This window comes from Homarus americanus, unplaced genomic scaffold (assembly GCF_018991925.1).
Source record: "Homarus americanus isolate GMGI-L3 unplaced genomic scaffold, GMGI_Hamer_2.0 scaffold5831, whole genome shotgun sequence".
NCBI classification, from domain to species: Eukaryota; Metazoa; Arthropoda; class Malacostraca; order Decapoda; family Nephropidae; genus Homarus; species Homarus americanus.
The window spans coordinates 2,015,197-2,087,285 of record NW_024719604.1 but is presented as its reverse complement, the minus strand read 5'-3'; the positions used below and the strand labels follow the sequence as shown (position 1 = coordinate 2,087,285).

The window sequence follows — 72,089 nt, the reverse complement described above, 5'->3', positions numbered from 1 at the left end:
TACAAAAAGAGACATCCACGCCCGCCAGCCTCATCGTGTCAGATAAAAAAAATAAGTTGGGCGTTTTTGTTGCCATTAGCATATTGGCAACAGATCAGTGTCAAGAATCCATTGGTGCTAAACAAAAAAATGCACAACAGTACAATAGTCCAACGATCAGCTTGTACTGAACTCAACTGGATATTATTTAAGATCATAAAGAGGTGTGGTGCACATCAGGTAATTAATGAGGGTGTGTGCAGTAGGTGGGATGGGCGTGGCCTTCACATACTGGGATGAGCTGCTGGGGCCAGGCTTTATTTTATGTTTATGCATTATTTATGTGTGTGTGTGTGTGTGTTTGTATTTACGTATGTACTAAGATGTACATTTTTATGATCAATACACATATACCTATAAATCACACACACGCTACGTAAAATACTTTCGCTGCCAACGATACAATAAATAAAGTGTGGTGGAGCGGTGTGTGTGTATGACAGTGACAGACAAGCGCCGGTGTGGGTCTCAAGGGAGGCCCGCCATGACTCGACGCTTAACAGCAGCGGTCACTGGCCTTTTTTAACTTCCGCATTTCTTCCCCGCATCCCCTGAGCAACGCTCTTGTGCATTATGCAGAAGACCCGACAGCAGCACCCTTATCCACTACCTCCTAAAATGTCCCCACACACAACGCCTGCTGGACCACCACTCCACGACCCCCTGACGGAGACACGATGATCCTCCCCATACTGGCCAGATATTATGTAAATAACATTGATTAAGTGTTAAAGGAATATCCTTCCCTCCTTAGGCTTTAGTAAGCCCCTTTATAATATTTATACTGTATATACTTGTCACACTTGCCAGATGCTTCTGGTGTCATTGTACAGGGGTACCTAGTGACAGCACTAGGATCCCGCTTCCTCTATCAAGGAATAAACAATTGAAATTGAAATTGAATTGACTCCCAACCCACCAGTTTGTCATACGAGGACTATACAGTTTGGACTAGAGCAAGATTGTCTGGGATAATAAATGAGAGACATATTAGACTAACTGGAAACAGGTAGTGCAGTTGTGCAACTTCCCCAGGGTAAATATTTCACAAGCCAGGGACACTTATCTCTCTTCCTCTGAGTCGTAAAGGTTAACAAACACAGATAAGTACACCCACTTCATTATCTTCTCTCTTCACTTTCGTTTTATCTTTCTATTCTTCTCTCACATATCTATCCCTCAACATCTCTTTTTTTTTAACCTCTTCTCTCGTTCATTCTTCATCTTAGTCCCTCTTCTCTCTCCTTGCCACTCACACTATTCATTCCTCTCTTACCTTTATCTCTTCCCCCCTGCCATTCTCCCATCTCAAGCTCGTTTCTCTCTTTCTCAGCTATCCTTCTCCCCTCTTACCCTGTTATCGCCCTTATCTCCCGCTCTTCCTCTCATCCGCTCACCCTTTCTTGCCCTCACAGCTCGTCATGTTCTCGAGAGCAAAGTGACAAATAATATTGGAACAACGATCTAACTCTTAGACTGATATAAACATCTGAAGAATGACAAGGGTTTTTTTTATAAGGGGATTAGCCCACCCGGACACAGGTCACTGATCCACATCGGGGCCTGGGGGCGAAAATGTAATAATAATAGTAAAGAAACCTAAAGAAATACAAAAATGAAGAAAAAAAAGATCAAAAGTGAGAAACAATATATGTATGTTGTGTTGTCAAAGTAAGAGAAACAATTGAGACCCTGCAATTGTGTGTAAATGAGGCAGAAAGTCAGCTCATCAACCTGGGACTTGGTCACATATGGCAGCAGGGTCTACCATTAGACAACACATGATGCTTCCAATATCTCCCCAGACGGTAGTACCTCCCTGTTTGGTAGCTGCCTACTACCTATTAAAGTTTTAACCATATAAACTTCCTTACCTATTAGTTATTGCACTTTGAAACATAACTCATTATATACTGTACGACAATATATAACATTTTATGCTGGAGCGATCCATGGTGCCATCTGTTACTCTTCTGACCATAAACAAAAAATATAGCCAACATGTAAGTAGGAATTTTGTTAAAGCGGGGCATATAAGCTCACTATTCCAAGCATGACAACGAGACATGTGATCACAGCTCATTAGTGTCAAGCGACTTGCGTTCCTGTTCAACAAGGATACAAGTGGACCCCAGCCAATTTATTGATTACATGCCACTTAGATAATGCCCAAATAGACGATTTATCCTAATTTAACCTAATCGTCTAAGTGGGATGGTAAAAATCGCATGAAACTGACGACCATCCACAGGAAATTACTTACGTCGTCACTGTTGATAACGTGATGCATCTGTGGACTAGGATTTTCAACATTTCTTACATTAATTTATTACTCCTATCTGATGACGAATAATGCACTAAATTTGGGTACTGTCTCGGCTATATCGACATCATCTCGACCGTTGACTTAGTATCGTAGTATAGGTAGGGCAGTTGTATAAATTATATTCTCTCATCTCCATTCGTGAAAAAAAAGATTCAAGTACGTAATGTACTGCACACTAGCCGTCAGCGACTCTGGGAAGTGGGGGTGTGTAGAAGGTAGGAAGGATCGAGCCTCTACACCCCAGTCGACCACCATCCATCAATAGTTTCAGGCTTGTTTAATGTCACCTCCAACATAAATCTTTAAAATCATCAGCGATCATAGCTAGGATTCGATTAAATCCAATGGCTTTAGAATAAGAAGCATAAGAAGTCTGTCTCAACTCTTAGCAACACTAACGTCGGAAAATATGATCAAATGTAGGAGTACATAGCATATATAAATGGGACCAGTTATTAAATTAATCAACAATATTGTATACTCTCGACATTACCGCATTTATCTTTAAATGTTGACTCTTACAATCATTAATAATAAAAGAGCCTCGGTGTGTCTCAGCTCAATACCAAGGCTCTGTACCGACACCACTACTATAGAAGAGATGGTTTCCTTCCTACCAAGGAAATTTTACAACGGATTACTATGCCTATATGACTTTTCACTCCAATGTCAAAATGGGTTAATATTGACGACTGACCCGTTGGAGTTTAATTTGTTTTTATGGATCTTTTCTTCCTATAGTTTCATAGCTGAGTTAGGATATGACATTAATTTATTTGGGGAAATGCTTCGTTTGGTAGATAATTAGAACATAAGAACTTAAAATAAGGAGTCTGCAATAGGCCGGTTGGCCTGTGCATGGCAGCTCCTGTCGAGAGTTACTACCACTCTCTATCATCCATGAATCTATCCAGCCTCCTTTTAAAACTTTCCAGAGTTCCAGCACTTACTACAAAGTTGCTAAGCTTGTTCCACTCGTCCACCACCCTATTTGTGAACCAGTTCCTTCCTATCTCCCTCCTAAACCTAACGGCACTACTTCGTCTTTCGCAGCTATGTATAGCGGTCAAATTCACACATGTTTTCCTCAGCTCATTGTTTACGAGCCTCTTGGTCGGAGCGGATTATATTACGTCCACAAAAAAACGTAAAATTATACCATATCATGCTATGATATGGTGTAATATCCGGGGGGGGGGGGGTCAGGCAGAGCCCCCGCCTCCCGATTAAGAAGGTCGGTAAGGTTAGGTAGGTTTCTTTGGTGAGGTCTTCTAACAGCGCTTCGACCACTTATATTACCAGCGGCTAGGGTCGTATGTACAGAAGCAGTCCCCTCTAACTTCCCGACGATCGGAATCAATGCATAGACAAATAATAGGTAGGTAGATTTCCACCAGGTCACAGAAATACACTTGTGCACTGTAGTCTTCTTTAATAAACACCATTTCTTCACAACACTGTTGACAGGGTAATGTCAATGTCTTCACAGCTTAACTCCACACTTCGAAAATTGTGAGGGCTAACTTTTTCGGAGTGAGAGTTGTGAACTCTTGGAACAGTCTGCCAGCAAGTGTTGTGACGGCACCGAGTGTGAGCTCTTTCAAGACAGTGCATAACAGAGACTTGACCGATTGCCCAAGAGGCTAACGAGCCGATCAGTGGTGAAGAGGATGAAAGTAAATATATATTCACACTACCAGTGTACAATTCCTTAGTCTTCTCACTTTATATTAATCGCAACAATACTTGCACAACAATTGTCTTCAGTTGTTCTACTAGGCTTAGTCTTTACACTATGAACAGAAGCGATCGACTAACTCCACTGATGATGATGAGATGGAGAGAAGAGAGCCGTTTAATCTGAAGGTGGAAGACGGTGTAGGAGGAAGGTAAAGTTAGCAAGTGGGAAATGAAGTGGGAGATTTGATAGCAGGTGGGTTATCCACCTTGTGAGGACGGGGTTATGTCTGCCACGACACCATTCCCGCAGGTCCACTCCGGCAAGCGAAGACATGGTAGTTTGTGGTGTTGGGGGGTCCAGGTCCTTGTGTGTCTGTTGAGGCAGCCGCGGCCGCTCTAGAGCCTAGACTAGACAAGAGCGTACGGTACCTTAACAGATGCATCTCGAACAGCCCAACACCACCCAGAGACGCCTGGGAGGTTTATAACAAGTAAACCATAAAATAATGATGCAATACATCCTAGAATATACTTACATAATAATTAATACATTAATATACCACGAAAATTTCACTAAATTTGCCAAGATAACTGCTGCATGGGACAGAAAACAATCAAAACACTTAGTTTACGAAATTATAATACGACATTATGCCTCGGCATAACAGTATCAACTAAAGTTAGGTTTAATTTATAAATAACCTGTTTTAACACATTTGCCCAAACTACGGGCGTCCACCGTAAAACAGTGAAATTCCAGCGTTTTTAAATTAATTTTCCATGAAAAATCGGCAACGGATTTGTCAATAATTACCTCAAAATGTTACATACATACATACATACATACACAAGAAAACAAACAGCCACTGGGAACAACACATGTTTGCTATATAAAAGCTGTACTTCTGATCACACGGGGATAATAATACACACAATGGTAAGCAATTGACTGTATGAGTGGTAGATCCAGTGACTGTTCTGCCGATATGTCCTGACATGTTCAATCACCATTTCCTCCAATGTCCTGGAAATCACACATCCTTAGTATTACTAAAGCTGCCTCCCGAAAGTTGGGAATGCTGTACAGATGCCGCCGCTACTTCACTCCTGAGCAGTTGGAGTACTGCTCTCATATCTGGGGTGGCTCTTCTTCTGTCCACTGTTAGATAGGGTGGAATCAAAGGCATTTCGTCTTATTAACTCTCCTCCTTTAGTCGACAATCTCTCTCCCCTTTCTCTTCGCCGCAATGTTGCTTCACTCTCTCTCTTTTACAGGTACTTTAATGGGCAATGTTCAGTGGATTTGGCATCCTGTGTACCGCCGGCAAGGCCGTGGGTTCGTAACACTCGTCTTGCCCGCGGTGCCCACCATTTCTCTGTGGATGTCGGTCACACGAGAATAACCCGTTATAGTACCTTGTGGGGTTCAAGATGTTTGGTTCACACTCAGGATGGAACGGAGAAAGGAAACTCACAATGTGCTCTCTATATACATGTTGTATTGGATGTACAATGCAGCTTGGTGCTGGGAAGGCAGCATGGTTACAAGCGTGATGTAGAGAGAGCTGGTTGGTGAGGACGCTCAGAGAAGGACAGCTTGTGGGTCGCCATGCTCGCCAGCGGGAGCGAGGACCACCAGGCAGGCGGAGGAGGAGCGAGGGCCGCCAGGCAGCGGCGGAGGAGGAGGTGTTGCTGGCTGCGGCTGTAGGTAGAAAGAGGCAGGTCACCACGAGGTCAGGTCTTAAATAGCGGGGGTAGGCGTGGCTTAGTAGTTGACCTCCGCTCCGTGATGTATGGCGGCGCTGGTTGACCTAGACCACGAGGCACACACTGTGGAATTGGTGGGGTCGGCTACTCAGCGACAAACAGCGTTTGTAGGGGAGAAATCCACTACAACCTCCTTCTTTCCTCACACAGCCAAACTGTGGAATGCTCTGCCTTCTTCTGTGTTTCCATGCTCTTACAATCTGACTCACTTTAAAAAGCTGGTTTTCTGGCATCTTCGTGATGTAGATTAATACAGTATAACCTTTTTTTCTATATTTTCAATTTCTTTCCGTTCTTTTTTTTTCGCCCCCCAGGCTCCGTTGTGGGTCGTTTGACCTGTGCCCAGGTGGGCTAATTCCCGTAAACAAAAACAAAACTAAATCGGGTTTCACGCAGCGAGATGGAAGGTGAATGACAAGGAGGAATAAACCGGGGAATATTTTACACGAAGGATAAACTGAGCGACTTGAGTGAAAAGAAGAGAGAGAAGGATATGGGAGTTAGAGAGGACACTAAACTGATTCTTGCCAACAGTGTGTAACCGACCACCCTAGCGGCTAACAGACCGATTAGTGAAGAAGATAAAGTAAAATAAACAGTAAAGTAACTTAGTGACTTTATTGTGGTGATCTCTCATCTATTTAGATGCAGAAATTTTCAGATGATTGAAAAGGTTTTTGTGGAGCCATTTTTAGAGTATGCGATGCACTATGACATCCACAAAAAAACGAAACACGTCCACACATTCGAGTGTGTTGAAAGGACTGACCTCAGTACTGTACTACTTGAGGTCATAACTTTAAGCTGCCCAAGACACACCCACACAGAAGCAGCCCAAGACACGCCCACACATTAAGCTGCTACAAAGGACAGCTTACCTGAGTAGTTGGTCAAATCTCCAAGTGGCGATTTTCGACTGGACAAGCACTGGATGGATCAAGACGTTATTTTATTACACAGCCCTGAATGTTTTTAGCTGTAAACCCGCCAGGGAGGTGTGATAGCGTCAGAGAAGCAGATGAACAGGTGAAGCCTTCCTTAAAAACAAAGCAAAGTAAAATTCACTTAATGCACTGCAATATTATATCAGTTTGTGATTAAATTATATGTATTTCAATTTTATTCAATAAACAGAAAAGACTTACTATTGTTAGGTGTAGGAGCATTGATTACCACTGCCCTCGGTACCTGCACCTCAACATTTCAGCTCCGTCCTGCGATCCGACTGACCTGTGTAATGACGACTCACCCTATCTTTAGTAAACGGCTGTCCATTAGCGCTGTAGGTAATATACCCAGAAAATCTGTTATTTAAATTACTTCAGGGGTGAGTGCAGACAGAGGCCAGAACGTTTGTTTCCATCTTAAAATCTAATTTTTTTGTTCATCATCTCCATGTTCATTGAGACCGCGTTTTTCACTGGTTAGAAAATGAGCCAATAAGATGCCGTCGTTTGTCACTCGCTGCCTCTTGTGTAAGTACAAATGACAGCAAGGGACGAGTTCAATGACGTGTTGGCGACGGCTCGTGTACAGAGGGCATTAGCGTGCATGAATCGCATGTTAATACCGCTCTTTCGCATGCATACACACACATATACATACATACATATATACAGTATATGAATGTATTTATATAGACAGATATATACATATAAACACTGTATATGTAAATATGTATATATATATAAGTATATAGAATGTAAAAATATAAATGAAACAAAATCCATAAAAAGGCGTTTTTTTCCACTACCCGTGTTGCACATGCTCACTGGGCTTTCCGAGGTCTCAAGCAAGTGACGCCGCATTATATACTAGAATCTGGGACGCTGGAATTACCGCCCTGTTACTCGACTCGTTACCTAGGAAACGACAAATGGCACGTCCGGCTTTTTTCTGCTAATGGACAAGATGAACACAGTCGAACAGTTACTTGTGAAATCATTTATAGGACTGAGTTATGAAGACAGACTTCAGGTGAAAAGATTAGGACCTCATCAGCCGGATTTAATACTTGAACAGTCATCAAAGGACAAGGGCAAGGAGTACGTACGGAGGTTCACGACGAGTTGGTACGAGAAAAAGAAGTGGTTGTGTGGCAGCGCATCCAGAAAGTCGTTATTCTGTTTCCCTTGTTTATTGTTTGGCGGTGAAGTGGCCTGGTCACAGCTGGGAATAAATGACCTGAAACATCTTTCCGAAAAAATAAAGAAACACGAATCATGTAAGAGCCACCTAGACAATGCAGTAAAACTAGCTATGTTAGGCAATAAAAGTATTGCCACACAACTAGATGAAAGTTATCGTGTGGGAATACGAAAGCATAATGAGGAAGTTGAGAGGAACCGCTACACCCTGTCAAAGTTAATCGATTGTATACGGTTCTGTGGTGTTTTTGAACTGGCAGTACGCGGCCACGACGAAATAGAGTCATCCTTGAACTCCGGAGTGTTTGGAGGCCTAGTTGATTTCGTATCCAGTATAGACAGAGTAATGGAGAAACACGTGAAATCTGCAACGGTGTTTAAAGGCACCTCAAAAACTGTTCAAAACGAACTGCTCGACTGCATGCTAGACGTGGCTAGGGAGTTCATTGTAAAACAACTTAGAAGCACCGAATATGTGGCTATACACGTTGGTGACACCACCGACGTGTCAACCAAGTGCCAGTCAGCACTAGTGTATCGATATATTGATGGAAATGGTAAAGTTGTTGAGAGATTTTTCGGATTTACACATTTGCAAAATTTGAGTGCAGAATCCTTTGCTACAAATTTGCTTGAACAACTGGATTTTGTATTCCCAGAGAATAACGATAAACAAAAATTGATTTCTCAAAGCTACGACGGTGCTAACGTGTTGCGTGGGGAAACTGGCAGCGTTCAAAGGAAGGTGAAGGACATATACCCTAATGCTCATTATGTTCACTCTTATGCCCACCAGCTGTGCCTATTCATGGAACAAGCAGTGTCTAGAATCTCACAAGTTAGAATTTTCTTTTGCGATTTGTCCGGCTTTCCGGCCTTCTTTTCGCGCTTTCCAAAGAGGACAGAGGTACTGGACGCCATAGTAAGCAGAAGACTTCCTCGAGGGACAGCAACGCGATGGATCAATGTTCGAACAGTTAATATTGTCTATGAGCACAGAGAGGACCTCCTTGAATGCTTTAAGACAATCGAAAGTTCAAGAGAATTCGAGTCCAATTCTGTCCGTGAGGCGCGGGCGTTTATTCGCATTCTGCAAGACAGAGAGTTCGTTTATTTTCTTTCTCTTTTCCATGAAATAATGCCCCATGTTGTAGAGTTGTACAGTCAGCTCCAGAAGCGAGACATTGATACAGTTTTTGTTGAGAAAATTACTGCAGAATTTGTCAAGAATATCAACAAAGTACGGGAATGTATTGAGGAACTGGGTTCAAAATTGTCAGCAGATTCAGAGTTTCCTCAATGTCCCGTCGTATTGAAGAAATTGGAGCAAGTGGCAAAGAAGGTGTGTGACATAATAATTGTCAATGCGAAAGAACGATTTGCGTTCACAAAGCATCTGGTGAGTGCAAAGCTCCTACAAAGTGACTTGTTCGAAAAACACAACCAGGGATTCCCAATGCAAGCATTAAATGATACAGTGCAAACATATCCAATGCTAAACAGAGAAAGATTGCGCACTGAACTTTGTATTATATATGAAAAGCCAGAATTTCGTTGTGCTAGTGGTGCTATGGCACTATTTCGCTTTTTTATTGAAAATGATCTGCAAGATACATTTTCAGAGACTGTAACATTACTGCGAATTCTCATCACAACACCCATGACAACGACTGATCCTGAGAGATGTTTTTCAACTCTAAAAAAGATAAAAACCTTATTGAGAAACACGATGAACCAGGATCGACTCAGCGCCCTGGCGATGCTGTCAATAGAGAAACAACTGGTCCACGAGATACCAGACTTTAACAAGAAAACCATCGAAAAGTTTGCTGCCCAAAAAGACCGCCAGGCAAAGTTCATGTATAAGTAGGTGGGTAATGTTTATTCACTGTATAACTTTACACACGATCTTCTTATTGTTTTCAATGAATGTTTATTAATGTGACCTTAGGAGTGTTTTATCAGGGTAAATTACAATCAAAATTTTTTTTTTTTAGTTAGCCCTTTGTGAATATATGAGGCTTTAAGTAGTATGTAAACGTGTCACATATTATGTATGTTGAATTTCGAGAAAGCAATATACACCTTATGCAAGTGTGTGTTATGATGGAGTTAAATTATAGAATCAAGTGAACAGAATTAGGAAATATGTTAATAAGCATACACCCATTTGAAACTTTAGTCGGAGCCGCCCTTAAGAATGTACAGTACATTGTATTACATATCCTCAGGTTGTTAAGGACTATGGTACACTTTGACTCACATCAGTTCAGCGGGTGATTCGCACAAACACGCCACTGGAAATTACCATAGATTTAAAGAAGGCATCTCTGAGAATGCACTTTACGGCATTCTAATATACCAACGCCCGGGGCATCAATGGAATCTGCGACTTTCCTCGAAAATGAACATAGGCCTCATAGATGTTAGGGGTAGTGTGGATATAACACACCATCCACTTAAACACTGTAATCGGCACTGTACTTGACCACCTTCACTTACACAATTGTAAAGTTAGGTACCCTAGTGAACTGGTCTGGGGGGTTAGGGGTGCCCTGTGAGGTCTGGATCAGTTAATCGGGCTCAGTTTGCCACAGTCACCTGGTCTGGACTAACTGATTTGAATTAGCTAGACAACATCAGTTAGGATCAAGTGGTGTAGATCAGGTAGACTGGATCAAGTGGTGTAGATCAGGTAGACTGGATCAAGTGGTGTAGATCAGGTAGAGTGGATCAAGTGGTGTAAATCAGGTAGACTGGATCAAGTGGTGTAGATCAGGTAGACTGGATCAAGTGGTGTAGATCAGGTAGAATGGATCAAGTGGTGTAGATCAGGTAGAGTGGATCAAGTGGTGTAGATCAGGTAGAGTGGATCAAGTGGTGTAGATCAGGTAGACTGGATCAAGTGGTGTAGATCAGGTAGACTGGATCAAGTGGTGTAGATCAGGTAGACTGGATCAAGTGGTGTAGATCAGGTAGAATGGATCAAGTGGTGTAGATCAGGTAGACTGGATCAAGTGGTGTAGATCAGGTAGGCTGGATCAAGTGGTGTAGATCAAGTGGAGATCAGGTAGAGTGGATCAAGTGGTGTAGATCAGGTAGAGTGGATCAAGTGGTGTAGATCAGATAGACTGGATCAAGTGGTGTAGATCAGGTAGAATGGATCAAGTGGTGTAGATCAGGTAGAGTGGATCAAGTGGTGTAGATCAGATAGACTGGATCAAGTGGTGTAGATCAGGTAGAGTGGATCAAGTGGTGTAGATCAGGTAGAGTGGATCAAGTGGTGTAGATCAGGTAGACTGGATCAAGTGGTGTAGATCAGGTAGAGGATCGACCTTATGTCATAATGCTAAACCACCATTGGAATATTCTACTTTTGTTTTTGTATAAGTAACTTGGTGGTGTTGTGTAATAAACCAAATAAAACTTTATATCATCTGAAGATTCCACACTGCAGCTTAATTTCACCTCGTTATTAAACATTCTAACACTACTTAGGAGTTAGATTAGAATAGGTTAACTTCAGGGTGTTCAATCATCAGGTGAAATAAGCTGGGATGTCTAATCTTCATGTGATCATTGACTTTAAATGGCACATCACTGCACTTCTAAAGGGCAAGGCTCTTTCTAGTCAATAATTCAGGTGGTGGGGAAAGGCCAGGGGTTATGTACCTCTTCCCTTCTGTTCTGTACTTCTGGAACTTGACGTTTGTAGCGAAGAAAGCGGGACTATTGGGTTTTGTTAAAGGGTGGGGTGAGGCAGGGGGTGGGGTGAGGCAGGGGGGGGATAGGATTGGAAGTATTGTACTAGAGTGGTATTTAGGGGGAGTAGGGGATTGAATTATAAGGTAAATGAGGCGGGGTGGGTGATACTTTCCGAGCTCAACCAGATATGCTGTAGCCCAGTGAGTTTATATACAGTACAATACAGTACTAACATAGTGTACGACCAATTATTGATCACCCTTGCTATCATCATCATTGTAATGGTTTTTTCTTCATATACTGTACTGTACAATGGTGTAAGAATATTTCACGAAAGATATTTTATTGTTATTTGATACTATATGACGATGACCAATACATTAACTCACCTCTTCCCCTCATTTCCTTATATAGTTCAGTTACAGCAACAATTCCAGCTTCAGTTATGGCTACCTCTTTCAGTGCCAAAATTACCTGGGATTATTTTGTGCTTGTACTGCGGCATGGAGATTTTGTGCCATTAATAGCTACACACTGCTTGTGGTCATGAAGAAAGTCTCCAATCCATGCTAGGATGCTCCCCCAAAATTCCATACCCTTTCAGTTTAATTTACGACCTTTCATGGGGTACATTATCGAAAGCCTTAGCAAACTTCAGTAATTGTATCACACAAGTGTGTCCCGGCACAAAACCATGTTGGCATTCCATTACTAGGTTGTATCGTAGTACTGTAGATGTTTCATCATGGCAGCTTCTATTATGCTCTCTAGTAATTTACACAATATGCTGGTCAAGCTCAATCAATGGCTTATATTTATTTGTGGAGTGGCGATCTCCGTTTGAATATAGCACTCACATACACCATTTACCAGTCGCTGGGTATCTTTTTCTAGTCCATGCATCTGTAAGAACAGAATTTTAAGGAGCTCAGCAAGCTCGTTGCATAACTCTCGTAGCACTCTGGGATATACGCCAACAGGGCCAGGGCTCATATGAACCTTTAGTGTTGACATTTTGTTCCTAATACTGTACAGTCTTCTGAGAACATAATGTGCATCAGCACTGTATCAAACCGTCTTTCCTCAGATCCTCTCCTGTGAACACTGAGGAAAAGATTTGTTTAATGCCTCTTCTTTGTCCTGTTCTGAGTCTTTAGGTTACAAATTTGATATGCCCACGGATGTCTTTAAATTCGACTTTGCGAAACGGTAGAAAGCCCTTGGGTTTGACTTGACGTCGCAATCTGCCACTGAAACTTTTTCAGTCCTACTCTGACTTGATTTGGTTCCTGGACCTGGCATACATCCTTCTGTCCTGTTCATCATGTGTTGTGACTCATCTCTTGAATTTCTGAATTTCTTCTTAACATTGTCAGCCGCCGCATGGTGAATGTGTACTAATGGTCTCCTTGGTTTGGTTTGGTCTTGGATATACTGTATATTTATCAATCATGTATATAGTGCATTTCACTATGATGTTCAGGGTAATACAGTATCTGCATTCTTGTTTACCAGCAAGTCAGACACTCCTTTAAAGGGCCTCCTGCTGAGATGGATGTTGGTAATCGAGGCAGAAAGATTATAGGACATAATTAATTTTCTCGAGAAAATCCATCGCCATTTTGTCGTAGCTACAGAAACATATTCATCAGTGACACTTTGATCCATTCACTCTTTACATCAGTCTACACCACTGCTCATTAGTCATCACACTGACTGTTCCCATAACTCTCAAGTTTTCTGGAGTCATTGAAGTGTTGTCAATGCTTTGGGACACAAGATAACTTTCAGACACCTTTCCTTTACCTCAAGATGTATTTTGGCACTGAATTAGTGGCTGCTACATTTACCTACTGTTACTGAGGGTTAGAAAGATGTTGCCAAGATCTTTATGGTTTGTCACTCTTCATTTTTTCCATTTAGCTCATGGGAATGATATTTTCCTGATGTCACAAGCAGCCTTCATTTCATATACTGCACAGTACTGTATTGTAAATGTTGTGCTGTTGACCTTTCTGGAAGCAATCACACATCTTCTAAAATCACATTTCATGAAGTAGCCATTAGCAGGTCAGACTAGGTATATTATTGGTTCTTAGAATCAATCATATCTCCTTCATTGATGAGTATTTTTAGGGAAGTAACACCCCACAAAAAGACTTTTGCATCGATAAACAATACCAAAGTGCTGTCAATTGTCCAAGAATTCTACAAGTAAGAAACTGGATTCCCTTTAAATGTCCAAAAAAAAAAAATTTCTTTTATACTTAGCCTCCTGCCTATATTACAGTACTGTACAACTATATCTTCAATGATAGGGCTGCATTCCTCAATACACTACTGTACTGTGAACTGAATAATTTTACAGTAAATTGAATCATCTCATCATTAATTATACAGTATTATACATTGTAATCCGAGTACTGTACACTACAAGAGACGTAACATTTTATTGATGGTCGTCTTCTTTTTGAAAGCCTCAATACACCACATTACCTTCAACTTAACAACTAAAGTGATGGGTTTGCACGCTCTCTTACCATTGTCACTTTCCTGACGTTAACAAATACTGTGCTGTACTCTGTATGGTAAATCACTTGGAAAATACAAGAAATTCCAGGAGAGTCATGTTGAGACGTGGAGTTGGATTCGCTAAATATGTCAGCTTATTAACAATTTTGTTATGGCTGTAGCCAGGCAAATTGTTTAGAACTTCTGTAACTCTCATTTTCTTTATAAATTAAAGATATACTTACATAGCCTTTACACCATAACACAATGAAATATAATCTAAAAAATATTGTAAATAGAAATAAAGTTGTAAATTACTTGCTATTGTAAAACTATAAACTTGTAAATATATATCATAAATCAAGATACAAATTCCTTGTAAAAACAATACAGCAGTTTTGATCTAATACAGTACTTTCACTCCCCAGCTTGGATAATGACAAAGTGTACTGTACCCACACTTTTGAATCACGAACATCACATTTGAATTACTAGAGTCATTATGTTAACACAATGTAAATCAGGAGCACATGACCGCACGGGAGTCACTGCTTCATCTGCCCCCACCCGGGAGAGATGACAGCGAATTTAGTCTTGCAAAATGGACCCTAGTTATCAGTTAATCCTTCATTTCCTTTTACTGTACCTCAATGTGTGGATGAAAAAGGGACAAGGTATAGTGTTGGGAGGTCTTTCAGGTTCTCTTGCTAGTACTATGAAGTAGTTATCTATAACACGAGAGCTTTATCTACTACAGCTCAATATCCCTTCCTTTGATAACAACATGCTTTGAGGAATATTATGCTCACGTACCTATTGCAGAACCATTCAATCCCACAGTTATAAAATGGGAACTCAGGGTGAATTCCTAATTTCTTTAGTTAAGTTACAAGTGCATTTTAATTTCCATACATTTTCATGGTACTTGAGATCTAGTGAAATAATAAGTTATCTTTTTGAAAATTTAAGACTGGGCAAATTTACCTGCATTATAATCTTTATTTATGAACAAATGTTTTACGAGAAATAGCACAAGGATGTTCATACATTTCTTTTAATAATTATACAGTAAACCTTCTCAATAGGGGACTTCTCAATACCAGATACAGTACTTGTTTGGTCAGGAAAACTTGCTAGATTCAGTGTGGCTGAGCACCCCAGCTGTCCAAAACCCTCGGGAGGGTGGTCACTACTGTACATGTGATTGGCAGACTGAATGATGTTGTGCTGTGATTAATCAAGGGTTCCCATAGTAGCTTCCCCTCACTGAGTTTGAATACTGTATACCTATTCAGTGTTCTCCCATGTCTCACAACACCTTGTATTTCTATATGTGAAGACGAAATGTACAATGTGTCTCCATGTCCGAGTGAACCTTAGCCGGTTTAAGTGAAATTTGGGCAGTGAAGGTAAATTGTGTACGAGTGAATCTGGTCCTCGTGAAGCCGGTGAAAGTGAGGGTAGGGTAACCTGTAGTAACAAATAGTGTACTGTGTGTATCTTAGTAAAGAAATTTAGTTTTACAGGTGTACAGTCCATCACTAGACTTAAAGACATCATAAAAAAACACACAAGTCCTGACAGGCACTGTAAAATATCTGACTGAACATTGTGTAGTGATCTCATTGAAAACACGTTAAGCTTTTAATTAATGTAATATTTTTTGGTGGGAGGAACTTCAAGACAACTCTATAGAAGAGGCAGTACTGTACTGTACCCTACTTGTTTATCACGAATTCACATAATACAATTTTGGTTCATTGCAACTTAATTTCAATGACCAAAACATTAATTAGCTCTTTTCTTTTTGCAATGCTATTTAGTTTATTTAATTGTTCTTTATTATTTCACCACTTATGAACTCATTAGTCATTTGGGCAGCTGGCTGTTCTTTTGTTACCGTTATGAACTTTACTGTCCCGTTAGAAAAAATCAACAACTTTGCACACATATCAACATGACCCTTCTAGATGCACAGGGAAGTGTGTCAATATAATTACAGGTACTTCTCCACAGCAGGTGTTTAATGTGGATGAGACTTGATTATTTTGAAGAAAATTTCAGATAGAACAAACATTACCCAAGAGAAGAGTGAGCCAGGTTTTAAGGCTGTATTAAAGGGTATAGCTGTACTAAACATCTATTATCTTTTAATTTTTACAAAGTTTGGTATCCACAAGAGTAAAGTTGGACTTACGAACAAGCCTCAGGAATGTAACTCGTTCCTAAGTAGAGGAGCACCTGTACTGTGCCGACTTGAGTACAATTTTATCTATAGAAATTGGCCCAAATCATACATAATGAACACAAGACCTGCCAATTCTTCACCAAGCAAACTTTATATCACAAAAAAAAACCAATATTCAGTCCATGAAACATCCCCTTAAACATATGCTTTCTTACAGGATAATCAGTTATGCAGATTGTATTTTTGCACAAATGCTAATGTTGTCAGGAATGGAACCCTTTCAATAAATAAGATTACCTGTACAGAACTAGGCCCCGTTCCCCTAAAAATCATAATTACCTTGTAAATTGTGTAAGTTACATTCACCAAAAATAAGAACAGGCATTCTTGTAGTAGTAAACATCTTGTTGATCTGAAGCAAATTTCAACAAGATAGATCAGTAGACAATCAAGTGTATGTCATTCTCATCTAAATAATTCTCCAGTCCTTTGCAACAAAAATAATCATATTACAAAAAGGATGAATTTCAAGCTCATGAAATTCAAAATAAGTTAGAGATGGGAAGCAAAATTTCATGAATTCTGGTAACTTCGCTATAATAACCAAACTTATGTTGTAATGTGTTCAAAGTAATATTCACATAGAACATTAAAAAAAATGATTAAACAAAATCATTTAACCAGAACAGACTGTCAGGTAGAGGTTATTATAAAAACATACCATCGCCACACTCAAACAACAAAATGGAGCTCTGCCAAACAGTTTCATCTTTTACAAATTTCAGTGTCCATTTTTTCCCCTTTATACTTTTTTCTCTCCTCTTCTTTTCTTTCAAAAATTTCCTAATTTAGTACTGATGTTTACCTGCTGGGGTGACCATCAGTCTTTTCCTCTGTACAATATCTTGTGTGGAGTAACATTATAATCCCTTCACTACAAGGATGCCTCATACACAAGGGGTTAATAACGTTCTGTACAGTATACAGTATCTTGATCTGTCCTACACAATAGTGGAACAGATTTAAAGGTAAATGAATGATAGACAATAATTAATTAAGTGCAATTAGTCAACCTACTAATGCACTTAAATGAAACACTTCTTCATTCACTGTGTCAAGAACTAATGTTCACTGTTCACCAAGATTTAAAAAATGTAGAGCAGCAGAACACTGAAATGATGGTAATGAACTTGTAAAACCATCAAACTGGTATTAATGATTTTTTTCACTCTTGCAGGTACTGTACTGTACGATCCTGTTGAGGCACACACAAGCTGACTGGAATCAAGAGCAACACCAACTTTCATACTGTTTTAACTGCCTAATCAGATGTGTCTTGCAGTGGTGTTTAGGTATACGTATTCTTTACATAACATACATACAGTAAACCCTCAATTTATGTTGCCATTATATACCTGGATAATGCCAAGACTACTGGATGTGTAGACACCAAAGTCATTATGGGAAATGGTGGGAAGCATCAATGTCATAAAACTGTAGCACCAAGCCCACTAAATGTAGCAGTAATAAACAATAATAAAAGTGCTTTAATAGATAACTAACACTCACCCACTCCTAGGTGGATGTGGCTCCCAGCTTTTAATTCCTCTAAGTAGTGAGTGTAGGCCCTTAGCTTACTCTATATACGTATAAGCGATAGGTTTAAGAGGAGTCTCAACTTATATAGAAGCCATAGTTGTGAGTACTAGAGATTAGAAAAGAACAGTCACACAAAGATACTGAAGCCTGAAAAGATGTTGTGTACAGTCACCCACATAAGTCCAGTTGCCTCTTCTCCTGAACCACGAACCTGAAATTCAGACATGTGAACATGGAGCTGTAGACACCGTTGTATTATTCTGTTCACAAATGCTCCGTATTCGCGAGTCTGAATCTCAGGGTTGGTGGTTCAGGAGAGGCGACAGGACTATTGTGGGTGAACTTTACTGGCCCCAAAATATCATTCACGGTACAGAAAGTTTTTGTGTAGAAAGGAAATTGCCTGTATCTTCATCTCTTCATCATCCATCAGCAGTAAAGTGAAGCAGATATGGAAATACTGGTAATGGTTTTAACTACAGTAGTTCGTCGCAGTATAATCAAAATCACAAACTCACAGGCCATAGAAATTGAGGATCTAGTGTATATGCATGTTAGGATGTAAAATGCCATCAATGAGAACATTTAATCCCACTGACTTAAAAAAAAAAATTCCAGGCTTGAATATTTTAGGATAAAGATGGATGGATAATCAGGGAATTTTTATATTGTATCAAATAAATTTTTGGATACACAGTGATCACTCCAGTAACAATAACTGAACAAATGTAATTAATGTTAAAAAGTACTTGAGCTACACAATACAGTACTGTATATCTCAGGACTGGAGAGATTGTTAGGAAATTAAAACTTAATGTAACCTTATGATGTCAAATGTACGGTGTCATAAAAAATTAATACAGAATTGCAAATACAAACAAGAAAAACAAACAATATGTGAAATATCTTTTGTATATAACAATGGCAAAAGTTTTCAGAACTAGCAAAAACCAGGTATAGTAGTTGTTAAACCTTCACCAACTGTCTACACTCACCTACAGGTACATTGTCTTACAAAATAGTTAAGTTTTGGCAGAATATATTTGTAATATTGATAGTGCCATATTACATAAGAACATAAGAAAATAAGGAGTCTGCAATAGGCCGGTTGGCCTGTGCATGGCAGCTCCTGTCGAGAGTTACTACCACTCTCTATCATCCATGAATCTATCTAGCCTCCTTTTGAAACTTTCCAGAGTTCCCGCACTTACTACAAAGTTGCTAAGCTTGTTCCACTCGTCCACCACCCTATTTGTGAACCAGTTTCTTCCTATCTCCCTCCTAAACCTAAACTTATCCAACTTGAATCCGTTGCTCCGAGTCCTATCCTGCTCGGATATTATAAGAACTTTATCTATATCCCCTTTATTGATTCCTTTCACCCACTTAAATACTTCTATCATATCTCCCAGCACTCTTCGTCTTTCTAGGGAATGCAAGTTAAGTTTCTTTAACCTATCCTGATATGGAAGGTTTCTAAGTCCCGGAATCATTTTCGTCATTCTTCGCTGCACCGACTCTAGTGAATTGATATCCATTCTATAATAGGGGCACCAGAACTGAACCGCATAATCGAGGTGCGGCCTGACTAGTGCAAGATATAGTTGCAATAAGACCTCTGCACTCTTGTTACTTACACTTCTGGATATAAAACCTAATACTCTGTTTGCCTTATTTCGAACATTAACGCACTGTTTTCTAGGCTGTAGGTCCGGGCTTACAAGTACCCCTAGGTCTCTTTCACAAGTCGACTTCTCTAGGTTGATGTTGTTAAGGCTGTATACATTATAAGTATTTGTTCTTCCATATTGTTGGAGAGGAAGAATGTTTATAATGAATTAATAGGAAATTATTACAATATTGCTGTAACAAATATGTATTCAAATATCTACCGGCAACAAGACCATTTATAGCAAGACAATGCACTACCAGTACAGTACTACATTCCCAGGATCTATACATTTATTGCTTTACAACATGTCCAAACCCTGCAATATCCTGTGAAGAAGACCTGTTATACAACCAGGTTATATAGTTCAGAAATATCATGACATCTGATTAATAAAACATTACAAGCACACTTTATATTCTATCAGTTCTTCTAAAAGATGATTTGTGATTTTCTACTTCTATAATAGCAAATCTTAACTACATGAACAATAGTTGATGACTGTCTCTTTCACTGCTGTCCTGCAAAGTCTTTAATGGTAAAGGTAGTAACAAAAGTTTTTGATTAAAGGTTTAAGTTATCCATACCAGGCATAGTCATCTCATTCCCACCTCCTCTTAAGGTCTTTTGTTGACTTTCATACCAAGTCTTGTTCAGCATCTGGTGGAAATAGGATGAAAAACATTACCAACATTTGATACAACACTTTAACTACCGTATGTTATGGCATATAAGATACACTTTTTTGTCTGAAAAATGGTCCAAAAAAATCAGCCTCTGTCCTAAATGTGAAGTTGCAGTCTCCAGTAAGCTAATGAATCCCCCAGTTGCTGTCTCCAGTAGGCTAAATTCTACCTAACCCAACTCCAGAATTAAAAATATGTTATTGCTTACTTAAACACACTATTATTTCAATTAATTAAAAAATAATTATTGTATACGTATATATAAAAGCTCGATTTAAAACTACAGTACTGTACTGATGACAATAACCTGAGACAATTAACATCCGTACGGCAGACACCCAACTCTTCAAGAGGTATCTAAGCAGTAACCATTTCTGAACTCTTACAAGCATTACAATCTATTAAAGCCATACCTGCAACATTTATTTTTAAATCCGAAAATACCTAAAACAAATAAAGATTTACAGAAAACTTTCCTTTCACATTTGCGTCTGTTAACATCGCTGGCAGCATTGTGGCCTGGTTAGACTCATCACTATAACTACTAAGCTACCGGTGTTATGGTTGTTTTTCATCTCGTATTTTTGGGTAGATTTACGCAACTTTATTCATTTATTTTTACTCAGTTACATGCACACATCATCCTTCATACATATTGTGAAAAAGTAAAAGAAATAATTGTCCTAGGGGAAAAATGTAAAGGGAATAAACATTTCTTTACACACGAGTTAGCTGGTCCACTGAGGGAGTGATGCTAGGGAATTGGCAGAGATGGCATCTGCATTGATATGGTGAGCCAGGGAGTATATGCAAATGGCGACTGTGTTGAACTTTCATTTGGCTTTATTTACTGGTGTGGCAATACAGTATTTTTTGTTGTACCTTATTTATTGGTATTATTTTGATTTATTCCTCACATTTACGGTACTATATATATTTTTTTAAGAAAACTATGACTACAGGAGGAAAATATATACAAAAGTTTTTTCTAAATACTCCCTGCTAAAATGTGGGGTACACACGATCAAAAAAGTATCTGGCCACACTGGGTCATATGGTTTCCCAAACGATCAATACACCCATGCTGCAGCGTAACCACCAGCATGAACTACACTACACATTGTTTGCAGGATTAATCGATTTTCTTCTGAATGTGCATTTATAATAATACTTTCTATGGATAAAACAGGAAAGGGTGCCAGCAAGTGATATATGGCATTTTGCAATTTCTATCATCTGTGGAGCTAGCTTGTTTCATGGGGAATGTGCAATACTTTTTTGAGAGTGTGTACAGTACATGAAAAGTCCTAAGAGTATTAAAGGAGAGTAATGAAAAAAATGTGAGCCCTTGGAAAACTCTACTTAGTTCGTTGGGGGGAGATTAACTTTACTGAATGCTACACTGTACAGGGATGTAGTCAACCTTATTAACATTTTATGGCTATTTTCCAAATTTGTGGGTTAGTTGTCATTACTTGGTGGCAGGTTACAAAATATACTGTGACCTCTCTAGTCAGGTGGATATCCCCGAGATCACTCCTCTCATGGCATTCTTCACCTACCGTTACTTTTCCACTCTTCCATGTTCAAACATACGTATCTTTTGACCCAATTACTCTTCTCAATTCTCTCTATGTGCCCAAGACATTTCAGCCTACAATACCTCTATTCAAAACCTTGTCAATACTCTCAGTACCCAGCCCTCCTCTTAGCTCCACACATAGTTTCCTACCTCTTACCACCACATTATTTATCTATCTCACCATTCTCATTTCGGTTTCAACAAGTCTACTCATGTCACCATTTTTAACTGCACAAGTTTCACTATAACACAACAAAGTTTTTACAACTTTTCTCTCAAGCAAAGATAAAGTAATCTCAATGTCAACAAAGGCAACAGCTCACTAAACTTCCTCCAGCTATTTCTGAGTTTGACAACTGAACTAACTTCAGCACCACCTCCAGCACTAATGTCACCCAGGAAACAAAACTCTATAGACACAATCCAAGGATATATCCCCAACGTTGAGCTTCCCCAGATTTTCTGAGGCCACATAAATAACTGCACATACAGTACACTTAAAGCCAGCAACATCCTGCAGTCTAACTCATTCTACAGGTTTCAAGAAAGCCAACTTTGAAACTTTTCTGCCCAAACAAAAATGGTGGACAATTGCTCATTAGAGGAATGTTTCCAAAGCATGAACAAAAACTGCTATGTTAATAAAATACAACAACACATCTTATATACGGGGGGGGGAGAGACTTTCCACCCCCAAACCATCCTCTTGGGTGATGCTGAGTGAACCACACAGTACAGCAGACTGAGAGACGTGTGTGGCTGCCGCTGCCACGCTGTGTATATGCCGTGACGTCATATCCAGGAGGGAATGAACATCCCACGCATACACACTCATGTTCTTCATTTGAATTTTATGTTCTACAAGTAATGTGTGACACTACACAAGCACCATTATATCTCCCATGATACAAGTGTTACACTCAGTATAACATTGTCATATTTGACCTTCTGTAACTGATCTCTGATATATAGAATTGGATTTGATAATCTGCAACTGCCTGGCGATGGCACAACCAAATGTAAGTTTGGTTAAAATATTTGTGCTAATACAAGTTATACCCTGGAAAAAAAAAAAATGAAATTTGATCTTCAGCTGTGACCCTTGACCTCTAACAGACCTTTGTTGGTCTGCATTTCACCTAAAGTTGTGTTGATAAGGAGTTTCATTTTCAACAGGATTTTGACTTATAACCTTCCTAGGGTCAAGACCTTTAACTTGTGGCAGACTTACTAATAGACAGAGTACATACTGGACTTACCTGAAATTTTAAGTAGGTATTAATTTTTACCCAGAAAACAACACACTATAGGATGAATTTTCTTTTCTTTATTTTTTCCTAACAGCAGAGCCAAACCTGACATTGAACCAGCACTATGTGAACAATCTTGAGGACCTCTATACAAACGACATCACTTATGGAGTGTAGTGAATCTGCCGTGTGTTTCTGGGAGTGTTGTTTGAAGACTCTGATGATGGACGCACAGAGACGGGTCAACATCACTAACTCAATTTGTGTGTCATTGGCCTCCTTGAGAGAGACGCACTACTGGTACCATACTACTACAGGATTCCTACTCCCACTACTATTAAAGGACTACTACTATTACAAAAAGTGATCCCTATAGTTTTCTTCAGACTGTTTCAAAAAGGTAAAATTTACACACAAATTACTGTAGTGTATCAACTCAAACTGATAACATTACTATGCCCCTCCCCCCTGCCCCCCACAGCTTCATTAAGGAACCTTCACTAAAGACTTACCTGCTTCATCTTGTCGTCACCGTCGTCGTACATCTGCTTCATGAGATCCATCATCCCGGCGTTGGGGTCGTCGGAGCTCATCTTGGGCTTACGGGCCTCGCTAGCACGCACGTCCTCTGCGGTCACCCCCGTCCACTTCCCCTGCTCGCTCTTGGATAATAGTACCACCAACATATCTGAAGAGTACAGAGTCAGATGTAGAGTACACTGTAAAGCTTGAACAACTGCTGTGTTGAGAAAAGTAGGAATTGTTGTTGTTTCTGTGGGGTGGTAGGAATTGTTGTTTCTTTAGGGGTAGCAGGAATTGTTGTTAATTCAATAGTGGAAGGAATTCTAGTTTCTCTAACCCCTGAACTGTGAGATACAACCTAAGTGTGGTGAATTCAAAGTCGCCAATCAAATTTCCATGTCAACTTAGGGAGGAAATTAATGAACCTCACATGGTAGTTGGCCTCCTCACACACACACACACAACAGTCACAACCACTTTTGCCATGATGGAGGCCAGTTGTTCACCCCCCCCCCTCCTCCCTGCCATGCATCACCGCGTCACGTTACCCATAAACACAACATTGAGGACACCACTGCTGCCAGACCAAGGTAATAAAAAAATATATACAGTGGTCCCTCGGTTAACGAGCACAATCCGTTCCAGCAGGTTGCTCGTTAACCGAAACCACTGTTTCAATGGGTTTTTGGGTAAATGGTTCCAGCTCACCGAAAATTGCCTAAATTCAACAAAAAAGGTAGAAAAGTACTTTGAGGTGTGTATGTAGAAGGCTCCTGAATGATGATGATGGGAATTAGATTGGGGGTGGAGGAGAAGGAGGAAGAGAAGTCACCCCATGGCGCCATTTCACCCATAAAATTTTAGCTCTCTTGGTGTAATTCAAGATTATTTTCTTTAAATCAACACTGCACTGCATTATATATTGTCAATATGTAAAATATATTTCAAAATGACAAATAATTTGCTTGGAAACACAGAAAAAAAGCATTTAGTTGAATTGAGTCTCAAGCAAGATGTTACCTCCACTGAAAACAGAGAGAGACTAACGCCTGTCTGGTGTGTTAACAGGCTGGATGGCACGCCAGAAACTAGTTTCTTTACCTTCAATTATGTTCAATAATTGTTAAAATGACTAAAAAGTTAATATTAAACTTTTAAAATTATTGAATAGTATAAACTTCTTGATATTTACTAAAATAGTAAGGAATTTAAGCCCTAAAACCGATTACTGTATTGGCGGACTAATACTACAGCTGGTGGACCGCCAAATGGAAGCGAAAACACGTTGGAGTCGGCTCGTAAAAAACTCGTTAATCGAGGGATTGCTCGTTAACCGAAGTTAAGAATCTTATGGAAGGTAAATCGTTAACCGAAATCTCGTTAACCGAGGGACCACTATAAAAATAAATAAAAATCTCCATTATTCGTTTCTCTGCGTGTATTTCATAAGACTAGAATATGTATTAATAAATGCTCATTGGTTTGTGCATACAGGGATATCTGTATTCCTTAAATGACCATTGGAAACCATTATAACATATTTGTCACATTGATAGAAATTACCATTGCAATGATTATAAATTTTACCATCATGATATACATTGTTAAATGTTCTTACTAACACCAAGTGACATGTTTCAATCCAGATGATACTACAGTGTCCATAAATTACCCTAAAACGAATCCAGGTAAAAAAGTCACAGGTAAAAAAAGTCACAGGAAAAAAAGTCACAGGAAAAAAAGAAAAGTTAACTATCGAATTCTCACATTTTTTAAGGTTAATATGTCAATCAGTTTCAGTAAAGGAATATGCAGAACTGATGGTAACCTAACCTAACCTTTATTACCGGCCACCATAAATTAATTGTGACTTTTTTTCCTAGCCAAAATTGTGACTTTTTTTCCTGTGACTTTAATTAAACCACTAAAACAGTATGCTCTCATGTTTTAATCAGGGTAATAATTTATGGACACCTGTAGATATTAAATAATAATTCCTTGAGATAATTGTACAGTATATATCAGGTGTGTTAAGGCTCTCACTACACTCAGCCATGTCAAAATATTATTGTTACTGTTCACTTTGTAACTGTATTTTTCTGGCTAAAATAAACTGTCTTTTTAAGGATGGTGGATACAGTACTTTAAAAACCGTCTCAAGAACACAACTTAGACCTACATTTACTTCAAGGTAAGTCATAAGATCTATCTGGCCCTACTGTCACCCAGCACCCATCCCCTGTGCACCACGTCTCTCAGCACCCATCCCCTGTGCACCACGTCTCCCAGCACCCATCCCCTGTGCACCACGTCTCCCAGCACCCATCCCCCTGTGCACCACTGTCTCCCAGCACCCATCCCTGTGCCCATCCCAGCACCCCTGTGCACCACCCCAGCACCCATCCCCAGCACCATTCCCAGCACCTCCCAGCACCATCCCCTGTGCACCACGTCTCCCAGCACCCATCCCCTGTGCACCACGTCTCTCCCAGCAGTGCACCACGTCTCCAGCACCCATCCCCTGTGCACCACGTCCCCAGCACCCATCCCCTGTGCACCACGTCCAGCACCCATCCCCCACGCCTCAGCACCCATCCCTCACCAGCACCCATCCCCTGTGCACCACGTCTCTCAGCACCCATCCCCTGTGCCTCTCAGCACCCATCCCCAGCACCACGCCTCCCAGCACCCATCCCCTGTGCACCACACAGCACCCATCATCTGCACCAGCACCAGCACTCCATCCCTGTGCACCACGTCTCCCAGCACCCATCCCCAGCACCACGCCCCCAGCACCCATCCCCTGTGCACCACGCCTCAGCACCCATGCACCACGCCCAGCACCCATCCCCTGTGCACCACGCACCCTCAGCACCCATCCCCTGTGCACCACGTCTCCAGCACCCATCCCCAGCCCACCAGCACCCATCCTGTGCACCACGTCCCCAGCACCCATCCCCTGTGTCACCCAGCACCCATCCCCTGTGCACCACGTCTCCCAGCACCCATCCCCTGTGCACCACGTCACCCAGCACCCATCCCCTGTGCACCACGTCTCCCAGCACCCATCCCCTGTGCACCACGTCACCCAGCACCCATCCCCTGTGCACCACGTCTCCCAGCACCCATCCCCTGTGCAACCACATCTCTCAGCACCCATCCCCTGTGCACCACGTCTCTCAGCACCTAACATTTTGAGTACAGAACATTCTTTCCATACACAGCACTACAACTCTCTCTCTGTATATAGTGAGACCAGTCAATGGGTTAAATATTTAAATAATCATATATGAAATCTAAAATTAATGAGTGTAATTTATATGACCACTTGCAACAACTTAAATGCAGCACGTTGTACAGTATTAGTGTCAGAACCCAAGCTGGACAACTACAGTATCTACACATGAACCATAATTTACCCCCAAATTGGTCACTGGCAACTGGTTTTTAGGGAGGTGACGAGGCGCGGCAAGACGACCATCCCTATAAACGCTGGTGACATTAAGGTAATAGATATAAAAGGGAGACAAATGTAAAATGGTGCACAAAATATAAAATGCAGGTAGTCAAAACTGTGGTTGGTGAGGGACTACAGTACCTCTAAGCCATGTTTTGAGAGAGAACAATAACACAGTAACAATGAATTTTCTACTTTAAAAGATAATGGAAAAGAAATTCACTCATTTGGATGAGATAAACCTTGACATACACACACACACACACACCTTAATTAAAGTGAGTTACTAACCTGTTTTAACCTTATGATAGCTGGCATCTGGGTTAATGTTCTTAGCAAGATTGGTTATATTGAGGTCATAATTCTTGCCATCCAGCTCCTTGACCATCACCTGTACACCTCTGTAAGTATGAACAGCTAATGAAACACCATCATGACTAATAACCACTGTCAGCCACTTATAATTTAAAGTTTATTCTCACACTACCAGTCATAAATTAATATATTTAGAACATAAACCACTGCAAGAAAGTTCAAATGTACTTATATTGTAGTTCAAACATTTAAAATAAGCTGAAACAAAAGGAAACAAGGAAAAAATATTCTCACAGCACAAGAAACTTCACGGTAAAATGTAGCGCTAAATTATAAGAGCTTCACCTTTTTGAAAATGTGGTTGTGATTGCATCCTTCTCCAAGCCCTGGACGTTCTTCAAGGAGATGTATATTTTCATGAATTTGTCCGACTCATCCCAAGCTGTAAGGGTACACTTTAGATTACCATATTGTATATAATAAAAAGATGAGGTTGGTATGAAGGCAACATAAATATTACTATCAGATATCATTATGTTCCTTTCCGGCAACATCACAAATAATTCAAATATTGATCCACTTCTGATGTCAGGTAAGAACAGTATAGGAGATTCCCAAACAACCCAGCCTGTAATGTGATAACTTCCCTGACTTATGTACAAAAGCTTATCATTAGTTGAAGAAATGTAGAGGTAAAGAATGAGATTAAATTAGCTGCATGTATAGAATTTATAATCAAGGCTGAAATTAAATAAAGTACAGTACAGGGAAGATTCTTGTGCTAATTATGTTCCCATGCCAAAGCTAATTTGATAGTTGTGTGGTGCAACATCTATTTCAGTCACTTTTCATTAAATCACCAAACTTTTTATATAATTACTGGAGATTTTACATTCTTGGAGGAAAGGTTTGTGTGTATCTGACCTACAGTAACATAGCATACTACCTAACGTTAAGTTCTGTACCATTCTAACCTTCCCACCTTCCATTTTCCCACTGGACCCTAACCAACCTCACCAGATTTAGAGAATATCAACAAAATATCAGAATTGTTTCAGTTTTAAAAGTGCTCCTCTGGTTTAATCAATTATATTAACACGTTGGAACCAAACAGATGTGTATTGAAAAGCGAGAAAATGCGGCAATAGTAAACTACACTTATACCGTTACATTATTCTTCTGTGCCTTGGTTTTAGTCCACGTTACTAAATGACTTGACTATATTTCAGAGCCAAGAAAGTTGTCAGTGAGAGGAAGAGGCACTGGACACCTACAAGGAAACATCAGACCTCCACTAGCACCACGGGAAGTAGCAGCAGCTGATGGAGGCAAAGGAGGAGGAGGTAAATAAGGGGGATAAAGGGAGCAGAACTGAGAAAACTTAAATGGGAAGAAAGGGCATAAAAAGAAATGAAAGAGGCAAAATTAAAGCAAGTAAAGGCAGAAGAGGATATGACGATGAAGGATATTTGTGCCACATAAGAACACTGAAGGATGTGCACCTAACTGCCATGGCTAATACAGACAAACCAAACAACTGCAAGAAAACCTCATGCAGTATATATATATCTATTTTGTTTTTACATATTGTTTATTGCCATCAGTTAACAGCAAACAAAGTCAAAGTAACACTAGAGAATCCTGGCAAAACTTGTTATGAAAATGAAAAGGATTTGATAAGTGTTGTGGGCATAGGAGGCCTGGACCCCCCCCCCAAGACAACCTCTGTGTCACATCCATTTTACCTCACTTTGCTGTGTTCATGAAAGAGAAATTAAAAAGGGAAGATAAGATTAGAAGGCAAAATTATGAACTGAAATATTTACAAATATATTTTTGGGGGACCACTGGCATGATTGTACAGTGGTGTCTCAGATGGAGCACACAGATGAGACGAGATTAGTGAGGGAGAGGAGTGAAGACCAATGGACACGAGCGAGAGTTCATATGATGGACAGGAAGTACAGTACAGTACCCGTGATAGAAGCACCTCAACAAGTCTAAAGTGTTTAACAGTACAGTATGTAAGTTGATTATGTTTAGTTAAATCATTAGTTACAGCACATTATTTTTAGCATTGTACAGTACTGATGTTTAATTCAGTTATCATAAAGAAAAATAGACTGCAATGTACAGCATAATATACAGTAATGTATTTGTAAAATGTTGTACAGTAGTGTACTGCTTTCACCATACAGAGTACTACTCCTCCAAAACCTTCACTATTTGATTACTACAGTACTGTAATGTACAGTACCTGATTTTGTCTGCAGATAGTTTTAATAAATACTCTACTTTATTACAGTACAGTAAAGCAATGTACAGTACAGCTTACTGGTCATTTTACATTGGAGTTAATGTCTAAACTAAAAAAAAAAAACATTCTATAAAGACTGTTACTGTTTGAGGAGTTGGAAGGTGTTCAGCTCTAACAGTGGATCTACTGTACAATCATAGAGGGTGATGAAGAAGTTGCCCTCAACAGTGTCATTGTTCATACAGTTTATTCATTTCAGAAAATTGACCTTAGTAATAATAGAGGGCAGTTTATATTATAGAAGCTGATTATTGTAAGAAAATTATTGACAAATGAAAGTCACGATCTTAGTGATTTTCAGGGAGACCCTCACTGGTAGCTACTCACAGTAATTCCTGAGGATGACTGTGTAAGTACTAGCCGTTGCAGGTTTGGCTTTTTGTTCACTTGGCTTTAGGAGCGACTCTTCCTGAAGATGTGCTACCTGGAAATAAAAAAAATGGGACAGTAAATAAATAAACAAATAATAAACAGATCACCTGAAGAATCAAAACCCCAGCTTACTTCATCTTAGGATTAAACCCCCTCACACTAACCTAACCTCATCCCCTCCAAATAGTAATAGGGTGGTTAGTTAATCTTTAGGTGGAATACCCTGGGGTGGAGATTCTTCAGGTGATCCTAATAAACATCAAAAGAACATGACCCCGTATCTACACAGACTGACGCTGAAATGAGATGCAAGACAAACATGGAAAGACTCCAGAGAAAACATGAGGATCTAAGAGAAGAAGCAATATAATACTCATTTTATCGATCATTATTCCACTCCCACAAGTTCAGGATGGATTAAGGGAAACAAGACCACAAAATATATATGAAATAATGTACTAAGGAGAGAATGGTGGAAAGAGTGAGGGGTGTGACCGGAGAAGCTTGAATAAATAGGAACAATCGAACATCCCAACTATTGTACACTTCTTTATATTTACAACTTGTTTACAAAATACACTACGTACAGTTGCCAACAAACATCGTCACCTCTTTTTACGAACCCAAAGCTTTAATGTACAGAATAATACGTCAACGTCTACCGCTTTGGGTTCACGAGTTTGAATTTAGAAGTTGGTGGAGCAGAAGAAGAGGCAACAGGACTTATTTACAACTGTACATCCTTGACCTCAACAATGACTGAAACATTCCATATCATCCTTCCTTATTTCCCCAATTTGGTTATAAGTAGTAAACAAAGCAAATCATAAATCATTACAGTAACCAGCAGCTAAGGTCCCCCCCCACCACCATATGTGTGAAAATGAAACCTCCAACAGATGATGGCTCCTGTCTCTATAGCTAATATTCCACTTATTTATGCTCCAGATAAGGTAAAGGCTATGAATGGCTAGACCAGTGGTTCTCAACCCTTTTCACTCCATTCCCCCCTTGAGGAATTTTCAACATCCTCGTGGCCTCCTTCAATTTTCTCCCAGTACAGACAAACAGACAAGTGATAAAGACTAAAGAATGATAAAGAAGGACAGATATATAGGACAAGAGTTAGAATGGCAAACACACACATTCACATACATAACACGCCCATGCACTCACACATAAAGCACACATACAGTCATACACAAACATGCACACAGGTAAACATTCACACTCAAGCTAGCAAGCTGAAGTGTACTTCCTGTAAGCAAGAACACGCCTCCTTTGACAAGCACTGCCCAACTTGGAAGAATGAGAAGAATAATGAATCATATCAATTTTGCACTAAAAATGGTAGGATTATATAAGTAAAGAATGAGTATGAACAACAATGGCACCAATAAATAAGGAAATAATTAATAAAGGAAGTGTACAAATATTTCACCCACGTAAAGCAGCGACCACATGAATTATGAAACAAAATAAGTAACACCAATTACGGAGTATATTATGCTTGAGTCAAGCTCAAACACAATATATGGTCCAGAGACAATACACTCCACTGTTTTCGTGATGGTATCCCAGGCCAGACTGAGATCATTCGGTCCTATCACCACTTGCAAAGGGATGACACACAGACAAGTACTGAACAAGTTAGTTCAGCAGCTCGGTCCAGCGCCTGTCACACAGACAGGGACTGGACCTATGAAATCTTAAATAATCCATAAAAAAAAAAAAATTAGCACCAGAGTACTGTATGTAAATATTAAAATTGTATTGTCGTTATGATTAAACAATGACAAAAATAGAATGAATGTCTCTTCTGTCAAGTCAAAATAAGTAATAGAAGTTTTGTTTAATTCATATTCCCAACATTATTTGGAAACGTACAATTTATAACAGCTCGCCATGGCTCCCCTAAATTCTTGCCGTGGCTCCCAGGTTGAGAACCACTGGGCTAGAGGATTGACCCATACCATGCTTATTATTTCTCTTGTGTTCTGTACACACTAACTACAGATACAAGACAGAGGAACAAAGGCACAGATCCTCACCTCAATCTCCATTTTTCGCAGCTCCTGTGAAAGAAGATCCTGAATACGCTTGCGAGTGGCAGAAGCCACAAGTGTGCGCAGCTCTTCAACATCCTTCAGCATCTGAAGACAAAAATACAGTTGGTGAATTAGGTGGGAAATAACCTTAATGTAAACACTAAAATAATTAAATGACTAAAAAAAATAAACCAAAATGCCTTCAATCAAGACTCAGACCTTATTAACCCCTCCACTACTGGATGCCACTTTCAATGTTCTATTTCATAAACATCAGACAACTTTATTCAGCTCAGAGGAGACCCTGTACACAAGGGGCTAAGGCTACACCGGTGTTTGAGACATAGAAGCTGGTAAAAATACTTGTCATCTTTGTAATGAATGATTATCAGACCATAGCTTACAGCCCAGAGAGTTACAAACACATATAACAGTGAGTGGGTACAGACCTCGTGGTACCCCTACATACCAGGGTGACACACCCTAGGACCCAAGGGACCTGACCTCGTCCGCTAATTACTTGAATTAGTGGGTGACTTGACCTACAACCACACCTAACCAAGACACACCTGGGCATGACCACACCTGGAAACAGCTGTCCAGATCTATCCAGTTTAGTGTTAATTGGGAAGGTCAAACACCGGCCGTTCCTCCCCCATATAAAGGCCCTGCAGTCCCGTCCACGGCCTCATTCGGCAGATCTTTGTCATTCTGTCAGTCTGGTTACTGTCTTCTCTTTCCCGTTCGGGTCGTCAGTCTGTTCACTTAGAGTCACGCTCGTCCCCTCCCCAGGTCAGGAGGGAGACCCCGGCGTCACCAGCTAAGCAGAGTCTCGCATATGAGACAGCCCAGCCAGCACCCACTGGGCCTCCGTCAGGTCAAATGTGAGTCTTGTCAGAACTATCCCTAGGGTGAGTTACCTACTGTGGGAAGTGTATTCCTTTCATGTTTGTGTCCGAGTCAGTGTCGAGTAACGTAAACATAATGTGCTAGTAACGCCGATATAATATTGATATTAATGTGTCCGTGTCACTGAGTGAATTAATAAATAGTTGTATCGAAATGGTGTTTAACAAGTTGTCCCTTAAGAACGTACTACGTGATACGTAATATATGTGTACCCTTGTATTGACTTGAGATAAGATAAGTGTAAAAAACTAACCGGCCACGCTACTTCTACCTCTTAAACACCCCCTTGTTACATCTTTGATGAAATGTCACAGAATATAGATATAGCAACTGTACGTGACATGTCGTTATCTATTGATAAGGCAATCTAATGCACATGTGTGGCAGACTATATAATGATAGTTACTATGAAGGCCTTCTTTTGGTAAATATTTGTCCATTGGCTGTCTTCAGGTTTTGGTACAAGAATAGGTTTTTTGGAGGGCGTTTTACTCAAACTTGACCTTACTTTCTCATGCAAATTATCTGTTTTTGCAAAAAAAATGAACATTTTCCTTTTTAAGAGAAACCGCTAATTTGCGTAAAACTATCAGTCACATTTAAGTAAAACACACACACACACACAAAAAAAAACTATTCTCAAACCAAAGGAGCCAGCCTAACCTATGAGATGGAAGAGGGAAGAACACAAATATGGAGTACAGTCTCGGGTAAACATGGCCAGAACAAAAATAGATACAGTGGGGTATGCTATAACGAACGTAATTGGTTCCAGAACCTTGTTCGTTATAGCATTCGTTCGTTATAGGATTAATCCGTTCCAAGGCCCCAAATACAACCGCTTAACACTGAAAAAATTCTGTGGAAAATGTAAAAAATACGGTACTTTATCTTACCTTAGTGTTATTCAGCATGCAGGTACCCCTAAACACTGGCACATCACTATCACTTCCACTGGGAGTCTTGGCTTTAAGGTCCTCAAACAATTGTTTAGCCTTCTCACAAATTATAGCTTCACTAATGTTACCACCTGCCATTTCTTTCTCCTTTATCCAAACTAAGAGTAAATTTTCCATCTCTTCAATCACATTACACCTTGCTTTGCTAAGTCTAAAGATTCCCTTAGCCACTTGCACAGTTTTTAACTCCTCTTTATTCTTCAAAATCGTACATATAGTCGATTTAGCCATCCCATACATCACTAAGTTTCGCAATGCTTCTTCCATTCTCGCGTTTCTTTATAATTTCTTTCTTAGTTTCAAGGGTTATTAGCTTTCTCACTCGCTTTGGACGACTCATTGTTACAATTGTATACTTGTATAACAAAATAGTTATACAAATAACGCGAATTTCCACATCAAAAGACGAAATTTCAACAATAACTGTGGTGCACAATGAGACAAAGATGGCGCCTGACGCTCTTGTTGTGGGTCGCGGTACAACAATATTCATGCACCAGGCGAAATAGTCCCGTATTCATCCGCGTTCGTTGTAGGAGTTGCGTTCGTTATAGCATTCTCAATTTTATAGGTAAAACCGTTAGTTATAGGAATATTCGTAGTAGGATCCGTTCGTTATAGCATACCCCACTGTATATAAATGCTACTCGGCACAGTAGCTTATATACATAACCTACAGTGAACACATTTCAATAATGATTTAAATAATTATATGAAACATGCCGCTTAATACCCACCTTAGGTTATTAGTATAAAATTCACCATAAGTCGCTGTAGAAAAGTCACAACAAATATTCAAGCCTGCTTTTTTGAAGCCAATTTTTTTAGCTTATTGACTTCAAGTTAGACAACTTGAATAGAAAAAATATTTGCTGAGAAACGACAACAGTTGTCTCCCCTAGTTAGAGGGCGGTCAGCGTTTTATCGGTACATGCACTCGATCTATTAACTCAGATTAAATTAAGTTTTCCAATTTTTTGTGACTTCGTGACACCAAATACCAGTCGAGAAGTGATTGGCAGTCCGATTTATTCACGTAGGACCATTATTTGACTTCATTGCGGCTACATTTGGGTAATTAGTCGGACCGCTACTAATACACCAATAATACACACCAATAAAACACCAATAATACACCAATAAAACACCAATAAAACACCAATAAAACACCTGTTCTTGTCTCCAAACCTAAGGACAGCCAATGGACCAATATTAACGGTGTCTACCTCAGGACCTAACCTAACCCACCCATATTACCACACTTATAAATCCATCAATTACATTAACCATAAACTTGAATAAATAACAAAAATCACCAATTCTCAAGTATAGTAATTCCCATATAGCAAATTATCATAGACGTTATACATAAACTTAAATCGAGTCATAGATTAATTACCTTTCCTCTTACACTAACAATACTCCATTAAAATTCCTAATAATTTACTTATATTATAGACTTACCTCCTCAATTTTGTTAGACATGGTGGTTAATAGGTAGTTAATAGGTGGTTATAGGTGGTTAATATGAGAGGTGTAACAACGTGGTCTTCTCAATGGAGGTCACAGCTCGATACTGTTTACTGGGAGACATACATAAACTATTCTCAATAAGGTAATATTTTATACTATTTTTGATTAATATAATGTCTATTGTTATATTTTTAATTATTGTTGTGAAAAAATTATATTTGTTAATGTATCTGTTATGTAAAGACGTCATGGTAGTTTCTAGAAGTATCCTCCTGTATAAGTATGTATTTCATCATTTAGTAATTAATGAACGTAAAAGTTAAACTAATTTATTCATATAATTATTATCAACTACATTACAAACTCATCTCCCTCCCCCACCCCAAAAAAAAAATCTTAAAATTATTACATGAAGGAAATAATGTAATACCAGGTAATTATATATCTCCTACAGTGGATTACCTTCAGTACATTGTCTATATTTATACTAAGAACAATATATTTCTTCCTTTATTCATGGTGAACCAGAGGAACGATATTAAACTCCCCTTAAGACTCATCTGGTGTTGGCCTCCAGTTGAGCCATCCATGAACACCAATGTCATAAGCTTATATAATCTGTACATCATAGAAAACGGTTATCATTAATGAATCACAAAGAAAACAGTGAAAAATATATAGCATAAAACAATTAACAATATACATATATTGTTCATATCCTGTGTATACTTTCTCTTAAACCATATTTATCCATATTCATATATTTAATTATGCTTCATTAATTAACTTAACATAGCTTTACTTGTAATTCTGATGACATTTTAAACGTAATTTATTAAGTCTAATCAAGAGAGAGAAGTGGTTCCAGTTCATAAAACGGCTGTCTTGGTCATTTCCCATTAAAGGCTTCAAGAGAAATATTCTGGTTAGCACTATTTCTGAAATAGTTTAGTTCTGTATATAATTATTAACATGATCTATGATAATTTTGGTGTTCAAATTCGAAAACATTTGAGAAGAATGGTAATAGATTTGTCAGACAGGATGTTCCCTACAGAGTCTTCAACAGGCTGTCACCTCTATAAAATCCCACTTTCCCTTTTCACTCCCCAGAATTGTGTAATACGCTTCTGAACACAATGATAACAAAATACATCTGTTAATTGACTACTGTACATGACTTCCATAGACTGATAACCTAATAAATTATGGCCTTATAGTTACTGTACTGTATATAGTACAAAACAGCACATCTTGTAAAGTACCTTAAGCATAAAATAAAGAAATAAGGTTTGTCACCACACTTCCCCGACAGTAAACACTAGATCTAGGCACACTTGATATACATGAACTCCTTGTGGCAGATTTTTGTCCCACACCTATTACTGTTGATAAGTTTCCTGGCAATAATATTATTTATGGTTATAATCTCATAGCCACCTGTCACTACCCTCTACTCAGATTAACCCTCTTTACCTAGCGACCATTTACAGTTATGATCATATTAAGGTGGTGTTAGCTCCTTTCACCTGGACCAATGGGATGACTGCAGTATTCTCAGAGGACTTTCTTGCCTGTGTAAAGGAAGCTCAGGCCAGGTCAACTCTCTCTTCATCCACACCTCTGCTCCTCCATACTTCACTGTCACAACATTATTTCACCTAAAACTTGAGTGGATACATGTACACTATAATTCACTATTGCAATACTGTACAGTACAGGTACTGTGTTTAGCTTTTGTCCTACTGTTCTTACCCATCTCACAAAAGACAAAGAGACTAGATCACTCATTGGTAACTACAGAACTACACCATCTTAAATTTGTCCTTTACATATGTTTTTGTGCTATATGATGTTAATGGAGGCACTGGAACCAGAATACTGTATTGTATCAAGTATAAAATGTTCCGGCAGGAACCGGAACTTGATATGTTGCACCTAATTACATTTTGTTCATGGTCTGTACAGATAAATTAAATCAGGATTTCCTAGTATGATATTATTGGTCTAGGAAATTCATCATGATTTCCTCCAGCGCTACAATGATACAAAGGAGGAAGAAATACAAGAAGCTTCTACACACAATGGATCAAAGCCGGACAAGACATGAGAGAACAGTGGAGCAAGTCTCACTGACTTAACAAATGAAATATGTCAATGATCCTACCACTGAAAGAGAACAAGACTCTGTGAAATTTTGGAGATACAAAATTTATTAATCCAAATATTTCCAAGGTTGCACAAAAATATTTATCCTGCCTTATTTCTTCTGTCTATTGGGAATTTTTTTCTTCTGAAGTTGGTAATATACTGTCCATGGGGAGAACTGTGGAGCTCTCTGTCTCAAACTAGAGAACGAATCTTGTTCCCCCACTACACTCTGCCCCCATTCTAGATCCAGGCAAATAACTGTGTGGTTATTAAAAAAAAAATAAAAAAATATAATTTTCTCTTTATTGGCATACAGTATTAGTGTTAGTGCAATATATCAAAGTATTTAGTTGTTCCCATAAAAGTTCTTGAAGATATCTCACTCTCAGCTTCAGTGTTTTCTCCCTGTTCCCATTTTCAGTATCATACAAGTACAGTTGTAGACAAAAAGAATTTCTCAGGGAAGGAGGAGCTGGTGCAAGGAAGGTGGAGATTTAGCAACGTCACATCAAGGTGGCAGTTAAGGTCTATAATTCTCTTTCCACAGCACAAATAAAAATCTTGGGGGGGGTTTAATTACAAGGCAGACATAGCTTACACTCCCTCCCTGCCGAGTTCTTTTTGTCCACAACTGTACGTTAACATTTTTATATGGTTGTCTACGCCACTAATCAACTTATTAATTACACTAGTATCATGTACAAAAAATACAATTTAATATAATAATAATTTTCCTGCTATACATTCTTCAATATACTTTAAATTGTAACGATTCGATGCATTTTTTATGTAACATTATATAAACACTATTAGAAATATTAAATACATAACAATAAATTATGTTCCTTTATATTTAAGTCATGAATCACTAACTAATTAAGAAAGTTGTGGTTGTGGCCGGTTGTTCCAGTGCGTCCTTAGTAAAGAGGAGATGGATACATAACAAAGGTGGAGACAAATGTATAATAAGGGTCAGGTGTATTGTATAGTGAGAACAGGTGTACAATACAGGTATACCCCGATAACTGACGCATAGAGGGACCGGGACAAACAGTTGGTTAGTGAATCAACGGTTATTGAAACAATTAATCCCATAAGAACATAACAAATTCAGGGGGTTAGGGTCCAGCCACCCCTCAGAAATTCCCATCTACCCTTGATATACTGTACTGCACACTGTCAAGCAAGAAAATAAAGCAGACATAAAACAAGCACAATTAGCCTTAAATAAGCAATGTAAAGTACAGTATAATTTGAGATTGTTATTAACCTGTGTCGAGGATGGGTTGAGACAGTCTAGGGTGGCAAGTTCACGGCTCTACCACTCTTTGCTGGTCCATCACCACTCTTATTATGCCTTATCACATCACATCAAGTTGCCCAGAAGAAGAACTATTGCTGGGGTGTTCAGGCATGATTGAGTGACACATTAAGTAAAAAATAACGAAAAAACACAAAGTCAGAGACACATAGTAAGTGTAAACAAGAATATAGATGTCAGGAATGAGAGAGAGGCAGTACACACAGCCCTCTGGTGTAAAGAATTTTCATCACGCCAACTCTGCCGATCGTTGGATTTCCGGGGTATCAATTAAATTAACGGAGTATTTCCCATATATGTAATCTTCGGTTATGCGAATCGACAGTCAACAGGACGTCGGCTATCGGGGTTCACCTGTACTATGGGGAAAAGGTGACAGGTCTATGGAGAAGTGAGACTACAGTACAGTTAATGAAGGGGAGGATGTAAAGTAACCGAGTGACCAGCAGTAATTATCATCTGGCACGGCAACACCAAGTTACTTATGACACCACAGTGCAAGGGAACAGAATCACAGAGAGTAGTAGACAAGTGTATAGTGAGGAAGAGATATAAAGTTCTATGGTTTGGGAGTCACTTTATTATTAACTGAACTTTGAATTTACTGTCGAAATAAGTGCTGGAAGTATTATCATTCGCACAATAACTGTAGCATCAGCCTTATACCACTTGATTAGGAAGTAAAACTAAATCTTATTAATTGAAGTACAGTAATGTCATTTAAAACTAATGAACACACAGTACTGTATTTATATCAGGCTAAAAATGGCTAGACTTTTCTCAGTAATGGCAGAGTTTTTAATGTTCAGTTCATCTTTACTTTCGTTTTATTGATTCATTTAAATTAGTCTAAAATTATAAAGAAGTAAAAAAATATATAACAAAAAGAAAAACCTGGTAGTTACAATATTATGCAAAGTTCTGACCAAACCTTCTGCAGCAGTGGATCTTAAAGTAAAAGTCGTGACCTAAACTTGAGTCGCTGAGCTGTTCAGTTGGGTCATGAGACCGTTATCGTCATCAAAGCTGCCTGCCTATGATTGAGTTTGTTGTATTTTGGATCGTGTTTCTTCAAAATCTGGCTCGCATAAACTAAAAACAGGTATAAATGGAGTGTCTGTGCATGGTATTTAAAACATTGCATAAATCAAAATCACATAGAGTGCAAAATAACTGTTCCAAAAATGAGATTTTTTAAAAATTATTGTACTGTATTCACTGTGGGTTGTGAGCCTGCCTACTGATTTAGCTTTGGGTCGTGACTACAATGTAAAGAATTTTGTGGAGTCGCATTACTCCTCACCCGTCCATCCCAAACAAATATTCTCTAACTGTAGAAACACATACAGTCTCTCCTCGACTTACAACAACCCGGACATACGACGCACATGGTCGTAAAAATAATTTTCACATTATGTATTTTCGAGTCCCGACGTTAGTGATCGCGCCATGTACTGAGAAAAATTTCGTTTGTAATTCCCTTTAAAATGGATGGCAAGCGTAAAAGTGAGAGTTCTCGTGGTGCTGAGAAGAAAAAGAGACACCAATTTTAGAATTTCTATGTATTATTTTCGCCTTTTCGACTTACGACCTGGTTGTAAGAATAACATTGTACTGTATAAGAGGCCAGACGAAGAGGTCAAGTTTCTGTAATTACTGTATAGTAGTGTGATGTACTACCTTGTACAGTGATTAATTTTGTTAACAATTATGTGTACTTTACTGTTAATGGGAAAATAAAGTTAGTTCAAGTACAGTATACTTTTCACCTATACTGTACAGTGTACTTTCCCTAATACAGGTCCTCCTCAACTTGCTAATGAGTTACTTTCCTGAGTCTTGTTCATAAGTCGAACTTTAGTCTTGTAGATACTGAACATACTGTAAAAAAATAAAAAAATAAAGGATGTACAGTAAAGCTATACTCCAATAATAAACACAGCACATTACTCTTGAGTATATCTTACCAGTCTTTAATAGTATTATAATATATAAATAGCTTCTAATAATTCTGTAGGCAGTACAGTACAGTACAGGTTTGTTCATAATCATATCTCTGACCTAAGTTGAATGTTCATAACTGGAAGAGCATCTTATGTATGTACAATATGTGATTTAGGATGCAAGATACAGTCTGTAATGAATGTTATCAAAGTAACGAAATACAAATATTTTGTGTCATCATCGCTACAAATATCACAGCATAACACTGAGTCTCTTCTACATACATCTGTATAAGCCAAACTTACCACTTTATATAATACTAAAAGATACTTGTACACACAGTGGCCGTAGCAATAACCTTCCCTGAAGGTAAAAGATTACAGTATATTTAATTGTGGAAAGTTTGTCATCCTGTATAAGTAGTAAGTACTGATGGGGTGTAAACTGACCACACCTTAAATTATATAAGAGACCTGCCTGCAGAAAACTTGAATCATTACATTGTACAGTACAGTATATAATGTTAAATATTAGTATAACTATGGAAGAAAACAGACTCCAGAGAGTATGTAACTGTATATTTTCAGTCTTCCGGCTGCCATGCTCTTTCAACAAACCATTAATTATTATTATTATTATATTTTTCCAACTACTGTACAATAACCATGGTACTCAAAACTATAAAAATTTAAATTTTGATAAGTAACAGCATTCATATTTGTAGTTCATTTTAACCCTTGTGTACGAGGTCGCCTGTGAGCCGAATAAAATATTAAAAGTGGCGTCCCCGTAGTGAAGGGTTAAAGAGGCAAATACCTGTGTCAATCATTGAATAAGAAGGGAATAAATGTCCAGTCTTAAAAAAGTGAATGTAAATTTATATAATTTATATAATTCAATTATCAATAAATTGTGATAAAGGAGGAAGAACTAGGCGAGCTTCTTGAGATGCTGCCGAGTATATTCCCAGATGAAGAGAGCGCCGGACACATGTACGTTGAGAGACCGAATGATGCCAGTCTGAGGGATTTCCACACACACATCAAGCAGCTGAAGCAGTTCACATGGGATCCCTTCTCTTTCATTCCTAGAAAACAAAAGAACTAGAAGTGAGAAGATGGATGTCTAGCATGCAGAAATATACAGTCGCATGCACTTATACCTGGTACAGTGGCTGGCAAATTTTGTGAGATGTGGCAACTGTGTTTGTTTACATTGTACCAAAAATCCCAGAATGGCCCCCCAAAGAACCTCACAATAGCAACCAGATCAAGGATATTGATAAGCATTCCACAGTGTTGCCACATCTTATAAAATGCTCCAGCCACTGTACCAGATGTAAGTGTTGGCAGCTGTACATGGTTAATAGAAAAGTAAAGTAAAGTATAGCTCTAAGTGTCATATAGATAAGTTAAATATCTCATCACAAACTCTTATGTGTTTTTCATTTCACATTTAAGTTAACTACAGTATTGCCTTACTAACTCTAATAACTGTGTCTGTTGATGTATACACTATAAGAATGTTTGTGTGTGTATTGGAGTATTGCTTGTTCATTTAGGACCTTGTTTACATGTCAGAGTACCCTTGCGCATATGTTCACACAGTATAAAGTACCCTCACAAATTTACCATTCACAGTATACTTCTCATGAGGAGCGTAAAAACATATTTTTTCAATTTACATCACTTCTAACCTTTCATGGTCAGCCTTCAGGCCAAGTTAGTAATGGTAGACAAGAAATGATATATAAAACAGAATGACGCGTTGTTCTCTGTACATAAAAACATTAAATATAATAACCTGCACATTTATGTATTTATTGTAAGTTGATACAAATGACATGTCATAGAGTAGACCCTTATTTTTATACAAGGTTGTATTTCTAAACGGGGTAAATACACACAACTTCAGATACCAGTACTGTACACTCGCTCCAAAAAGTATCTTTACGATTTTGTGTGAGACAATACGACAATGGGTGAAGGATTTTTGATAACCCTACCAAGACAACAGGAGCCATAGTGTTTATGTTGAAATTCATCAGACCTTCTCCATAAAGATACTTTTTTGGAGTGTGTACAATGTTAGAGAAAAAGATAAGGTCAGGAGCCAGAAACTATCAGGACTATCCATACCTGCAAGGTTTACAACACAGTATAAAGTATTACAGGTCTTGTATAACATCACCTCAATGATACAACACAAACTTGAACATTACGGAAAATCTTGATTAATTGATATACTGTATTAATGACTTTCTATGACAAGGGACACGTTATCCAGTGTGACTCTCACTACCAAACATCACAGGTTCCCAGTATCCGGTTTCCTCCTGTACTAACATTGGACAGACCAACCGCCCGAACGGCTAGTAAGCTGATAAGTGGATGAAATGATAATAATAATAAAAGATGGTACATATATACTGTAGTACACTGAAGATATGAATTCCCTCACCATGGAAATGCCAAGTAAAGAAGGAAAGAGTTTTATATTAGTTTATGTTGATACAGTATGAATCAAGTTGTACCAAAACCTGTCTTAATGAGTGTTCACTGTACAGTACTTCTCTAGACTCTGGCCCTCCCCCCCAGTATAAAATGATAAATGACGTTCATTAAGGAAGGATCTACCTGTACAACTCACCCTAGAATCACAACTGTCCTCTCTGGGAAGCTGTACTCGGACAGTTTAATGCTATTCGCGGTTTGCTCAGCAGCCACTAATGTGTAACCTTCATTTTGCAGAGTTCTCAGGTAATGCGCAAGACAATCAGGCTTTACCTTTAGAGCAGAAAACAGACATAATTAATAGTTATGGCTACATTTACTCTAAAGCAAGGATTAAATATTGATTACATTTACATAACATTGTTCATACAGTCCTATGCACTTATACCTGGTACAGTGACTGGTGTACTTTGTGACAACTCTCTCTTTGCTTACATCATATTAAATATCCCAGAATGGTTCTAAGAAATATCACAATATTTAGGAATATATTATTGAAGTTTGTCCTTGTCTGAAGCTAGAAGAGAAAGTGAGTAATCATCTTGTTCACCAGTGCCTCTCCTGGGTGGCGTCTTTCTCAGTTCATAATGGATTAGAAATTAGTTCAGCGTATCTCCATGGAAGACTTGATGATGAACCTTTAAAATTTGGCTGTGTTACATAAACATGCAATAGAGAGAACTGCAGACACTTTTTGTTGAGACTCTTCCATCTTCCTAAGGCTTTGGGAGGCAGTTGAACTGTTGTTTATCACCACTCACCACTCGCCATCACCACTCACCATCACCACCACCCACCCACCATCACCACTCACCACCCACCATCACCACCACCCACCACCACCCACCCACCATCACCACCACCCACCCACCATCACCACCACCCACCCACCATCACCACCACTCACCACCCACGTAGTATAATTAGACTTTTGATAGAGACATTGAAGAAAGACAAGAGGCCAATTCCTGATAGTATTCAGTCATCCATAAAAAGAAAGACGACATGACGCTAAAAAAAATATTAAGATCGTACAATATTAATTAGAAAAGAAATCTAATTAAATAGTAAACAGATAAATAATATTCTCTTGTAAAATTTCTACTAATGAGAAACTGTAGAGGTGACATTTGAGGTGATGGTGGGTTGTGCATCTGCCACCCTCTACCACTCAAGATGGTTACAAGACTTAATACTGTAATTCATACATATTATAAATGTCTTCATATACATACTATTACAATATGGTATACATTTTATTCTGTGATGAGTGAAATATTGGAAGTTGGAAACAGTAAAATATTCTACCCAATTTTAACTTCAGAAACTTTAAAAATTTCCCATTAATGTAAAATTTTTCTTCAATATCTCAAAATTCATTCCATACTTTTTGGATATAAACACTAAGAACTTGCATAACTCGAGTGATACCTGTACAGTACTTGTAGAATCAGTAGTGACCTTACCTCCTTCATGGGCACCCACTGTTGGGCCGTTTGAGACAGGGAGTTAAACGTTGGGTCCTCCAAGATACTAAGGGACGGCACAATGTACTCCTTGACGCTGAACACTTCACAAGTTCGACACAACCCTCCGAGGTTTGGTGGTTTATCAATGAGAGAAGCCACTACGATCAAAGCTCCTCGACTCGGGTGTGTTTCAGGCTGTGGACAATTTTTTTAATTTCTTACATTTTACTTCTCCAGAAACTATTAAAATAATACAGTATTTACTATTACCACTTCTGCTACTACTACTACTACTACTACTACTCCTCTTAATAATAATAAATTCATTGTGTCTACAGAGCCTACTTATGCAAATAATATAATAACACTGACCAAAAATAATTGTATACTGTAGTTGGGAAACTCTTAAGGCCTCAATGAAGAGAAGGGTAAATTATAACTTTCCTTCTCTATATTCCCAAGAGAAGCAGCATAACTTATACCTAAACATCTAGTATCTGGACTATATGATGACAAAATGAGGCCAACTACTGTGTAACTGTACAAATATCTTAACAGGTTGTCTTATATTCCCTTATGTGTCCCAGTTTATAGCACAAGGTAGACCACTGGATGACTGAACATTACTGATGCCATTTAGAAGGGATAGATTTTTTTTTTATGATACACAAACAATGTGAAAGGAAGTTATCTAGACAGTATCTCACGATATGTCCTTCCTCCCTCTCACAACCACACTGCTTAAGAGAAGAAATCAGGAAGGAAAGTTCATCCTCAAGAGTAGGAGGTTACTGAGCTGTATTATTGATGGACTGCCACCAGGAACCCAAGCAGCTTGTAATGTTGGTGCTGAATCTATCCAAACACTCATCTTTTAAAAACTGCATCACAAAATTGTTCTCTCCCATTTTCCAAACAAAATTCGAATAATTTTTCTTCTAATGCCACATCTTTCTGAGACAGAGAAGGAGAGGACCTTGTTCATCTCACCATGGCAAGCAGCATTGAGCTAGAAAACTTAACACCAATGAGGATATCTGGGTATGTCTTACAAAATCAAGTTCTCAACTTAACAAAATCCCAGAATTAATGACCCACAATACTAATAAAACAGCTCAGACATATCTGCAGGAAGTAAGGACTGAGTCTGAGTGCAAGATGGCAGTCATGTCTGGGCTGACACATGGGTACATGTTCTATGGTACAGAGATCAACGCTACTTAAGGACTGCCAGGGTCTCTCACTTGCTAGCCTCAGTGTGTGCATAACTCAAGCCTTGCTGAAAGGAGTTATTAAATACATAAGTTTATAAATATATTCATAGAAAAAACTTGAATGTATTTACCTGTTCAGGTAAATCCAGTGATGCAGTAATCTCTGGGACCATCGACTTCCAGGGAGTGATTTTCCTTTGCACATTGTTTGTGGATTCACTAGGGCCATCTTTGTCTTCTACTGGAGAAGTGTCTCCTGTAATTTTTAATAAGGTCACTAATAAAATACTGTATAGTACTTGTATAATATCAGACTCAAGAATTGATTCTGAAATCCCATTTTCTGGGAGAGCTGAAAGTCTCGTGGCTCTTGTTATATGGGGCACCTTACTTGGGGGTCTTCCAGCCCTTTCTCTGAGCCTACAGTTTTTACACAGCCAGCCTAATATGAATAGGGCATTTGTGACAGTCAACCTTTCTATATGAAAGGGATTGGGGGTGAAAGCTGGTTGTTGCTTAGAACTGATGCCTTGACTCAGATTTCTATGATTGTATAAAACCAAGTTTGTTCATCATTTTCATATGACTGGTCACAAGACCTAAGGGAGGTAAGGGGGGGGGGTGTTCAAACTGCCTGACTATGGGCTCAATCACAAAGAATTGGGATGTCAGGATCAATCCTCCATTTCTAAATAAATTTCCCCTTTGCTGGTTTAACTTCCTCTTGTAATCCTAAGTAGGTAAACTAAGAGAGGAGGAAGTGCTACAACAGATGCAGGTGGAGTAAGGCCCAACCTCTCAGTACAACAGTTGACTGGTTCTAGATAATGGATTAGCTTCAGCTGTCAATGTAAAATGTTTACTTGGGTTTTAAGCTCCTGGACTTGATGGTACCCACTTACCTGCAGCTTTGATCACCCAAGGCGCAGGTAGTGACTCAGCCAGGACTTGGTCAGCGTTGTGAAGGGGCAGGTCACCACACAATGGAAGGTCCTGTGTGTCCATGACTCCTAAGAAGAAATCTATCGTCAACCATTCATCATCCGCCAGCAAAGATAGACACGGCAAGTCATGAAGAATTGTCTGTAGGACAAACAAACAAAAATCACCTGTACCATACAGCTTAAAGAACAAAACACTTGTACAGGATGTAGTCACCCATAAAAGTCCCGCCGTCTCTCCTGCTGCTCCATGAACCCCGAGATTAAAACAAATGAATCTGAAGCAATTATGGACAGAATAATGCATCAGTGTCTACTGCTTCGGGTTCATGAGTCTGAATCCCGGGGTTTGTGGAGCAGCAGGAGAGGCGACAGGACCTTTGTGGGTGACTGTACGTTGTAGTGAATTATGAAAAGTTAATATATTCACCGAGTTAAATTTACCAATCCTTCTGAAATTTGGTACCAATACAATTATGTCAGGAACACCTTAAAATAATACCAAATCAGGTGATAATTTCAAAACATCTTTGTTGATTATGAATAATAAACTAATATATTCTTAAATCTACCTGTACAATACTGTATCTCTAAAATCAATTACCACATTCGTTTTTCCTGCAAAACTTAAAATCATGGAACTAAATAAAGAACAATTTAATAGCCAACATCAGCTCACCTCCAGAGTGTAATGTTGAATGGGATGAAACACCTTGAAGTAGAAATCATTGAGCATGTTGAGAGTATTTCTCGCAGAGTTGCCGTGTTCTACCACAAACTGTAGGCACTGTTGCACTGGTTCGTATCTCCTCAAAACTGCCGTCACCTGTTTAGCTTCACAGTGATGCCACATTTTCCTCAGTGATACCTGGCAATAATACACAAGCATCATCTTCCATCTCTTTAACTCACATACTCTGACAAGCTCTCTCCTGTTATAGCATAGAGGGGCCAAGACCTCAATTCACTGTGTCAAAATGTACCCTAAAAACAGGTCAAATTAGTGTGAAGACAAATTAAAAGTTAGAGGTGAAGCATCAGGCAAAGGTAACCAGTATTGATGACATCAGAATACAAAAAATCAATACAGTACTAGAAATAATTTACACTTGAATGGAAATGAGAGGTTAGGTTAGGTTAAGCCAAGAGAGGTCTTGAAATGAAAGAGGAGGTGGGCAGGAATCTGTTATAGGGGTAGTGGTGATATGCTACACTGAAACATTCATTACGTATGGTGGCTGTGTTTCCGGAACCGCACTCGTCCATCCTCACTTCCTCGTCTGTGGAACAAGGAACCCAATCAAGGCAAAATATGACCTAGAAACCTACCAGTACACCATAGGAAAGAAGGAGGGTATTGCTATTTACTAAGGCACTACACCCCAGCTGCCACACACCCAATACAGAGCAAGGGAGGCGGAGGATGATGATGGCGTCAGATAAAATTCTAAGACCCACATGTTCACACTGATCAAGTAACAGATATTCACATTAATCAAAGTAACATGTTCACATTGATCAAAGTAACATGTTCACATTGATCAAAGTAACATGTTCACATTGATCAAAGTAACATGTTCACATTGATCAAAGTAACATGTTCACATTGATCAAAGTAACATGTTCCCAAAGATCGAGTTTGTTGTTCAAGTGTTCTGCAATATTAAGGTATATTTTGCCTATAAAGTTTACTCTGTACATTTTCTTCACTTGTTCCAACCATCTACTACCCACTATGCCTCCTACACATCCACTCTACCCTCACCACACACCCCTCCCATAACGCTGGCTCAGTTCAGTACACCTTCTCCTCCTCCCTGTCAACATCCACTGTACGGTAATTACTATTTTGACATTTTCTTAAGACATAATGCTCTAACCTGTCACTGATGATAGCCTCTATGGGGAGTATGGTAGTTGTTTAAAGAGTGATACACACTCATCACCATCTGGGATTATTACAGTAGTGTATATTTAGGTGACTGGGTGAACTACAGGAACTTAACTCAGATGGACACCAAAATAAAGTCTTTAGGCTATGATGAATTACTTATGCTTTTACATTTTCTTCCTATGTTTATGTATCAAGTATAGAGAAGTGTTAAATGTTACATACTGTGAAATAATATTCAAATGTATTCAAAATGTTCATAATCTGGTATGAGAATTACATGTATCCTTTAAATCAATGTCGAGCAGATCATTTAAGTCTCAACGTAATCTGGATATGTTTAACGTTTGGGTCAATTCAGAGTTGTACAAGATCTCTGACTTTCTGTACAGGCTCATATGTCACTTTAGATTTCAGTGAACTCCAGTTGCACAGCCCCTTGCAGGTGGAGTTGTGGGGCAGCTGTCTAGTGGAGTTGTGGGGCAGCTGTCTGGTGGAGTTGTGGGGCAGCTGTCTGGTGGAGTTGTGGGGCAACTGTGTTGGTTGTGGGGCAGCTGTCTGGTGGAGTTGTGGGGCAGCTGTCTAGTGGAGTTGTGGGGCAGCTGTCTGGTGGAGTTGTGGGGCAGCTGTCTAGTGGAGTTGTGGGGCAGCTGTCTGTGGAGTTGTGGGGCAGCTGTCTACGTAGTGGAGTTGTGGGGCAGCTGTCTAGTGGAGTTGTGGGGCAGTCTGGTGGAGTTGTGGGGCAGCTGTCTAGTGGAGTTGTGGGGCAGCTGTCTAGTGGAGTTGTGGGGCAGCTGTCTAGTGGAGTTGTGGGGCAGCTGTCTGGTGGAGTTGTGGGGCAGCTGTCTAGTGGAGTTGTGGGGCAGATGTCTAGTGGAGTTGTGGGGCAGCTGTCTAGTGGAGGCTCAAGGGGACTCTGACTACTGCAATGTTTTATCAAATTTATAGTTCTAAAAATGTCCCTAAGAATGTTTCAAAATGACCTTCTACAAAAATGCAAAGTAACAACTCACTACACCCTCTTAACCACCCCCGTCTCTTACACTGGTGCAGAGAAAACAAACATCGCTAAGACAAACTACACGTGCAAAAAAAACAAAAAACAAAAAAAACCACATCAAAACTTACAGCAAACAAATATCTGGTGAAGAAATTTGACTGTTTTTACCATAAAGTAGAGAACTATAATTAAGTCCACCAGCACACTTGCTAGTCTGAGTCTCCTGGGATGTATTTCGGCAAATATGTCAACCAGAACTCAAATGGGTGATGGAATGCTGGTAGTGGTGCTAACTTGTTATATACCCTACGTGATGTTACCGGTAATGTAGAGGCTAGCTGGAGAAGAAATGATGCACTTGGGTAGAGAATCTTGCCATGTTCCTTAACCCTTAAACGGCGGCCATCACCAGTGGAAGTTAGGTGCGTGGACGACAGCTTTCATAAGTAAAAGTCTTATATTCCTTGTGTATCATTTCTGTAGTATGTATGGGGTGGAGGAAAGGTGCGGGGAGGGGGAGAGGAGAGGGAGGAGGGGAGGGGAAGCCTTAGTTGCTAGTTACAGGTTAAAAGCTCAGGTATATACTGATAGCCTTGTGTCTGGATCTTAATCAGTGAAGCCTCTATTAACGGACTACTGTACTGTACATGGAGAAGAAAGGTCCTTATACCGAGGGTCCGTTAGAAAGAGAAGTACGCTATATGGAGGTTTCACTGTATAAGTACAATGGGTGTTAAATTCTCTTCCCTCCGGTCCCTTGTGGTCTTGTGATTAAGTGGTGGTACAGTGGTAATGTGTGTAGCTCTCAAGACTGTGTCCTGGGTTCGATCCCTGGCCTGGGACAGATGTGAGAAGGGTATTATCCAGCGTGAGACTACACACCATGGTAGGTTTTCTCTGGGTACTCGGGTTTCCTCCTGTTCTAACACTGGACAATGAAGGTTGTAATAAAGTCACCAATTGCCACAAATGACTAGTAAGTTGATACATGGTGAAATAATAAACTAATAATAAAAAAGAAAATACCTGAAGCATATTTTCTTTAAGATTATCTAAACCCAAAAGGAAAATAATTTGGCAAGGATTTCGGTTCTTGAGCTGTAAAACATACAATTGTCAACATTGGATAAAATTGTAAAGATTCTGTAGATACAACAACCTGACCTCAGTGTCTTGTTACAGGTTCCTTCAGTTGTATAGTAAGTAACTGGTGGAACTAACCTGAGCGTACAGTCGGGTGTTGAAGTGTTGAGCCATGCACCACGGTAGAGTGTACTGCAGAGACTGGCACAGCACCTCATCATCCTCTGAGGTACAGGCCACGTGGGTCAGGGCCGCCAGGAACGACCCAACACATCCGACTCTTTCCTTGGTGCCCTGAGGAACCAAGTGATTATTCCCAGTTTATGATAACACCTTTATTTAATGGGCTGTTTGGGAGAGTAAAGTTCATTATATTGAGGTTCGTTACATGTGAAACCCCCACATAAAGGATTATACCCGTTGGAGTGATGTCCGTTAAATGGAGGTTTCACTGTAGTATATATGACACTTGAATTGTTCGATTATTAACCCCTTGTGTTTGGGTTCGTCTCTGAGCTGAATAAAATCATCTGGCGTTACCTGAATAAAATATCAAAAGTGACGTCCCATAGTGAAGGGGTTATGAGTAGCGAGACACAGACCACTAAGAGAACAACATTATGAGACACAAACTTATTATGAAGAAAATCAAACACACATCTTTTAAACCAAATGTAAAGGAATTAGTAACAAGAGTTGAGGCTTCTTCTCACACAATAATGTATTTATTGACAGTTAAGAAGTACCGCTCCTTCCAACCCTAGTTTCTTACAATTATCGTACACATAAATAACGATCAACGTCTTACTTTACGCAGCATTAACGATGACACTAAACTGTCTATCTCTATCTGATATTAATATTTACAACTACAGGTACAGTACACTACAACAACAACTGTATTTTATTACTTTGGGCGAGCTATTAAGTCATCCATATGACGTGTAAAAAAAAAACCCCAGTAATCTGTCCACACTGTATAAACTATAGTTAGATCACCTAAAGACTTAAAATACTGATAACTATGGAAGTAAAGTCAGTGCTTCATATAGGTGGTCCACTTCACTTGACACTGTATCTGTACCTTATCCCTTTACAACTGTACACATGATCCAAAGAGTATCTCTATGAAGGGGTCAATAATTTTCACTATGAACACTGTGACTCCTGTTGTCTCGGTGTGGGGGGGTGGGGGTCCTCCGTCCGTTGTGTTGTACTGTCTCACACTTTTTGGAGCGAGTGTTCCTTCAGGTCACTCTCAGTTACTTGGAAAAATCATCTTACCTGGAGGAAGTGAGAAAGGAGGTCAGGAAAGAGTTGTGGGTGGAGTATGGTGATGAGAGACACGCCCCACTCCTGCAAGTAGCGAACACTCGGCTGTTGGTGGTCCTTGATCAGACCTTTGCATAACCACGCCAGGTCTTTGGAACATTCACTCTAAATAAATAAATAAAAGTACAGGTAAATAGAAAAAAAAAATTACTTATAGAAATGTAAACACAAGGATCAAAGAATCAATAAACATACACAGTCCTTCTTAAGAATTAACATATTTACTGGCAATACAAAAGAGGAGTCACGAATAAAAAAACATATCATATCAGGTTCAGTTGTTAATAGTTCTCATTGTGGATGTAAAATGTGTGTGTGTTTATCTGTGAAGAATAATATGTTTTTAGGAGTGTTATTTAAGTGTGTATTTGTGTGTCTTGTGTATAAGTATGTATGAACATTGACACTAGGAGGCAATCTATTTAATCTATTAACTCCAGAAAAGTAAAATTTAATATAATTTCTCATTTATGCTTTAATGAAACTTTTGTATTATTTCAAAGATCTGGCAGAAGAGGAAGATCATTCTGCCAGATGGTGAGGTCTGACTGTATGCTTTAGTTAACCATAGCTAAATGTCTCTTATATCCACTAAACAGGTAGAGAAGAGAGAGGAGAAGGTGCATCAACAGCTCCAAGAATCAGACTGGCACACACACACACCTGGAAGAAGTTTGCCTTTCACTGTCACCAATTAAGACCAAGAGATACTGTATTAATTTCCTAACTCTTAATTACTATACAGTTTTATGGTGTTATCTGGGACCTTCAGGAGAGAAGAGCCGTCAGTACCTACAGCCAGAGGGAGGGAATCATTCTCAAAGTCATAAACGGATTAAGGATTTTGATAACCCTACAGAGACAACAGGAGTCACTGAGGTGTAAAATGGAGGGTCTGACATTTAGCTTTTGAAAAATTAATCAGGGCAGTTAGTCTTGAAGCTCTACTCTTGATGATAGTGAGCAAGGAACTCCCCTGGTTTGCATTATGAGGGGGATGGAAGGTACTAAAAGTCCTGCTCTCCCCCAGTAAACATTCAGTATATTAGGTACAGGTTGTACCTCTCTAGTCCGGCAACCTCGGGACCTGACCGGTGCCGGACCATGGAAATTCACCCTTTTCCTGGAGAGATAGTGACTTGTGCTTATGCTTGGAAATACTAGCACCACTTTCTCTGCTTCATGGTCTCTTTGAAGACATATTGAAGGGTTAAATGTCGTACAGTAGCTTCTCAAATTTCGCGAGTTTTTAATTCAACGTTTTTTATTTGAACACACCAAAAAACAAAACAACTTAAAATTTTGAAGGCGGAAACACGAATTTTGACGTGTTTGAACGGCCCACCAACGTTCAGACGACGTGCACAATCGTGTAAACAGCGTCATTTCTTTTATATACAAAAGATTCATTATTGTTTATTACTGAATGTCATTTTGATTGAATTAATGTTTATATGTGCAAAATGGGCAATACCATTCATTAATAATACGTAGAATATTAAAACACACAAGGAAATGAGACAGCATTGTTTTCATTGATTCCAAAACCAGTGACTGACTGGTTCTACATATAAAACTGAAGAAAATAAGACCCTGATTGTAGCTGTAGTAAAATTAATATGGTTGTTTTAAGTAATGTTATTTAATGTTAATAAATGGAACAATAGAAGTAGCTAACGATAATGGTAAAGAAAAAAAGAGAAATCGTGTATGTAAGTGCGCAAATGTGAAAACATATCGTCATTACTCTATATAAGAATATGAAAGCAACACTAATTTACCGTTCATATATATTTTAATTAATGTTTCTGAATTGTTTTTATTGAATTAATGTTTGTGTGTGCAAAATGAACAACACAATTCATTAATAATACATGGAATAGTAGCACGAGGAGACGAGACGGCTGCCGGCATTGTTTTCGTAAATGCTTACAAAACCAGTGACTGATTGGTTCTACATATAAAACTGAAGAAAATAAGACCCTGATTGTAGCTGTAGTAAAATTAATGTAAAAAAATTAATATGCTTGTTTGAAGTAATGTTATTTAATGTAATAAATGGAACAATAGAAGTAGCTAACGATAATGGTAAAGAAAGGAAGTGAGACTGCGTGTATGTAAGTGCGCACATGTGAAAACATATCGTCATTACTCTACATAAGAATATGAAAGCAACACTTATTTACTGCTCATATATATTGAAGGGTTAAATGTTGTACTCTGTATAGACAAGCAGAGAGAGAGAGAGCAGCCGAACTGCCGGATGTAAACAAACCTTAATTTCCCGCAGCTTTGTTATTGTTGTTTTTTTATGGGGATTAGCCCACCCGGGCATAGGTCACTAACCCACATTGGAGCCTGAGGGGCAAAAATTTAATACTCCTGTAATAATAATAATAATGCAGATAAAAAAGAAAAGAAAAAGAAAAGAAAAAAAAAGCTGCCTATCTATCTATTGGACAAACTAAAACCGTGCCGAACCACGAGAGTTTCTGGACCACAGAATGCCGGACTAGAGAGGTACAACCTGTAATAGATAAAACAATCAATCCTAGCAACTACACATACAGTATTGCTTACGTCTTCTCACCTTGTCTAATAGTGGAAGTATCAAAAGAAAGGCTTGCAGGAGTCTTGTTTTGTATCTGTGCTTCTGTGAATTGGCGAAATCCCTGCGTTCTCCTGTACAACAAGTATACTGGGTTTTTATTCCTTCTGCAACCACCAGAGCCCAGTTTCTGTCCTTGGGCTTTTCTTTATCTAATGTCAGCAGATATCTTAAGGCAATTGCACGAGCTCTTGAGTCAGCATCATGATCACTGTCAAGGGAATTCATCATAATACAGTACTTCAAGATATGATACTGTAATTAAAGTTTACCTAATTATAACAAACTTTCCCCAAATTTCAGTGTACTTGAAGGCATTTCTTTAACCCTTTCCTGGGCTGAAGAGTTTTATCATAGAGAAACAGAAACACGGGGAAGACAACAGAGAATAAGACTGACACATATGTTGTGTGTGAAAATCCAAAGTGCTACAGTACACTAAGTTGTTTTGAACAACTCTACACACCATCAAAAATATTCTAAGTGACTGCACTGATATATATATATATATATATATATATATATATATATATATATATATATATATATATATATATATATATATATATATATATATATATATATATATATATATATATATATATATATAAATCTATTTACTGTATACATAATATATATATGATAATTTATAAACTAATAAATCTTGTTCATACAGTACTCAAAAAAATAATAACTGCTTTAAATCCAAACCGAATACTGTGTAGGGAGTTTCACCTAATACTGAGCAAGGGAAGACACATTAGTCTCCCAGTTCTTTGGTTCAATTAATGCTGCTATGACCCCTGACATCCCTGAGCTGCAGTCATCAGTACAATATGCCTGGCAGAAAAAACATCTTGAAACATGAGGCAGTGTTTTGTCCTACCAAGTGTTTTCTGCCTCATTTCCTCAACTACTTTCCTCCTGCTGCTACATAATTCTTTCCTGAGGGTTATTTCTCGAACGGGTGTGATGATGGTGGGAAACAAGCACACACACACACACACACGTGGTCATGTTCACTTGTTCCAAAAAGTATCTTTACGATTTTGTGTGAAACAATATGACAAAGGACGATGGATTTTGACAACCCTACCGAGACAACAGGAGTCACAGTGTTCATTGTGAAATTCATCGGACCCCACCGTGAAGATCTTTGGAATGAGTGTACTGATAAACTGGTGTACAAAAATCATCATTGACCTAAAAAGTGTATCTGTTGTGACACTTCCTTGATGACTGTAAGGAAATTTATATGATGCAAGTTGTGGTTGATAGTATGTTGGCAGTACATGTGTCTAGATTATTGTACAGTACCTTCCCACTCTCTTTGTTCATACAGTACAGTAATCTCAATATACAGTACTTAAATACTTTATCATGGCCACAAAAGAGACAGTCCATGATTAGGAAAATAAACTAAGAGAACAATGAATGCAGTACAGTACTACACATTACCTTTCTATGAGTGAATTAGTGCTGTATAACCGTCCACAGTCTTGGATGAACTCTGTTGTGTCATGTATAACTTTATACTGCTTCCGAAAAACACTGCCAAACATCAGTAAAGGTACAAGAATGTCTTGTATTATATCTCTATAAGGTGTGGGGTCCACAAGGGCTTTCTTCTGGATTTTTACTAAACTGGTGACCAAACTCCTGGACATGTGAGAAGCAATCCCTTGAACAACTATCCCAGTAACCCTCATCCACTGGGACATCTGTTGACAAATAACCATTAATTGTAAATATAAATGCTTGCACTAAAACACTCTTATACTGCATTGTAAAAGGAACGGTTTGAACTTGTGAAATACCATTTTATGCCCTTACTATCATTGTGGGTGACTCTCATGTTGTAACCTGCAAAAAGTATGGAGTTAGAACCCAAATTAACTCCCTGAAATAGTAGTTGGGATTAATTTAATAATTAAAGAAGGTTTAGAGTTATAGTCAATGTCCTGAGTGGGTTATTTAAAGCAGAAGGCTGATCAAGTCTATGTGTCACATAAGCAGTGCACATCACTCTAGTAACTTGTCCAGTCACACCCTGGGATCACAACAACAAACTAATCTTCATCTCCAAACATTTGATCACAGAGTGTGGACGTGTCTGTCCTGTATACAACAGCTCCAACAAGTGAAGACAAGAGCTTCCATATCTGTTTCTTACAGTATTTCATTGTAAATCAGTAAATGAACCAAGTTTGAATCCTTGCTGTTTCATGAGGGAACGAAATGTCATTATAACTCAGCCAGTCTTAATAAAAAAGTTCATTAACTAGACAGGGGTACAGGAGTATCTGGCTCATTGCTGAATGACTGATTTACTATTTTCAAAGAAGTGGTAAAAATTGGTGTTTTTGAATGACCAGTGTTCAGTTTGTTTGTACATATACAGTAACTCTTTTACAACACAAAATAGCGTCATATTCAACACAATACTTGTCCCTTGTGAGACATTAATGGTGAATTGAGATTTAAATAATTTTTTTTTGTCCTTGATGCATTACTTGTGCACCATTAATTACTCAGATGAATTAGGAAACCATTAGGAGGCAGGTGAGGCCAGGTTATGTCCTCAACCTTCTCTGGGTATAAAAGAAATTTCACAACCTCTTACAATAGGAGAAACATCAATCTTGTACGAACATTATCAATACTGTTCTAAGTAATCGAGATACATACAGCGATAAAATAATTCCCCTGCATTCTGTATATTGTTTCTTCATTTATCAGCTAAGAATCACATAGAATAGAAACCTGACCTGACCTGAATAATGAATCCGTGGCACTCTGGCTTGGTTATGGCATCCTCATAAAAGAGAAGATCAGTGACACAGCCAATGAGCGATCGGTAAAGGTCACAACCCTTCCGAAACTCCCGAGATGAGTCCCACATGACCTTTGTTAGCTCCTCCCACATTCCGTTCTGAAATTTTGAGAAGAGAATTTTTTTGGGGGGTTAATTGATGCCTTTAGAAAACGTTTCCTGATCCCCCATACAATTATGGTGAGGTTTTATTTTGACAAGTACATAAGAAGTCCTACAATCAGTGCACATACTAAGTGTGGCAGGTAGAGTGGAAGGATGGGATCAAGCTTTTAGGATTTTCAAATGGACTAGTTTTAACTGCAGGACTCTGAGGATTTTGATCTCTGGCCCCTAAATCATACAAAAGTTACCATTTTAGAGAGAAAAAAAAACTGGAAATAAAGAATGCTCAACAGTACCTCTATTATGGAAGGTGATAAACTGACAGCTAATTGAAACACGAGCAACACGTTCATTGTTCCAGCAGCATTAGCAGCAGATGGTAAAGCAGATATTGTAGCAGTTTTTATTTTTCTCCACCTCACATATTCTTCTTCCTTCAGTGATACACTCTGTAAAGGAATACTGAATTATGTTCTGTCATCATCGTTGTTTTCTTATCATTTTCACATGTAAGAAAAAAATTAAAACAAAACAGGAGGAAAATAGGTTTAGTTAGTTACTTGTAATGAGCTATAGGTTGCATATGGACTGGTGATATGTTTCCTCACTGACACAAAATATTTAAAAAAACTTATGTATAATCCTTCTCCAAACAGAGTGTATTTAAGTACCATGAATGCTGACTGTAGCAACAAGGAATGAATCATTACCTGTTGCACCAGAAGCCACACACAACACCACCGACTACGAGTGGTTTCCAGCAGCAGCTTTGACGTAAACTCGGTGGAATTATACCCGTCAATTTGTCTCCTGGGAGTTACTTTCTCTATGTTACAGATGACCTTCTCATACACAAGATTCATCATGTCTTCTTTAATGACAGATGATGTATTACCATAATACTGTGCTAATAAATGTTCCAGTAGAAGAACACCAAAGGCGTTCTTGACAGCGTTATCTTGACCTAGAAGAACATGGCATACCTGAAGTAGCTCTGGGTAGTGCACATTTAATACATCTTTCAGGTTTTCTAAGTTTCTACACTGAGTAAATAAACTTAGGTAGTGAGATATTATTTCAATATCATAAGGCTGGTTGTACCTCCTGATCTCTCTGATAAATAATTGTGCTATACAGTCAATACCTTCAACCAAGCATGACACATGTTTACCAGACTTATCAGGCCTCTGTGGACAGTCTGAAGGAACATCAGTAAATATTTCTAGTGTCTGAGTTAACATCTCCATAACCCACGTGAGCTTCTTGTGGTCCAGGTATGGTCGTATGTGACAGTCCCTTAAGAAATTACTTAATGGATTTAATAAGGCAATGACACAAGATCTTTCTGGTACATCATCAGGAAGTGAATTGCTATCAAGAAGCAGATTTACTCCCAGTGCAATATCATGAGGATGAATAGTTTCTGAGGAAGAGAGGCTTTTGTTAATGGCTAATTCAATTAATAAAAATCTATTTTGCCAAGTTTCCTGGAAGGTGTCAAGCTCCTTAATAATGGTGTTCCACAGGACTGTACCTCGACACCAACTTTCCTTCCTTCTAAAATGACCTACAATATCACAAATTTCAAGAAAAGTTACTTCAGGTACCAGGTGCTTAAATACTGCCTTTAAAAGATCACACTGACTTGCTGACCGTAAAACTACTTCCTGGGTACTAAGACAGCCCTCAAAATTAGAGACAGCACTCTTAACAACTTTAAAACTCCAAACAGCAGTTTTTGGCATGAGTGACAGTCCTCGAATGAGATAAAACAAAGGTATTCCACCCCAAGCTCTTCCATCAAAAAGAGTTTCTAAGAGAGAGCACATAAAGTATTTCTGTTGGGTTACATCCAAGGACACAATGATATTCTCTAAAAATAATACAAGCTGGTCCCCAACAGTAGAGGGAGTTCGTGGGCGCTGACCTGCATCACGAGAGTAAAGGCAGTAGTCACTTAGTGCAGGCAGTACATGTAACCTTACAAAGAAGAGAACACCCTTAACCAGTACTTCCTGTGATAACTTTAACCTCAGTATCTTCATTAATCCCCATTGCTTTATATTCTTATTATCTTGGTCAAAAATCCTCTTGAATATTACAAGAGTCCAGGAAATATGAAATATGTGTTCAGTACTGCAACACATATTAATTAAATGATCCAACTTTTCCAGGACAGGTCTTACAACATGGGCTTGCTTCTCCTCCAGACTTTCAACGAGGAGAAAGAAATCATTCCAAAACCTTATTACCTCGTCATTTTTATCCCGAGGCCAACTTATATACTCTGATTTAAGTTTCGTTATTGACTCCGACGAAAAATAATCCACGGATCTTTTGAGAACATATTGACATCTCTTTCTTGACAGTGGGTTGGTGTGAACAAGGCCAAACTGAATAATCTTCCACAATATATCATCACCTCCAATTAGAGAGAAACATCCATCTTCAAACATATGAGTTGCCATAAAGCAGAGTATCAAGAACCCTGTTGTATTCTTCTCCACTGTTATGAAGTTACCATCAACAATATAAAAGTTCTTAACAATGTGCCATAACTTGTGAATAACTTCATTCTTGTCATCATTCTTAAAGTCTAAGAATGGCTGGATAATCAACATAAGAAGGAGTGCAGTTATGTCAGCATCGGGAGACGCTTTAATCACCGCCAGCGACACGTCCAAAACTATCCGGCTAGCCCGACGGAGACTGCAGTGCCGTAAACACCAGCCATCCTTCAACAGATTGGCAAATATTAGTGACAACACCTTCACTTTATGATGCTCTTCGTCTACGACTGCATCAAGGTGACGCACGGGAAGGTTTTGACTTATACCCTCGAATATTGTCTTTAGCGAAGTGATACTCTTTTTATCTAAGGAATCGCCATCAATTACATCACTATTTCCAGTATGTATTTGTGATTTTGATAAGCCTGAGACCATCTTCATTATTACAACAATTATTCGTGATAGTTTCGGCACCAGTATAAGTTCATCATCCCTCAACAGCTTATCTGATGACTCTTCAAGTTCCTGGTCATTCAAATTATGATCTTGGGAGAGCAAGTCATCCAATGATAATAAACTTGATTTGTTTTTTTCTGCATCACGAACATGAGGAAGCAGATAATGATTATTCTGCACAGCATAAGAATAATTCCCAATTATCTTATGTAGCCGAGGTAAGAGACAATGCTCTAATAACTCCTGATACAAATTATACAATTCTACATCTTGTGAGACATCAACGGAAGATTTATTAGCTCCTTCTTTAGCTTCTACAGCCTTTATAAGTATCTCACAAGTAATAACAGAAAATTCAGTATCATTTATCAGTTTCTTCAATAACATATGGTACTGTTGGTCGTCTAGTAATCCCAAACGCAACAGTTCAGCAGCCATTGTGCTTCACTATATAGGAATACATGCGGTTAACACAACATTACAGCCTCTCTCTCTCTTGTCTATATACAGCCAGTGGGATGACGTCCTCCAGTGGGATGACGTCCTCCTCAGCTGACAGACAACGTGTGTTTGTTTATGTTGACGGCCGCGTTCACCTGACCTCCCACCAAGGAGTCTTGACGGCCGCGTTCACCTGACCTCCCACCAAGGAGTCTTGACGGCCGCGTTCACCTGACCTCCCACCAAGGAGTCTTGACGGCCGCGTTCACCTGACCTCCCACCAAGGAGTCTCTACACAAGGATGACTCACTCAGTGATCCTCGGCGACAGTAGCGACGTCAAGCGGCTGGGGAATGACACACGCATTAATACCATTGCATCTTACACGATAACACCGGATTATTAAGTAAAACAATTTACATATACTCGTCAGTAGGTTATTGACATAACATTTTAGATATCTGGGGATAATTTAGCAAAGCAACACATTGAATATTTGTATTTTTCAGTAAAAGATAATTATTCGTCTACTTAGGTAACTTCAGTAAGAGTGATGGTGGCAGCTACAGCTTTACACTAACCAGCTTTACTCACAGATGATCACAGATGATCTTCTGGAAGAGGCTCACGCCTGTGACTCAGCTCAATAGCCTCTTCTCTACTCAGACGGTGGCTGTGTGTGGCGGATAATTGTGCTCTAAAATTATATACCTGTTGTTGATTTTTCCAGTATTTATCTAATTTTGCTTCAAACTTTTCCACCGTCTCCACATTCACTACCCACCCAGGTAAACTATTCCAGTTATTGACAACCCTACTCGTGAACGAGTGTCTTCTGAGATTTAGCCTCACTCTTGTTTTGTAGATCTTCTTTGAGTTCCCCCGGGTAGTGTCAGCCTCCCTCATCTGGAACATTCCTGCTGTACATGCCTGGTCATAAATGCATCATTTAAGTCTTTTCGATTTCATGAACCGTGAGTAATGGGTTACGTGGTTATATTCCACCAATTCTTGACTAGGGTTTTTCACGAAACAATACAAAATTGCCAAGACAAAGGTAAACGGAATATGAAATCCATTTAAAACACACCGAAGTATACAGGAAAAACATATAATTTTATCCAAAAGTCGTGGTCCTAAAACTAATACTGCCAGAAAACGTCAAAGTTCCAGCCTATATTTTCGAGAATACAACAGTATCCTGCTCCTCTTATAATTATATTCTAATGATCCTCTGATGCTTACTAGTAATTCTAAAGAGTGAAACGTGTAGTGATGGGTTGTCAGATGGAGCAGAAAAATTCATCTGGAATATGACGGAAAACGAAGATGGATAAAGAAACGCAGATGAGCAGAAAAATCGTCTGGAATATGAAAATGAAGATGTATAAAGAAACGCAGATGAACAGAAAATTCATCTGGAATATGAAAATGCTCTAAAACGTAGAGGAAGCGCAGGTGAACAAAAAATCATCTGGAATATTATAGAAACCAGGAGGAAGTGAGAGGAAGTCAGATGTGGTGACACGACCTACAAAGTGCGGTATTGAAGAAAGAAAACATGCTATGTGAAGACAGAAGACGTCCTGTGCTGACATCAGAAGAAAGTCGACGATGAAAAGGTGGATCATCGGAAGGACCAACCGACTACCGTTGTTGTGCTGCCAGCATTCCTTATTTTCAGATACCAGCTGGATGGAGGACTTGAGCCATGCTGGACCCAACAAATGTACTGATGTTGTTGATGTTGCTGATGTGTAATAAAAAGATATAACACCCTAACATGTGAAGCAGGAGCATTTTGTATGAAGTATTTCATTCTCTGATTTTTGTTAACATGTACTACAAAGAATGTTTTTTTAAAAAGATTAGTCACTTTTTCTATGAGTTCATTTGATCAATGTTTTGGATTACCAAATGCAATGTTGTAGACATACTACTGAGAAGGACGAATTATTATTTTGACAAGGCCTGGTTAGGCAATGTAACACCTGTTTTTGTTTGTAGAATGTGATTTGCAAGTTTGCCTCGGACACTATGCTAGATATGAAGGATCTTTAGATCACTCTATGTTCACTTACTGTGTATGTATTTTATTTTTTTCTCCTGTCATAGAAGCTTTAATCTTGGCGGGAGGTATAGTAAGCTTTGTCAGATCAAACTATGCCAGTAGAAAAACATACATCTCTAGGGTTATAATTTATAAAATGTAAGGATGCATTATCGCCTCAGGGACTATATTAGATACTGCACATGATGTTACTGTCTACTTTAAATGTGTCATCAGTTCTCTGAGCATGAAAGCTTTGGTCTTGGCGGGAGGTGTAGTGATGGGTTGTCAGACCACAGCTTACATCGCAAGGAAAGCCAGACTTGACCCGACATTAGGGGGGTCAAGTGTAAGGGTATCCCTCGCAGGTGCTCAAGGGTGTTACAAATCAACTAGCTCCCCTCCCATGTGACATGTCACCACAACAGACATGTAAGAAGGCACCAGCCGACTCTCTCCCAATATACAATAACCTACATCGCAGAGAGAGGCCGGACCTGACCTCACATTAGCCAGGTCAAATGTAACCCTCGGAGCCCAACTCAAGGGGCCACAAATCAACCAGGGCCTCTCATGTCACACGGCCCCACCTGATGACTTCTCCAGAAAGTACAACTTATAGTCTCTGTAAACAGTCCAGACTTGACCCGACATTAGGGAGGTCAAAAGTATAGGGTAACTCTGCGGTTGACCAAGGATTGTAAATCAGCCAGGCACCCCTCCCATGTCACACATGTAAGGGGGCACCGGCCGGCTCTCTCCCAATATACACAAGGCCCCACCTGATGACTTTTCCAGAAGATATAAATTATAGTCTCTGAACAAAGTCCAGACCTGACCCTACATTAGCGAGGTCAAATGTAAGGAGACCCTTCGCCGCCCCCCCCCCCCGGCCAGCTCAACCTCACGGCTCGCATCCCAATATATAGGACGTCCTAGTCCTCCCTCAGGCATTCGCAGAGAGAGAGTTGTCTTGTAACAAGGTGGCCAGTTACGACGTCCCCGAGTCCCGCTCGAGAGAAGTCAGGGGCCGGAGGCAAGTCGCCTCCGGTCAGGACCGAGACTTCCCTCCGGTGTCCCAGCTAAGCAGTCGCCCTCCCGACACCAGTGTCCCCGCTAAGCAGTCGCCCTCCCGACACCAGTGTTCCAGCTAAGCAGTCTCCCTGCAAGGCCTTCCCTAGGTCACGTGAGTGTTTGTCAGAGCTTTCCACGGGATGAGTTACTTATGTGGGAAGTGTATTCATTTCATGTTCGTGTCCGAGAGTCAGAGCGTCTAGTAACGTAATATAATGTCCTCGTAACTTCAATAGAAGGTGTTATTAATGTGTCCATGTCATGTTCGTAATTAATAAAGAGTTGTAACGAAGCAGTGTTTGAGAAGTCGCCTTTAAGAACGTAATAAATGTGTATTGACGTATAAGATACGATAAGTGTACTGACAGTGTAAATATATATCACGGCCACGCTACCAAAATCTTCCTCTCTTTATACTCTTATACTATCAATATTCTACCTATATGTAATCTTCTTCTTGTGAGATTTGTCTCATTATAAACGCTATCAGTATTAAATGCATTAAATATAGAAAGCGCTCATATAAACTAATGAACAGTCAACATTGACAGACGTATGTGTAACGACGTGTATGCCTCACCTCTCTTTATCTTTCGGAAATCGAAAGAAACAACGTTTCTGTTCCTTAACGACTTGCTAGAATAACAATAGCTGCGAAGTACCGTGGCCCTATTACAGCTGCCACAATGACATGTACAAAACAGAGAGAATCGTGATTTCGCCGAAACTTTCTCCTTCCTGCCTTTATTTCTTGCTGGTAATTATTTAGTTGACTTTCCAGCCGCTTGTCAGTGCTACTTTGGGAGGTGAACGCATTCGCCCACAGGAGTGAGTCATCCTTCACTAGTACTAAACTCCTTGCTCTTGCTCTCATTAAATGGATGCGTTCACCTAACACACACACACACACACACACTCTCTCTCTCTCTCTGGTTAAGGTTAAGTAGAGAAAAGATACCGATATACAATGGCGGCAAATGTTACCTTTTGGAGTCAGCCAAACCCTAGATTAGAGTCGATTTTTTCCATCTTCCGCTTCTTATTATATGTGAACTGCGGTGTTGTCAAGTGTCAATGAAAGAGGTGAGCCCAGCTTCAATTATTTGAAATCTACGTTCGTGTTCAGAATAAGACTTATCTAATTTATAATAGCTACTAATCATCTGCTCACTAGCCGTTCGGGCGGTCGGTCTGTTCTTTGCACGATGTTCAGTGTTAGTACAGGATTAAGGAAACCGGGGAATACCTGGGGAAAAAGATAAAGTAAACTGAAAGTAAACTGATAAAGCTCCGTTACACTGTTGGCAAGTACTAAGGCGTGTATTGGGCCAATTGGCTCCTGCTTGTATCTCAACCTGCTCCATTGTTGGTCAAGTTTGGTCTTGAATGAGCTCACACTCGGTGCCGTCACAACAATCTCTGGCAGACTGTTTCATGAGTTTACAATTTTCACTCAGGAACATTACAGTGCAAAATAGTTTAGTTCACACTGGCCAGATGGGCTGACGCTATGTTAACCCGTCTGGTCATTGTCAACTGAAGTTTTTTGCCCTGTAGGTCTAAATATAAACCATATTGTTCGGTAGTCACCAGAATTACTGCCCCTAAAAAGTGAATTGCCATGATTGGTAGATAAATATATACAGTAGGTTGTAAATATGGGACGGAGAGAGATCATTAAATATATCGTAACACCATAATATGTATGCCACTATAACTCCATAATATAACATGTATGCCACCATAACACCATAATATAACATGTATGTCACTATAACACCATTATACTTGTGGTAGGATTACAAGCCGCCGTCTTACACAAAAGGTCCCTGAGATGTTACATACTCATGACTCCTGAGGCTCTCCCTGTTACTTCCCTTCGGTGACGCCACACATGATCATGCAGCACTTAAGTGGTAATTGTCACAATGAGGTTATATTCGTGGAAGTCTCTGTTACGTCAGCTATTAAGATGTATTAGGCCATTGTGGTGGTGGTGTGTGTGTGTGTGTGTGTGTGTGATGCAATGATATGTGATTATCTCTTTAATTGGACAGGGTTGGCTGACAGTCACTGTACAAAGAGTCATGGTGGAGGCTGACGGGTTATGGGGAGCTGTGTTGATGTAACGTCTGGGTTTTTCGTCAAGGGTGTTTGGGGGAGCTACACACCCCTCCAAATAAATGTTTGCGCACCATGCCAAGTTAATTAGGGTAATTAAGATCTCTGTCTGCCAGCTTCAAGAATGGTCTAGGAAATGGCTGCTAAGATTCAATGTCACGAAGTGTAAGAGGATGCACATAGGTCGCACCAACAGTAAGGAGGTGTATCACATATCCCAACGGGACGAAGAGACTGCATTGCTAGAGACCGAATGCGAAAAGAACCTACGTGTGTATGTTGACAATGAACTGAAGTTCTCTGGCCATGGTGAGATGCTTCCCCGTCTGGAGTACTGTCACCCCGTCTGGACTCCGAGATATGCCAGAGACTGCTAGTTGAATGAAAATTTCCAAAGGAGGGACACCGGACTGGTGCCTACACTACGGCACCTCAGTTATCCAGAGAGATTAGAGCCCCTGCAACAGGCAAGGGGGGACCTAATTGAGGTGTACAAGCATCTCAAAGGGCACTACTCAGTTAAGAAGCAGCAAGTCCAGAAAACTTTTTCGTAATGAGAGTTGTGAACTCTTGGAACAACTGCCAGAGAGTGTTGTGACGGCACCGAGTGTGAGCTCTTTCAAGACCAGACTTGACCAACACTGGAGCAGGTTCAGATACATTCAGGAGCCGGTGCATGCCCAGTACAACGGTGTGTAACAGAGGTGTGACCGATCGGCTAAGCGGCTAAAGAGCCGATTAGTGGCGAAGAGGATAAAAGTAAAACGTAATGAGGCTGTGGTGTTAAGTGGACATTGTATTCAGCCGCGTCACGAGCCTTGACATGTTATTCCAGGTTACAAAGACCATAAACCTTGACAAAAATATCAAGAACAATGAAGGGATCCTACACAGGGCACTAGCCTCCTACCCTCGGCATGTCCACCTCTAGTGAGTAGCCATTAGCTAAATAAGGTGCTGGGAATAAGCTGACTAAACTATAAGGCCCGAATTCAAAACGGTGATTTGAGCCTGGGATTTGAACTCGGCTTAGGCTTGCAAATATAAATTCTTCGATTCGAGATTTCCTGCAGTGGATTACCCATATTCAGAACATCGACTTGAGCCCCAGATCGGGTAGTCTGCCGCATTATGTTCAATTACGAACAAGGATTCGAACACTGAAATTCTAGCCAATTACGTTTCAGTTACACCATTACGACAGCCAATCACCATCGTGAGTAATGCTTACAAGATTATGGTGACAACTATGACTCAATGAGTTTTTGCAGAGGATGATAAATCTCTCCTTGCTCATCTTAAGTTACTTTTATGACTATATTTACAATCAAATTATGGAGCAAATTATAATGATTCATGGTACTGTGTTACAACGTGGCTTTGTTGTTACACGTTAACAAAGAAATTCATAGAAGAAGAACAATTACATACAAATTATAGATATAATCCGGGACAAGTGTCAATATTCATAACCAAAGCAAGATGAATCAATGCATGGCGTAGTAACCTGGCTAGGTTCGGTTAGGTTAGGTTTCTTTCTGTTCTCTTAACCCCACATATCCCCTCATTAGTAATGTTAAGAAAAGACTTTCCTTTATCAATACATTAAAATGCACTCGGCATCGATTCAATTTTGTTGAAAATACATCAAAATAGTTTTCCTAAAGGAAAACACTAAAAGTAAAGAAGCGTCAGCGTTCTTTACATTTACCCTGTAGGGGTATCGATATATTAATGTTGTCTAGCACTCAGGATGGAAGGAAACTCTAATGTGGTTTTCTTGTATAATATATAAGTTATATGATAGACAGTCTGGTGCTGGAGGTGCTGTGTGGTGAGGAGCTGCTCAGTAGAAGACGTTCGGTGAGTAGCGTGTTGAAGGAGGTAGATGTGCAGGAGCTTCGTTAGGGAAGATGTTGCCTGTTGCTGGCCTCCTGATTGAATGAATGTAACAGCTAGGAGCTTGCTGGAGGAGGTGTTGCTTGTTGTAGAAGAGAGACCAGAATGAGAAAGCTGGTGGGTGAGGAAGCTCAGAGAAGGACAGCTGGTGCGTCGCCATGCTCGCTGGCGGGAGCGAGGTCCGCCAGGCAGGCGGAGGAGAGGCGAGGGTCGCCAGGCAGCGGCAGATGAGGAGGTGTTGCTTGTTCAAGAAGGTTGGTCAGAATGAATCTCAATGGAGAGACAGAGCTTATATACCCAGCAGCCGCTATGAGTCATGTTGGGAAAACCCGAGAAGTCGCCGGCCTTTTGGCTCGGTTGCTAGGATACGGCGGGCATTGGAATGCCGATACGCTTGGTTGCTAGGGAAGACGGTAGCAGGTGGTGTGCTGCTACGCAGTTTGTAGGGGAGACGTCCACTACAACCCGCTTGATCTTCATGGACCCTTAACACGAAAGTATTGTAACACATTTCCATTACTCATTCAGTAACCAGAATCTTTCTTACCTGGAAACTATTCGTTGTGAAGAATCTCTAAGCAATCATCAGCTGATGAATGGGAGGTACAGGTGAACCATAGCCAACAGGTCTGTCAAGTAGATGCTCCATATCACGAAAAATATCAAGGAAATCTCCCTTGCTGAACCTATATCGTTGTTTAAATTGCGTGTCATCATAAAAAAATATAAGATTCTGCCTATCTACCATCAGTCATCTCTCTACAAAATTTCCAATTTGATGATATCGCCGAAAACCGCGTTCTGTCAACATTCATGTTGACTTGCTTGAAGGATCGACCGTTAAATCTGCCCCCAGGCTGGATTAACGCAAGGATCGACAATTCCGATCTCAAACCTGGTCCCATATCGATGGTTTCTTTAGGAAGCCATTACATAACCATTTTATTTACGCTGGAAAACGATGCAAGTCTACGGATTTGGCGCACCCTCATTCACTGTACGTTGTCAGCCCACGATTGCAGTTATCGTACGGCTCCCTCCTCCTCCTCCCACTTTTTTCTTAGCCTACTTCTTTTTTAATGTTGTTTGGATTAGTAGAGGAAGGAATATGAGTAAATAGAAGAATAAATAAAGAAGGGGAAACAGAAAATAGTTAGAGATAACAGGTGGGGGGAGCTGAGTTTCATCATGCGTCTGGATGCGGTTTTAACGTTACCAGACGACCTTACAGCTACAGTGTATACTTATTCCTGTGGCTGACTGTACATGGAAAAGGAGAAGAGATAAAAAAGATAATAACAGGATTGCATGGAGAAGATGACTACAATAGACACAGGGTGCATATAGACAATGAAACAGACAGGTGGTTGACAAAAATAGACAGATTCATACATGCACAAATAGACAATATGGCAACTAACATGACAGACAGACAGCTGACTGACTGATTCACATTAGACAAACAGGCAGACACACGCCAACAACGGATAAGACAGACAGATTTGACGACACAAAGTACAGACGGGCTTACAGTCAAACACCACGCAGACGAACAGACAGTTGGGATGGCAATAGACAGGACGGATAGACTTGAGACAGATTAGAAGGCATTTATAAACAAGAATAACACCAAATTGACCATAGGTGCGTCAGTGAGGGTAGGAGATCTTACATCCACCAGCGTAAATAATAACACGCATTGAAAACTAACACCCTCCCGCGGAAAGAACATCGATGGTCGGTCAGTCATGTGAGATGGGCCTAAAACTGACTAACGTAGATGATGACTATGATGACTTAACACAGGTGATGACTTAAGCAGATGGTGACTAATATAGCCAGAATCAAGGTCACTTCTCTTCATAATATAATTTATCTCGGAATGATCATCGGTGATTCATAATATTTTTTTTTAATGATTGTAACCTCTCCTTATGGCGAATATTTTTTTTGATTAATTATTCTAACCTTTATTCTATTCCTTATAGTATATTAGATACTGTAAGTATCACGACCACGAATACTAGATACTTACGAGTGCCTAATAACCACGACCTTAATCTGGCCAGGACCATGATTATAACAACCACGACTATGATTATAACAACCACAACTATGATTATAACAACCGACCATGATTATATAGCCACGATATGATTATAACAACCACAACCATGAGTTATAACAATCACGACCATGATTAAAAACAACCATGACCATGATTATAACAGCCACAACTATGATTATAACAACCGGACCATGATTTATAGCAACCACATTGATTATAACAACCACAACTATGATTATAACAGCGACGCAGTTATATGGCCACGACTATGATTATAACAGCCACGACTATGATTATAACAACACGACCGCAGTTATAGCAACCGTCCACTAGCAGTTATAACAACCACAACTATAGTTAACAACCACAACTGCCAGTGCGTAGCCGACCGCGGTTATAACGGCACGACTATGATTATAACAACCACGACCGTAGTTATGTAATCACGACCGCGATTAAAAAACAACCGCGTACGTGATTATAACAACCACGACCATGATTATAACAATCACGACCATGATTAAAACATGCAGATTATGGTTATAACAACCACGACCGCAGGTACAACAACCGACGCCAGTTATAACCATGCAGAATACCATAGCCGTCCGCAGTTATAGCCGACTACCAGTTATAACATACGACCATGAGATTATAACAATCCGTGCATGATTAAAACAACCGCGAAGCCATGATTATAACAACCGACTACGAACATAACAACCGACCGCAGGTACAGCAACCACGTATGATTATAACAGCCGACCATGAATATAACAACCCGTCCATGATTACTTAACTTAACCACGACTATAGTTATAACAACCATTATGATTATAATAACCGACCGCAGTTATAACAACCGACTATGATTATGGCAACACGACTCGCAGTTATAACAGCAAACCACCAGTTACCTTTACGACCATGATTATAAACAACCACGACCAGCAGTTATAACAACCCGATAGAACATAGCAACCACGAACGGTGCAACAACTACGACTATATGATTATAACCGACCGCCAGTTATAACAACCGACTATGATTGTAACGATCACGACTATGATTATAACAACCCGACCGCAGTTATAACCACGACCATGGTTATAACAACCCGACTATGATTATAACAGCCACGACTATGATTATAACTAACCACGACAGCAGTTATAACCGCCGACTGTAATTATAACCACATTTATAGTTATAACAGCCGACTATGATTATAAATAGCCACATTATGATTATAACAGCAGCCATGATTATAACAACCACGATACGCGTTATAACAACCACGAATTTGGTTACAACGCCACGACCGCCAGTTATAACAACCACGACCGCCAGTTATAACAACCACGACTGATTATAGCAGCCACGACTGTGATTATAACAACCGACCATGATTATAACAACCACGACCGCCCAATTATACTTAGCCCGACCATGATTACAACAACCACGACTGTAGTTATAACAACCACGACTATGATTATAACAGCTGCAACTATGATTACTCAACAACCGACCAAGTTACCCA

At 39.4% G+C, this 72,089-nt stretch overlaps 3 protein-coding genes across 6 annotated transcripts; 1 reads left to right on the top strand and 2 right to left on the bottom strand.

Annotated features, from left to right (window-relative positions):
• Positions 1-7,647: 7,647 nt before the first annotated feature.
• Positions 7,648-19,101, top strand: LOC121860134 (zinc finger MYM-type protein 1-like). The gene is made up of 2 exons (XM_042357170.1): positions 7,648-9,829; positions 17,601-19,101. The coding sequence occupies exon 1, from the start codon at positions 7,715-7,717 to the stop codon at positions 9,827-9,829; it is 2,115 nt and encodes a 704-aa protein (XP_042213104.1). The 5' UTR covers positions 7,648-7,714; the 3' UTR covers positions 17,601-19,101.
• A 721-nt stretch (positions 19,102-19,822) lies between these two features.
• On the bottom strand, positions 19,823-35,652 carry LOC121860133 (calcyclin-binding protein-like). Its single transcript, XM_042357169.1, has 7 exons — positions 35,513-35,652; positions 32,184-32,285; positions 30,088-30,184; positions 27,789-27,885; positions 27,420-27,529; positions 23,662-23,837; positions 19,823-20,291 (listed from the first exon to the last, which is right to left on the bottom strand). The coding sequence occupies exons 1-7, from the start codon at positions 35,531-35,533 to the stop codon at positions 20,196-20,198; spliced, it is 699 nt and encodes a 232-aa protein (XP_042213103.1). The 5' UTR covers positions 35,534-35,652; the 3' UTR covers positions 19,823-20,195.
• Positions 35,653-37,961: 2,309 nt separating this feature from the next.
• LOC121860132 (probable methyltransferase TARBP1) lies at positions 37,962-61,642 on the bottom strand. 4 transcript variants are annotated; one of them, XM_042357165.1, is made up of 13 exons: positions 58,637-61,636; positions 58,223-58,375; positions 57,762-57,920; positions 56,447-56,709; positions 54,971-55,199; positions 52,333-52,485; positions 51,187-51,342; positions 47,754-47,942; positions 47,036-47,216; positions 46,265-46,389; positions 44,917-45,114; positions 43,587-43,723; positions 37,962-42,024 (listed from the first exon to the last, which is right to left on the bottom strand). In XM_042357165.1, exons 1-13 carry the CDS (start codon positions 61,328-61,330, stop codon positions 41,868-41,870), a joined length of 4,794 nt encoding a protein of 1,597 aa, XP_042213099.1. In that variant the 5' UTR covers positions 61,331-61,636; the 3' UTR covers positions 37,962-41,867. The 4 variants fall into 4 exon arrangements, with proteins under 4 accessions (XP_042213099.1, XP_042213101.1, XP_042213102.1 ...); XM_042357167.1 differs by having other exon boundaries at positions 61,375-61,624; XM_042357168.1 differs by having other exon boundaries at positions 61,401-61,624.
• Positions 61,643-72,089: the final 10,447 nt, after the last annotated feature.

What these genes read in the sequence shown, in the direction of transcription:
- LOC121860132 (XM_042357165.1), bottom strand. Translation starts at nt 61,330, where the DNA reads ATGGCTGCTGAACTGTTGCGTTTGGGATTACTAGACGACCAACAGTAC. An exon ending in GCCACGGATTCATTATTCAG is followed by an intron (nt 56,710 to 57,761) that starts GTCAGGTCAGGT and finishes ATTTGTCAACAG; the next exon opens with ATGTCCCAGTGGATGAGGGT. An exon ending in TCCTTTCTCACTTCCTCCAG is followed by an intron (nt 51,343 to 52,332) that starts GTAAGATGATTT and finishes TTGGTTCCTCAG; the next exon opens with GGCACCAAGGAAAGAGTCGG.
- LOC121860133 (XM_042357169.1), bottom strand. Translation starts at nt 35,533, where the DNA reads ATGTCTAACAAAATTGAGGAG. An exon ending in TGTCTAACAAAATTGAGGAG is followed by an intron (nt 32,286 to 35,512) that starts GTAAGTCTATAA and finishes TTTTGTCTTCAG; the next exon opens with ATGCTGAAGGATGTTGAAGA. An exon ending in AGTCATCCTCAGGAATTACT is followed by an intron (nt 27,886 to 30,087) that starts GTGAGTAGCTAC and finishes GTACCCTTACAG; the next exon opens with CTTGGGATGAGTCGGACAAA.
- LOC121860134 (XM_042357170.1), top strand. Translation starts at nt 7,715, where the DNA reads ATGGACAAGATGAACACAGTCGAACAGTTACTTGTGAAATCATTTATA.